The sequence below is a fragment of the Apium graveolens genome, chromosome 1 (assembly GCF_009905375.1).
Source record: "Apium graveolens cultivar Ventura chromosome 1, ASM990537v1, whole genome shotgun sequence".
Classification (NCBI taxonomy): Eukaryota; Viridiplantae; Streptophyta; class Magnoliopsida; order Apiales; family Apiaceae; genus Apium; species Apium graveolens.
In genome coordinates, this window is record NC_133647.1 from 124,801,179 (window position 1) to 124,873,267 (window position 72,089).

General features: G+C 34.4%; 2 protein-coding genes across 5 annotated transcripts; both read right to left on the reverse strand.

The window, feature by feature from the left end:
* Positions 1–33,705: 33,705 nt before the first annotated feature.
* LOC141666728 (glycine-rich RNA-binding protein RZ1A-like) lies at positions 33,706–36,945 on the reverse strand. Its single transcript, XM_074472893.1, has 4 exons — positions 36,787–36,945; positions 35,085–35,202; positions 34,124–34,627; positions 33,706–34,018 (listed from the first exon to the last, which is right to left on the reverse strand). Exons 2-3 carry the CDS (start codon positions 35,193–35,195, stop codon positions 34,142–34,144), a joined length of 597 nt encoding a protein of 198 aa, XP_074328994.1. The 5' UTR covers positions 35,196–35,202; positions 36,787–36,945; the 3' UTR covers positions 33,706–34,018; positions 34,124–34,141.
* Positions 36,946–37,275: 330 nt separating this feature from the next.
* LOC141720693 (uncharacterized) lies at positions 37,276–39,085 on the reverse strand. 4 transcript variants are annotated; one of them, XR_012574485.1, is made up of 4 exons: positions 38,548–38,791; positions 38,216–38,458; positions 37,726–37,908; positions 37,276–37,382 (listed from the first exon to the last, which is right to left on the reverse strand). XR_012574485.1 is itself a non-coding variant. In XM_074523272.1 (3 exons), exons 1-3 carry the CDS (start codon positions 38,967–38,969, stop codon positions 37,790–37,792), a joined length of 534 nt encoding a protein of 177 aa, XP_074379373.1. In that variant the 5' UTR covers positions 38,970–39,085; the 3' UTR covers positions 37,457–37,789. The 4 variants fall into 4 exon arrangements, 2 of the variants coding, with proteins under 2 accessions (XP_074379373.1, XP_074379361.1); XR_012574487.1 differs by lacking the exon at positions 37,276–37,382 and having other exon boundaries at positions 37,457–37,908; positions 38,253–38,458; positions 38,553–38,791; XM_074523272.1 differs by lacking the exons at positions 37,276–37,382; positions 38,548–38,791 and adding an exon at positions 38,798–39,085 and having other exon boundaries at positions 37,457–37,908.
* Between the last annotated feature and the right edge of the window lie 33,004 nt (positions 39,086–72,089).

Genomic DNA, 72,089 nt, shown 5'->3' on the forward strand with positions numbered 1-72,089 from the left:
GTTGTTTTTGAGCTATAGCATTGGTTTGTTGTTGCAAAGCTTCCAGTATTCGAAGAATATTTGGGTATGTGGTAGATGTGGTTGTTGGGTTCTTCTTTTTGGGAGGCATGATCCTGAAATAAGAGTTATGTTAAAACAGATATGAATGATAAAATAATTTGAGGGTATCGCATGGCATTCTTGTTTATTTATGAGGTCAAGTTTCAAGTTAAGCAGATATGGCGATGCATATAAAAACATAAAATAACAGTTGAGAGCAAATGGAATAATAGAGGATGATTATTGAAATTTAAAGGTCACAATACATAGGATTAGGACAAAGTCTGATTCTAGGAACAACAGGCTTATTTAAAGGAAATAACGGAAACAACTGGGAATTTTACGGAGTTTGATAGTACAACAACATGAAAAGGTAAATGGAAAGAACTAAGGCTCCACTCCATCTGAATGGGGCTTGGTAGTCTTTTCCTCTCGAAGCGTCTTCACAATGCTCTGCAGCTCATCCGCCACCATCTGAATGACATACTGGCTGGTGCGGTCCCAGTGCGCTGGCATCTCCTCAAGCTTAGTATTGACGTACTAAACCAAGGTCTCAAGTCTCGCAGTCATCTGCTCCTTGGGCTTCCCTTCGTAGTTTTGGCTGTCCGGGTACACGTTCTTCAGTCGGTCTATCAGTCGGTCGTACTTTCCCTGAAGCATGTCAAACTCGCGCCTCAACTCAGCATACACGGAGAAAGCAATAGTGTCGTCCGACCCAGAGGGTGTCGAGGAATGCGTCCTTTGCTGACAAACCAATAAGAGGAGTATTAATAATAAATTTACTTAACCTACTCTCTCGCATATTATCTATAGCCTATATATACCCTATAACCTATTTGGGCTGTCCAGGGACTCTAAACCGTAGCTCTGATACCAAAACCTGTCACACCCCCAACTTAACCAGCAAAATTAAATATAACTATTACATTATTTAAAAATAAATAAACATAACCAAATCCAAGATCTTACAGTTTAGGGTTTGAAACAGCCCAACACTACCATCTATTACAGCTGATTTTAAATATCGAGTCCTCACACAAAACTACTATCTCTTATTCTACCTGAGCTCGAACATAAGCATCAGCATCACAGGTCTTACGGGCGGTCTGCTTGAATCTAACCATAGCTGTTAGCTGTAATATCAGGGTAAAGCAAGGAGTGAGCCAAATGCTCAATAAGTGCTAAACAGTACGATACAAAACATAAATCGAGATATACATTAGAGAATGACAATGGGAAGATATAACCAATGATAACGAGAGATAAAACTTTGGGTAATGGCATCATTTTGCTTGTATCAAAACAATTTCAAAATCATATCTTAACCAAAATCATTTTATGACGCTACGGATTACAGCCGGTGATCAGCCACGAAGTAATCCTGAACCTCGCTGGGTTTTAAAACATTAATGGGAATCCCTAGGCAACTTTTAAGCCTAATATAAGTGTGGAAAGGACTCGCGTCTCAGTCCAGATCCACTATTCAAAGAAAACATTTATCCCCCTTTGGGACTGAAAACCCACATTTTATTTATTTCAAAAACTGATGCCGAATTAAAACAAAATCTCTTTTAACAGTAAACATTTTTATCAAGGGATTATAGATCAACTCGAAACATGGGAAATACTGTACTAAATCTCAGGGCCATGATTCACAAAACTTTACTCTATTAGGGTAACTAAAAGGTTTTCATATGTCAAAACTTGGACAAGGAAATTTAGTGAGGCTAATGGATAATATGAAGGGGTAATGCCAAACTGGGCTTAAAGCAATTGTTTTTTGTCAAGGTACAGGTGTTGGATCATCAAGAAGATAAGCTTCATGAATACTAAGGGTGTTAAGGTATGAAGAAATGATCGTTAGCTCAGGATATATCAGAATTGTCAAGTTTTAGGATAAGAAAGAGGGGTATCAATCAATGAGGAATCACTTTGATAAATATCTGGCTTTCAGGATTCAAGGTAAGTTTCTATAGGGATTCAAGTATCAGGATGAGATATCAATACTTAGGAATCATCAGCATGTTAATCAAGAGAATCAACCAAGAGTTATAACTACCCTTTCTTTTATCATGGCATTCAAATTACTTTGATATACTATCATGATATGACTTTTGAACTACTTGCAATACGTACTCGAGGGTTCATGGCATTTTTATATGATTCAAAGATAAACAAAAGATACGCTTGATTTAAATATATCAAAATGACTCAGGATAATTGCATCGATATATATGAACTATTTATAGTGAATACGAAAGACAGGTTGAATCACTTGCCTTGAGAAAGGCTGGTCTGGTATGACTGGTAGGAGCAACTGGAAGCTTCACTCGACCTTTATGGCAAGTTTACCCTCGTCTCGAGATCCTACATAAATAATAATAATAATCCTCATTATAATATATTCTCACCAACTTAACCTATTTACAACCCGAATTTAAACACGGATGGCACTTAGGCCTATATGCACTTAATTTATATTCACCTTTAAATTATAATTGCACACACATAGCCACGTAATCACATATCATATATTAATACCAAATAACACCATATACACCATAATACAACACTAGGCTTGGATGATCTCGACTCACAACTTAAGTCACTTGGTCGCTAAACTAGACAAGGTCTTCAAATTTTTGGCTTCCTAACTCAATGTGCCTTTACTAAACTATCCAAGACCTATTGACCCTCACTTGGGCCTTTTACTCTACTGACCTTATACTATCTTACAATTATGGTGGTCAACCTAAATCTCACTCCTAAGTCTTCTAAAACTATGTGATAAGTGAAAGTTCTCACTGGTGCAAATTTCAGAATGACATCTATGGTTTCTTGAGTGCATTAGACACCCTTAAATTATAGGTTTTCCTTCAAAACTTTTACACAAGACTCTCCTGACCTTAGGGCATCTCCCAAACTTGATGTGGCTCAAGGGCCTGGCTTGGGCCTTCTTGGGCCTAAGCTAAAAGTCCAAGGTTCCCCTGTTTTATCTGGACAGAAAACGCCCTGACTAGAATTAACTTGTGACACATGGTTCTAACTCATATCCTATGAACTATGATTGGAAAAACTTCTTTGACACTCCCTCTAACTAAGGCCCAACAGGGCCTAATGAGGGCCTACCCATGACATGGTCAAATCTCTCTATTTCTAAGTTGCAACAAAACTGTCCCCTGCTGGACAGATTTTGTTATTCTACTTGTGCACCTAACCAAACGATATGTAAACCTCCAACCAACACCTAAAACCTTTTGTATACTCCCAATACTAACTTCTGGTGGCTTGGGCCTCAAAGTGCACATCAATGACATGGTCAAAACTCACTCTAAACCTCAGGGTACTAAACTGATTTTCTGCAGAAACTATAACTCTCCTTTCTCCAAGGTTTTGACTTGACAAACTCAACCACCAACAACCCAATACCCAAACCAAGACTTAAAAATGGTGATCTAATGAACTAACTCTCTTATACTCAAAATAATCTTGGTGGAGATCATCCGTACCTAAGGTACATCATGGCAAAGTAAAGGAAATCACATTTCACAACTCACAAATCATCAAGTTTTTGAAAATAACAAGTTATATTTTTTTTTATAAAATATACCCGAATTATTACCATACATCAAGGAACACTAATCAATATTAACACCTTATTCCTACTGAAATTAAAGCTTACTATCAAAATCTTTCCAAATGATCAAAATCTTATAACATTTTAAGAGAAATCCACATGCATGCATGTCTTCGAGTTTTACCAACCAAAGCAACATGTTTTCTAAATATATTTCACCATGAAATTGACATGCAAGCCTAGCATAAGCTATATCTAGATGATCACTTAGCATGCAAAGGGTTTCATCAAATTTTCACTACAAGATTCATGCCATTATCACATAAATATACAAAGATTGAACAAAGCAACAAGAATGATCTCAAGGACCATTCATTCGGCTCCCTTGAGGTCATGGCCGAATGAAATGGAAGGGAAATGGCCATTCAACATCAAGAGTTTCCTTCTCAAGACTTGGCACTTCACCATTCCTTATAGTCCTCTCAAAAACAACCTTAAATCCATAAGAATCAAGATTGTACTTTGAGTTCCAACTAGAAGCTTAACATGCAACCTTAAAACTTAAACTTTTTACTCAAAACTCCTTGAAATATATGTGATCATGATATGGGAAGTAGTATTTACTTGTATAGAAGGTGGGATCTTGGTTGAGGAATGAAGAAAATGGGGAGGGGGTTGGTCTCGGCTAAAACCCGAGAGTGAGGGGGAGGAGGGTCGAGAGTGAGAGAGGGAGGAGGGAGGGAGGAGAAAGTGTGGTGTGAGTGGAGTGAATGATCATGCCATTTGCTTGTTTTATGGTTTTTGATTTGACAAAATATGAGTGGGAATGAGAATTGACAAGACTAACCTTCCAATTATACTTGGATTATTTTGCATGCAAGGGCAAAGAAGGAATTTGGCTAGTAAAATAAGAGTTAGTGGGGTTGGAATTGTCTCTTTAGCCCTTTAAACTGAATAGAAAAGGATTTGCATGCAAGGGCAACCATGTAATTTGCTAATTATGACAACTAAAATTTATAAAGATTTATTTTTATAAAATAAAATACAAGTTCAAAAATTATAAAATTTATACCATTAAATAACTTGGATTTTTAGAAATTTTATAAAACCACTTTTGAAATTTGTGAACAAAATAACTTTTAAAAAGAAATTTATTCAAGGTTCAAAATATTCCTTATAAATCAAAAATAAAAGAAATAAATAAACTTTTGCTTTGAAAAATCATATACCACATAACGCAAATTTAAGACGCAGAAATTCTCATTCATACAAGCATACAATAGTTGAATATATTGGCATTCGGTTTTAAAATTGCACCAAATTTACAAATAGTATTACACGAAAATGCCGGTTGTAACAGTTAAGAAGAGAGTACCCAATTCTCAGGGAAGTGGATGAAAGAGCATCAAAGTTTGTTGTCTTATTCAAGAAACACCTACTAATGTAGTCAAAAAAAAGTTCCACTCTCTTTTCAGTTTAGTTCTGACCAGTTTTCCAATGGTTGTGATTTCTCCTTGATAGCCTAAAGTCCTTAGCATATCAAACAGCTGCTCATTGGTAAGAGTATCAGGAGCAACATCAAGAGCAGACAATCTCAATGCTTGAAGCAGAATGTCAGCATCAACTTTATATATTTGGTCCTTATACTCAAAGGAAAAGTCAGTATGTGTTGAATTTACCACAGCTGTGTTCCAGACCTGCATGACAGCCCTGTATGACACCTTAACAGGATTTGTGAGAGCATACCCAATTGGACATAGAAGAAGAAAATCTTGAATATCATGAAAAGATGATGGTAGTTGCTGATGTGTAAGTAGAGCTAAGTAATTGTTAGTGCCAAATATGTTTCCATGAATGATTGTGGTTTGACTGAAGAGTGGTGAAACTTCAAAAGTTGTCATGATGTGAATAGCTTGTGAGAGAGAGTAAGTGTGAGATGTTCACAGTGAAACTATGTGTATGATGAATTGTGTCACATAATTTCTTCTGGTTTTATAGCTTCACTATTCAGAGATAGGTTTAACACACTCATATGCAGGAGGTAACTTAGCGAATTTGACTTCGAACAGGAAACAATTACTGAGTAATTGAGTTTGACGGTGGAGTAAATTACGGAAGTAAATATAAAATACATACAGTTATATCAAGACACAACCGTAGAAATTTGTTTATCTGATAATCCACCATTAATCATTAATTAAGTGAGACACTTAATTTCAACAATAAAGCTTACTCAGAGATTGATTAACACTAATAATCTGAATTAGAACGTGCTAACCTGTCGTCAGTATTTGAGACCTTTCTTCTGTCAGGATTTGACTAAGTCAAGATATGTTGATTCAAATTCAACATTTGTTCGTCAAAGCATCACAAATTATTAGCAACCACAATTTTAATCAAAACAAACATCAAGAAATACAATTCAAGTAAATGAAGTAAAGATTAACAGGCTTCAACAAAAACATTCACATGCATATAATTCGAGATAAGCATAGACTAAATCTTGCAAAAGGAAATTTTATTAATATATCAAAAGAGTACATTTCATGAAATTTGTAGATTACATGCAAAAGATTACAAGATAATCCTAGTCTAAGATGATAATCAACAGCCTTGGTCTAAGAAGCAAGGTTATCGATTAGTTCCTCCTGTTGTTGACAACTAGCACTGCAAGACGGATGATCCGTTCTTGCTGAAGAAGAGCCTCTATCCGTTCTTCTTCCAAGCGATCAAGATGGAGTTGTTACTCCATCTCAAAGAACAAGAGATTTTTCTGAACCTCTTGTGGAACCAAGTTCTATATCTCATCAGGAATGACAGTGACGTGCCATTCCTGCTCCCAGTCATCACAACTGAACTCGACGTTGCAGTTTTCATAGTTCATAAACATGTTTACAAGAACCATTTTATGAAGGAAGAAAATTGTGAGGATTAAAAGAGAGAGAATAGTTTTGTCTGAGAATAGAAGATGATATGACTGGGATGAAATGACGGTTAAATAGCCAAGGGAATATTAAGGGACTAGAGGACTGATTAATGATTAAGTGTAGAGTTAACTTAATGATTTAACCAAAAGATTTCTTTTAAAAGCGCGTCTCCTAGACTGATGTGTAATATGACAGTGATATATTTATTCAAACATGCACAATTAGCAAATAAATTCACTTAATTTATCAAGCATATAAAATAGAATACATCAAATATTTCTGGCATAATATCTAAAAACACACCATTTAGGACATATCAGGATTTGATCAATATACATCAGGATATGATCAAATAAAAATTGAAATAAAAATTTACTTGTCCCAATTAACCATACCAAGTTCATTCACAAGCTTTGTAAATGTTACTTCAGGTAATAGCTTTGTGAAGATATCATACAGTTGCTGATCAATAGGAATAAAATGAAGCTCTATGGTTCCTTCCATGACATGCTCTCTTATGAAGTGATATCTGATACTGATGTGCTTTGTAAGAGAGTGTTGTACTGGATTTCCTGTCATAGCAATAGCACGAATTTTTGAGAATGATAATCCATAGTCCATGAGCTAATTTCTCATCCATAACAACTGAGCACAGCAACTCCCAGTTGCAATATATTCAGCCTCAGCAGTTAAGTAGAAATAGATTTCTACTTCTTGCTGAACCATGAGACTAATTTTTCTCCCAAGAACTGACAGCTTCCTGATGTACTCTTTCTGTCTATTTTGCATCCAGCAAAATCAGCATCTGAATATCCATATAATACAAATTTAGCTTCCCTTGCATACCAAAGTCCAAGTGAAACAGTACCCTTGAGATATCTGAAAATTCTCTTTAATGCAATAAGATGTGGCTCCCTTGGATTTGCCTGAAATCTTGCACACAAACAAGTGGCAAACATAATGTCCGGCCTGCTAGCAGTTAGGTATAACAGAGAACCGATCATACCTCTGTAGGTTGTCACATCAACTGTTGTACCTTCATTTGGATCAAGTTTTGTAACAGTTGTCATAGGAGTACTTGCAGTTGTACTTTCTTGCATATTAAACCTCTTCAGCAGATTTCTTGTTTACTTGGACTGATTGATATAGATGCCATTATCACTCTATTTAATCTGCAAGCCTAGGAACTAGCTCACTCTCCCATCATACTCATTTGATATCTTGATTGCATCAACTTTGAAAACTTATCACACAATGTTTGATTAGTTGATCCAAAAATGATATCATCCACATAAATTTGGACTAGAAGCAAATATTTACCTTAATTCAGATAAAATAGGGTTTTATCTATTGTACCTCTTTTGAATCCACTTTCAAGTAGAAACTGAGCAAGGGTTTCATACCATATTCTAGGTGTTTGCTTCAGTCCATAGAGTGCATTATCAAGTCTGTAAATATAGTCAGGATATTTGGGATCCACAAATCCTGGTGGTTGTTCAACATAGACTTCTTCTTCAAGTTCTCCATTGAGAAATGCACTCTTGACATCCATCTGAAAGACCTTGAACTTCTTGTGAGCAGCATATTCCAAGAAGATTCTGATTGCTTCCAACCTAGAAATAGGAGCAAATGTCTCATCATAGTCAATACCTTCCTGTTGGGAATATCCTTTAGCCACCAACCTTGCCTTGTTTCTGATGATTGTTCCATCAGAATCAGTCTTGTTTCTAAAGACCCACTTTGTGCCCACAATTGACCTATTCTTAGGTCTAGGCACCAGCTTCCACACTTCATTTCTTTCAAATTCATTAAATTCTTCTTACATAGCCATGACCTAATCTGCATCATTGAATGCATCTTCTACTTTCTTTGGCTCTTTTTTTGAAAGTAGATTGTGATATAAACATTCATTCTGAGTTGCACTTCTTATCTTTACACCATCATTAGGATTTCCAATGATCAGATCAGGAGTATGATCTTTAGTCCATTTTCTGGCACTGGGAAGTGTCCTTTTGGAGCTAGATGATCCCCCTGAATTGTATGCCTCTTCAAATGCATTTGAGGCTCCCCTTGAATCTGTTGTGTTATCTCCTGATGAGATATTGGGACTTGACTCATGTTCATCTGATGTTGAATCAGCATTGGATTCTAAGAGATTAGATTGAGAAGAATCTTGAGATGATTTTCCAATGTTAGTACCATCAGCCGACCCTTGTTGTTGCTCCCGCTCAACATGTGCAGGATCATTAGTACAGTGATTTTCTTCAGAATCTGAAGGAGTGTCAGGATTTGGATCATCAGGATTTGACAATTCATTAGAGTTTGATCCAGATTCCAACAATGCATTTACATTTGTAAAGATTAGGCTTTCATGAGTGTCTTTTTCAAAACCAGAATCTTCTTATCATCGAAAGATGCATTTATGGAGACTACTACAGTGTATGTTCTCAGATTGAACACTATGTATGCTCTTGATGGTGAGTATTTAACAAAGATTCCTTCATCAGCCTTTGATTGAAACTTTCCAAGCTGATCAATATGAGTTCTCAAAACAAAGCACTTACATCCAAATACATGAAGATGTTTGAGACTGGGCTTCTTCTATTTTAGCATTTGATAAGGGGTAACACCATGTCTGTTTATTAGAGTGATATTCTGAGTATAACATGATGTATTTACTGCTTCAGCCCAAAATTAAGTGGGTAGTTTTGCTTCCTCTAGCAGAGTTCTGCCAGCTTTAATCAAGGTTTTGTTCTTCCTCTCAACAATACCATTTTGCTGAGGTGTACCAGGAGTTGAGAATTGTTGCTCTATGCCTTTGTACTTGCAGAATTCCTCCATCTTTAAGTTCTTGAATTCAATGCCATTATCACTTCTCAGGATTTTCACTTTGTGAGTAGATCTATTTTCAATTTTCCTTATGTGGTCCAGAAAAATTTCTAGAGTTTCATCCTTCCTGTGTAGAAAATAGACCCATTATATCTAGTGAAATCATCAACAATTATAAGTGTGTACCTTTTCTTGTTGATGGACATTATGTTCACTGGTCCAAAAAGGTCCAGGTGTAGCATGTGATATGGCTCAGAGATAGAGAATTCTGTTTTGCTTTTGAAAGATACTCTTCTTTGTTTAGACTTTTGGCAAACATCACAAAGACCATAACTTGAGTATAGCATGTTTGGCAATCCTCTTACAAGCTCCTTCTTGGCAAGTTCATTGATTGAATTGAAGTTGAGATGTGAGAGCTTCTTGTGCCAGTTCCAGCTCTCATCTACTGATGCCTTAGAGATAAGGCAAGTAGCTTCCTTTTCAAGACTTTCATGTAGACTTGCTTCATTAATGTTACCATGTCTGTATCCTATCAAGATAATTTTCTTTGACTTGTTATGAACAACTTCACAGTGTGAGTCATAGAATACCACATGATAACCTCTGTCAGTGATTTGACTGATGCTCAGAAGATTATGCTTCAGTCCATCCACCAGAGCTACATTCTATATTGCCACTTTTCCAATTATCAAGTTGCCATATCCCAGAGTATTCCTACATTTCCATCTCCATAAGATACATCTGGTCCAACCTTCTTCTCAAATTCTGACAGCAGGGATTTATTTCCAGTCATGTGTCCTGAACATCCACTATCCAGGACAAGTGTATTTTTCTTGTTACCCTGCAATCAGAAGAATAATTAATTAGAAGAATTTTTAAGGACCCACACTTGTTGGGCCCTCTTTTTGGACAACTTAAGCCTTTTTGTGTCAGGAGTACTTTTGGCAGTCTTTCCTTTGTCATGATTTGTCTTGTCAGAAGCAAGTTTAGTAAAACCAACAGAATTAAGCACACAAGCAACTTTATTAAGCTTAGGCAAAGGTTTATAGTAATTGTGATACAACTTGTGATAAGAACTACAAGTATAAATCGAATGCTAACTACTACCACAATGAAAACAAGAATTTTGTGGTTTATAAAACACTGATCTACCCCTAACATCAGACTCAGAAATAGCAGTTTTCTTTTTCTTATTCCTCCTCTAATCAATAGCAAGATGATAGGTATTTCCACAGTTAAAACAAGTTTTCCTAGGAGCATTGGGAACAACCTTGTAATTTGAATCCTTAGAAATACCTTGCTTACCATTCCTGTTTCTTTTAGGACTTTTGCTTGAGGTTTATCAGTAGCCTCAGATATTTTCTTTTTCAATTATCTTGCTGACAAAAGTCCTATGTTCTTTTCTTCTTAATAGACATAATGGTTTCCTTGCTTTCCTTTCTTAGAGTTTTATCACTTACCAGTTTTTCTTGTGATACTGATGTTGAACCCCTTTCAAAAGTGGATTTGGGTTCATCAGCTTCTGAAGAGATAAACTTAACAGGAGTTTTAAGAGTAATTTTATTTTCAATGTCAACATCCTTAACTCCATCTTTATATCCTAAGCATTTTTCCAGTTTTTCTTTGAGATTATCTCATGAACCTTTTTTCCTGAAACAGTCCAGGCTTTAAGAGTTTTCTCTTATTTTATAGATCCTTTTCTAACATAATGTATCTAGCATCAAGAATCCTAACTGAATATTTAGCTCTCTCACATTCTTTCTTCAAATCTATCTGATTTATTAAGTCATACTTTAACTGTTCATTCCTAGACTTCAGGATCTCAATTTCAGTTATAAGTCTATCATTTTCTAGAGTCTTATTCTTAAAATTTCCATGTAAAGATTTAAGAGTAGATTTCAACTCAGATATATTTTCAGTATCAAATGAGAAGAAAGAATTTTGTACCTTAGACTCAGAAGTAGCAGGATCATCTAGAATGGCCATCAGTGCATAGCATGTGTCTTCATCTTCAGAATCAGAGGAGTCCACCCAATTCTTGCTTGATGTGATCAGGGCTTTGCTCTTCCCTTTGTCATGCTTTATTTTCTTGCACTCTGTGGCAAAGTGACCAGGTTCATCACAGTTGTAGCATTTGATCTTTGTCTTGTCTACCTTCCCAGCTCTAGAGTCCTTTCCATCTTTTCTCCCAGTTGACTTCCTTTCACCTCCAGTAAACTTCTTCCTGAAGCTTCTGTTGTTCTTGGACTTCCTGAACTGCATCCTCCTGAAGCCCTTAACCAGCAATGCGGCCATTTACATGACATCAGAATCTGTCATGTTCTCATCAGTTTCAGAATCAGTATCATCATCAGGATTTGATGATGAATCATTAGTATCTAATTCTGGAAAATTGTTCTTCTTTCTTGCAGCTCCAGCAGACTTTTCTCTTGAAGCTTTATCATTCACTTTCAAAGCAACAGATTTCCCTTTGTTGCTTTTCCTCTCCCTCCTTTGCTGAACTTCAAAATCATGAGTTTTCAGCATGCCATAGACTTCATCCAGAGTGATTACTTCCAGATCATACTGATGTCATATGATTGAAGTCTGAGTCTCCCATTCTTCACTCAAGGCTCTCAATGACTTAGTGTTTGAATCCTCTCGATCATACACCTTTCTCACCAAAGACAGATTGTTTAGCAGGGTCAGAAATCTGTCATATATGTCAGTGAGACTTTCATCAGGCTTGGGCTCAAAGTGTTCATATTCTTGAATCAGGACAGCCCTTCTGTTCTTCTTGATAGCCATGGTTCCTTGACATTAAGTTTCAAGAGCATCCCAGATCTCTTTGGCAGTCTTGTACGCTAACCTTGTTTGACATCACAGAATCAAGAGTGTTATGCAAAATGTTTCTTACCTTTGCATCTTTCAGCACATCTACTTTCTCTTCTAGTGTCCATTATATCTTCTCCTTCAGTTGATAATGTTCAGCAACAGAAGGAGTTGCAGACACCAGTTTTGTTGGCATGAAGGGTCCATCATTGATTACGTCTAGATAATCTGGATATGTAGCTTCCAGGTACATGAGCATCTTTACCTTCCATGTTGGATATTCAGTCTTTTTCAGAATGGAAATTATAATGCTTTCATACTTGTTCAGAGACATGTTTAGGTCATTTCTGATTGTAAGTTTATCAGTGAGCTCTGATACCAATTGTTGCCTAGTAAAGATACAATTGTTTAAGGGGGGTTGGATACAATTGTATAAATGTTTCGAACAAGTAATAAATATATAACAACTTTTTATATTTCTGATAAAAACTGTTACAAAATCCTCTCAAGAAATACTGATGTTCTTGAGAGCTGCTAGGTCGAATGATCCTCGAGTGTGATTCACTAAGTGATGACTTAACTTGTGTTTATATACTACACAGCTACAACAAATTAATTTAAGATATGCATTATCAAAAACTAACTGGAACCGATACATATCTTAAACTAAATAGATAAAGTCCTATAACTTAGATGTAACAGATATCTGCTCCACATTATAAGGAACAGAACAAATCCTCTAATGTTGAATGTCTTCAAATACTAATGACATACAAATGTTGATGACATGCCAACTCCTGACGATACATCAGATGCTGATGACACCCGAACAGCCAGATCCTGAGCTTCTTCTGATCATTGAGAATTCAATATGTAACAAAACTAAACAAAATGGAAAGAAAGTGGCAGCCTAGAAAAGCAATAAATCGGGGGAAAATAAATTAAAATTAGAAATTTTTATTTACTAAAAATTAAGTAGTAAATTAATTTAGTTAAATTTATAAAATAAATTTATTTAAATTAAGTTCATATAATAAACTTATTTAAATTAAATTTATAAAATAAATTTTCTAAATCAAATTTACAAAATAAATTTTTGTAAATGAAAATTAATAAAATAAATTTATTTAAGGATCTTAATTTGTGTATCAATCAGTCAGCTCTGATACTAGTTGTTAGGTCCCGAATAACCGTAGAAGGGGGGGTTGAATACGATAATCACTAAATTAAAAATTCTTTCGAATCTTTAGCGGATATAAAATTTAGTGCTCGGTTAGTGGTTTCGAGTTCTTGAGAGGAATAGTATTTGGAACAATAAAAATGAGGAACACAAGATATTTGGGGAAGTATATATTCGTATATAAATCCTCGGGGGTGTTGCTACACTCTGGTAAATAAATTAACCGGTAACAATCTAAGAACAACAAAGTTCCTAGCTTCTACAAAGATTTACAAATCAAATCCTATACAATGACCTAACATTTGTTTGTACTAGGATTTAATTACTGGGTAACGCTTATAATGCCCCTAAGAATATACAAGAATTAAATAGGGAATTATAACATTACTCCGGTGAGAAGTTAAACGGATATACAAAAAGCTTGAGCTTCTCTGTAAATCTTTGTTGCCATTTCACTACTCTCTTGGGAGAGAAGATGAACAGAATGAATCCCCGAATGGTTGAGTCCTTCTGCTGCAAATGTGTAATTTTATATCAATTAAATGTGTGGATGAAATTGAACCACACAAATTAATTGATTGTATCAATAAAGTAGTAGCTGAGGATTCTGTGGTGACCAAGTATAGCTCTGTGGCGACCAAGGGGTACAGGGGGATTCACTTCACACTCTATGGCGACCAGGGTGAGGAGCTTTTATTACTTAGTTTATTTTTGCATGCATGTGTGGTGACCACAGTACAAGTGTTACACTTGTACTTAAACAAAATTGATGCAAAGCATCCTGTGGCGACCATAATGTACACTAGTACATTATATGTACTTAGTTTACTTCTCTTTTATAAACCAAAACCAAACAAACTTTCACTCGTTTGTTTGTTTATTCTTTTATTTTCTTTTTCCTTTTTTTTTCTTTCCTTTCTTTTTCTTTTTCTCTTTTTTCTTTTCTTTTTATTTTTCCTTTTTTTTCTTTTTTTTGTTTTTCCTTTTTCTATTTTCTTTTTTTTTTCTTTTTCTTTTTCTCTTTTTTTTCTTTTTTTCTTTTTACGTTTAAATTGTAACTAAATTAATTTATAAAATAAACTTAAATATAACTTATATAAATAAACTAATTTAAATTTATAAAATAAACTTATTTAAAGTTTATAAAATAAATCATTTTAAGTTTATTAAATTAATTATATTAAAGTATAATTAATAAATCTATTTAATTTAACAATTAAACTTTGAGCTTCATCAGTCCCCTGAGCTGTTTAGCTGTATACCTCGCGCACCTCTTCTCGTACTTTAACAAATAAACGTTCAATCCAAGTACGTTCCTCAACTTAACAATTCTTCTAAAAATAATACCCAGATTTCGTTCACGAGCTGTTGACGCCTAGTGCAACTGGTCTAGTTCACAGACGACTAACCCCGATTCAGATCTTTGTATTATGGCCTTGATTACATTGTTAAGCTTGCATCAACTTTATCGCTTCGAACACTGACTGTCAATAAACAATTGTACTTTCACTGGAATCCTTTCTGGTATTTTAGACAACGTCTTCATTACTACTACAATCTTGAATACTTCATTCACTGTTCTTCATTAACGCTTGAACATATAAATGAACTCTTGTCAGTGAGTATAACTTCAAGACTGCAGTTGTCTTATTTAACCTTTGTCTATACCCTGTCTTCAATTCTTCATATTCCTATTCTTCATACACTGTCTATCTCCAATCAATGCCAATACACTGAAATCTTCTCGTAGCACTTATACACTGAATCTTCATCATTTCTAAAACCCTGAAAGTCTTTAACCTTTATTCTTCACTGAGGCATGAACATATTAATAAACTTCTTTCAGTGACCTGTAAACAAACTTCAGGCCTTCTTCTAATCTTCTGATTCTGTGTATTTGCCTTGTCTTCATTCTTCCTGATTTATTGTGTAGACGTAGTATTATTAACCTGTCATATTCTAGTGTTATTATCGTGCTGAGTTATCACATAACTGTTCATACAGCTACGCAGTCTCACCAACAGTATTATATATTAAAAAATAAGAAAATATATAAAAATTAAATTATTGTGTTTTGTACTCGCATTAAATAAATTATGTATAATTACATTATTTATTTATTATACATTTCAAAAATTAAGTTAAATGTATTAAGTGCTAAATGTAATAATATACATGAGATAGAATATGAATGAGTATATCAAGTAAAATGTATTATTATGTATTAAAAAGAGGAGAATGAAAATTTTATATGATAAAATATGAATAATTAATTTATTTATTTGTTAAATTTTTCAAAAATCAAGTTAAATGGAGTATTATATATAAAATATAAGTTAAATCTATTGTGTATTATTATGTATTAAAATAACACATTTTATGCATTCATTCCAAGTGCGCTCAAAACTAAAATGACCTTATACGGTGAGGATCAGTTGTGTAAAATCATTAAACCGGATTCGGTCGACGTGCATTAAACTATGACTGTTGTAACTCTGTTAAGACGTAGCTAATACAAAATCGGTTGGGCTCTTAATGTCTGCGAGTGAACCAGTTGCTCATTTACTAAGTTAACGTTTTAAAGTCGACTGAATCATAACTTTCGACTTGGAAACTGCAAGAAGTTTAGGACGGCATTCACTTTGTTCGCTTTCGATAAAATGCTCCTTACCAAACCTCTGCTTCCTGTTATTGATGGTCTCTACAAAACTTTAAATACCTCCACGGCTGTTAAACTGTTTAAATATATGAAGAAGAAAGGTTATAAACCCGATACAGTGACTTATAACATGCTTATTGATTGTTTGTGTAAAGATGAACTAGTTGATCATGCTTTAGGTCTCTTTTCCGAAATGAGCCTCAAAGGCTTATATACCAGATATTATGACCTACACCAAATTAATTCACGGTCTTTGCAACTTTAATCGATGGGAGCATATGTAAGAAAAGGTAAGAAAGCAAATCGAATAACTTGTGAGAATGTAGGAGTCGTGGCGTGAGTTAACACTTCCTTAAAGTCAAATTTGTCCCGCTACGTACACACGACCTCTAAGAAATCAACTTCCAGGGTTACACGACCTCTATTTCTTTGGTTTAGTACAAAGAAATAGATTGAAATCACTCTTGATCATTTCCTAAAAGCATGTTTACATTTATATGAGAGTACTTGAGAGAAAATCTTCTTTTTGTCCCCTCTCAAATGAGGGGAGAGAGTTCCTTTTTATAGGGGTGAAAACTAGTAACTCTAAGGATAGTAGAAAGTCATAGGTCACATTATTGATTAAGGAAGGTAAAAAGCCTTAGAATGAAGAGTCTCAAAATGAAAGGTCTTGCAACCAATGAAGAGTCTCAAAATAAAAAAATTTATAACCAAAAGTCTCACACATCATTTTCTTTTGAAGCAAACTTATTTCTAAAATAATATTTATATTATTCCAACATTCCCCCACATGATTCAAAAGAAAAATAATTTGGGCAATGGATAGTCGATTTCTAAACATCAATGTCTTGTGAACTTGAATTTATACCCAGTGCATACAAACATGCTTCACAACCATGTTAGGTAGAAAGTTCTTGAACCTCTCATGGTAGTTAGTGAGAACATACTTGCTCACTTCAACCTTTCTAAAATCAAGAAGTCATTTCGCATTATAATATAAAAATGCCCCATGTTATACCTGGATTTTCGTGAACGCTCTAGAGGTCCTTCGCCTAAAGGACTCTCATAAGGGGTTGAGCGTAGCCCCCACATTCACATAGGTAAGTTCATCAAGTTTGTATTGTCGCAAACCACCTCTTACGAGGCTATGAACTTATTAAGAGTATTAGCTCATCCTTACACATATACCAATAAAAAAATACTACATCACTTTATTTATAGGAATGGTAGTAGTATACATAAAATGAGTTCTTTTGTGATTTCGTTTGACCTATTAAACTTAGACATGTCTAAGATGGGTATCCACCACAATTCACTCCATAATAGGCTTTAAACCTATTTATAGTGCTGACTCCAACATTAATTTTCTACAAAGGCCTTTGGTGAGAGGATCCACAATGTTCCTCTCTGATTTTACATACTTGAGTGATATCATATTATTTCTGATCATACTTCGAACTATAGCATGCCTCAAGCGAATATGTCTTTTCATTCCATTGTAGAGTTGATTATTCGCTAGTCCCATTGCATCTTGTGAATCACAATGCATCAAAATTGATGGAGCTGGCTTCCCCCACAAAGGAATATCAGAAAGTAAACATCTTAGCCATTCGGCTTCTTGTCATGACAACTCCAGTGCAATAAACTCAGATTCCTGTATGAATTTAGCATGACAAGTTTGTTTGAAGATTTCAAGATATAGCAGCTCCAGCAAGAGTAAAGATATAACCACTAGTAGATTGAATCTCATCATTATCTGACACTCAATTTGCATCACAATATCCTTCTAAAACACATGGAGTTCTTTGATAATTCAAATCCCAATTGATAGTGCCTTTTAAATACTTCAACAATCTAATCAAAGCACCCCAATGATCACAATTAGGATTGTGAGTGTATCTACTCAGTCTACTAACAATATATGCTATATCAAGCATAGTATGGTTCATTAAGAACATTATGCTTCCAATTATCTTGGCATATTCTTCCTGAGAAACACTGTTAGCTTTGTTCTTTTTCAAATGAATACTAGGATCATATGGAGTTTTCACAGGGGTACAATATAATGAGACTGATTTAATGTTAACCCATATGAATTCCTAGTAATCTTTATGCCAAGAATCACATCTGCTTCTCCTAAATCCTTCATATCAAAACATGAGCTTAGGATAGATTTGCTTGTATTTACTACTTCAATATTGGTACCAAAGATTAACATATTGTCCATATATAGACATATGATCACACAACCAAATTGATCAAATTTAGAATAAACACATGCATCAAAACCATTTACCTAGAAGCCTTTAGAGGTGATAGTTTGATGAAATTTTTCATACCAGTCTTTCGGAGCTTGTTTAAGACTATATAATGATCTTATAAGCTGGCATTACCTTGTTTTCATATCCAGGGATAACACATCCCTCTGGTTGCTTCATGTATATCTCCACATTTAAATCTCTATTTTAAAAGGTAGTCTTTACATCCATTTGATGCACAGTAAGATATGAATGGATGCAAGAGCTATTAAAGCTCTTATGGTGGAAATATTGGTCACATGAGAATAAGTATCAAAGAAATCTACCCCTTTCTTTTGTCGATGTCCACCAACCACTAGCCTGGCTTTGTATTTTTCAATTGATCCATCAGGTTTATATTTCTTTCTGAAAATCCACTTGCTTCTCATTGCTTTACAACCTCTAGGAAGATCACATAAAACCCAAGTGTTATTATTCATAATAGAATCTATTTCACTTTTAATGGCTTCTAGCCAAAGATTAGAGTCAATTAATCTCATGGCCTCCTCATAGGTTTTAGGATCCTCTTCACGAATGAAAGCATTTATCTCCTCCTCACATACAAACTCTTTTTTAGTCAAAAGGTAGTTAATAAGTCAGGCCCAAAGCTAGTCTCAACTCTAGATCTTTTACTCCTTTTATGTTCAGGACTTTCATTAAAAGATGTAATATTATGATGTGATATAGATGAAGAAGATGTAGAAGCTAAGGACGGTTGCACATGAACTTTCATAGGAAAAATATGCTCAAAAAACTCAACATCTCTTGAATCTTTAAATGGACCAAAGCCAGATGTATCCTTAAGAATTAGTCTATATGCACCACCATTAAAACCGACAAAAATACCATCAACAGTCTTAGGCCCAATTTTATTCTTTAAAAATCTGGGAGCCCTATTTTTCTCAAACACCCCCACACTTTGAGGTAACTCGGGTTGGGATTGAAACCCTTCCATAATTCATAAGGAGTTTTATCAGACCTTTTATGTGGCACACGATTAAGCACATAACAAGCATAAAGAATAGCTTCACCCTACGTGTTAATAGGCATTCTTGAACTAATAAGCATGGCATTCATCATATCTTTAAGAGTTCTATTTTTTCATTCAGCTATTCCATTTTGTTCAGGCGTATATGGAGCTGTAACCTCATGAATAATTCCATTTAGTTTGCAAAATTTCTTTAAAGTTTCCCCATTATATTCTCCGCCCCTATCTGATCTTAACCTTTTAATTTTTGTATTTAATTGATTCTCAACTTCATCCTTATAAATAAGAAATTTTCTTCGGCCTAATCTTTCGAACTCAACAGGTAGAGCTTGGTGTATCGAGAAAAAACATCCACAAAGTGATATAATAATATTTACCTCCTCTGCTCATAATATTCTTAAAATCACCTATATCACTGTGAATTAATTCAAGCAATATTGATGACCGATTTCCAATTTTATTAAAGGCCTTTTTAGGGTATTTTGCTTCTACACATACTTTACATTTACCAAAAGATGTATTGCTAAATTCAGGTATTAGACTAAGTTGTTTAAGCCTTTTGACAGAAGCAACATTGACGTGACCTAGTCTAGCATGCCATAAAGTAACAAATTCAGCAATATAAGCAGAAGCAGTATCAATTTTATTATCAGCCAAAATATCAAGTACAAACAGTCCTCCATTATAAAAGCATTTGCCCATAAAATCACCATTTTTAGTAAGAACGAGCTTATCAGATTTAAAAGTTTATTTAAAACCAGCTTTGTTAAATAAATCTCCAGAAATTAGGATTCTACAAATATCAGGAACATGCAAAACATTATGCAATGCAATAGTTTTTCCAGAGTTAAGTTTAAGAGAAACCTTTCCTTTTCCAGGTATACTCACAGTGCTTGAGTTACCCATGAAGACACATTCTTTATTAGATGCTTTGTCATAGTCCTCGAACATCTCCCTATTTGAACAAATATGGCAAGTTGCACCTGTATCCACCACCCATTCAGAAATATTGCTCACTAAATTTATTTTAGATACGACAGAACTATGATTTCTTCAGTGAGATTGGATAGAGCTTGAGATTTTTCTTCTTTTATTTTTGAACCAGGTCCATGTCCTTGCCTGCACTTCTTGGCAGCATGTCCGAACTTTCCACAAGTGAAGCAATTTCCTTTAAACTGCCTTCTCCCTTTGAAGTTCTTATTCTTCATTTTAGTTCCATGAAGTTGATTTGAACCCTTATCTTTTAGTCCTCTTTTACGACCTACATCTTTTACTTAACAAGATTAGTAGTAAAGGAAGAATGAACAATTGATGTCTCATTTGTTTGAATGCGATTTTGTTCCACAATTTTGATATGAGAAACTAACTCTTGAAGAGTAAAGTCATTTTGTTTATGCTACATCGCATGAACATATGTTTGTCAAGATGCTAGTAATTTCTCAAGAAGACAATTAACTTGAAACATTTCACAGATTTTCATTTCTTTAGCAATAATATCAGCACACAAATATTCATATTCATGAACTTATTGAAGAACAGGCTTATCATCAGACATACAAAAATTTAGCCAGCGACTACATTGCATATTTCTTAGTCCCAAAATCATCGGAACCATACTTAGTTTAAAGCATCCCATATTTCTTTGGCCTTCAAAGATTTACTATAGATTAAATATAAAGCAGCTGTCATATAATGTAATAACATTTCACGACAAGTCTTATTATCCTTTTTAAAATCTCTTTTAAAATTTTCAGGGGTTGAATCATTAGTAAGACAATAATCTAATCCAATCTGACCCAAAAAAAATTCCATCTTATCGGACCATATTTTATAATTTTTTCCATCAAAAGAGTCTAATTTAGACATATCAGGAATAAAAGTATTGAAAGTCATTGTGGTAGATAAGATATGTAATAACACCAAGTTTAACTTTAGAATGTAAGAAAAGGTGAGAAAGTAAACCGAATAACTTGTGAGAATGTAGGTAGCGTGGCGTGAATTAACACTGCCCTAAAGTTGAATTTTCCCCGCTACGTACACACAGCCTCTATTAACTTAAATATTTTTGACATCATCAAATCTATTAACTTGTATATTTTGCATAATTTACAAGTTGGGGGAGATTGTTAGATATATTTGAGATGTCATGTCTAATATGTTTCATATTTAGTTTTCAGATCTTAATAAACAGGAAATATCAGTACTTACTGGAATCAGTACTTACTGGAAGTCAGAACTTCATATCAGAACTTAAGGTCATATCAGAACTTAAGTACGGGAGGACTTATAGTTAGGGAAGGAAACTGATTTAAAGTAGAAGATCGAGACTAAAATAAAAAAAGATATGCATGGAAAGAATTAGAAGACTGGAAGACTTGTATAAGATATCTGATTGATATATTTTAGGAGACAGAATTATATTCCATATCAATTAGAAGTTATCTTGTAACTGTGTAGTATATAAACACAGACATAGGTTTACACTATATGTGTTATCATTATTGAGATACATTATTCATTGTAACCTAGCAGCTCTTAGTGATATTTGTTCATCACTGAGAGAGAACGGTTCCATTATAACAGAGTTTATTATATTGAATATATCTGTTTATTTTTACTTGTGTTCAAGATCGATTTGATTGTAATAATACTGTATTCAACCCCCTTCTACAGTGTTGTGTGACCTAACACTAAGCATACTTACTACAGATATAAACTCATTCCTGAGGCCCCACTTTTTACGATCTAGGTTCCAGATTGGTTCATACACACTGTCTTGATTCAATTCGAGGGTATATTCCTTTGGCATTAAGACATTAAATCATGCTACTAGTATGCTGCAGCTATGACAATAGCGCTAATTCATAGGCGCCTCTACCTGGTTTTTTTCAGTATCTCAAACGGTCCACTATATCTAGGACCCAGCTGCCCTTTGGTTCAAACCTAATCAACCCTTTTCAAGGTAATACCTTTAACAATACCACCGATCCTATTTGTATCCTTCATATCCTTTCAGTACAAGTCCGCGTTCTTTCTCTGTCTATTCTGAGCCGCTTCAACTCTTTTCCCAACCAACACCACTGCGTCCTTGGTGTGCTGAATTTACTTAGGATTTGACAAATTCCTTTCTCCCCTTTCATCTTAATAAAATGGGGATCCACATTTATGCCCCTACCAGGCTTCGTAGGATAGAAATCCTATATTAGCATGATGACCATTGTTACGGAACTCTATCAATAACAAAGGATCACCCCAGTTTTCCCTTAAAATTTAAAACACATATTATCAACATATCTTATGATGCCTGAATCGTCTTCTCACTTTGACCCTTCGTCTAAGGATGATAGGCGGTACTCATTTTCAACTTAGTTTCCAAACATTCGAACACCTCTTACTCATTTCCATTAGTTAAGGCTGAAAGTAATCTCATATATTCACTTCTTATCACCTTCAGGTATTTGAACTTCAACTTCTACTCTTTCCAATTCTCTTATTATCTCCTCAATGATCTTAATTACATTTAATCCTTTCTTTTTGAAACTTAACGCATAGTTGCTTCCCTTCTAATCTTCGTAGGGAAATCCTGGGAGTTCTACACGGACTTTCTTAATCTTTGATTAGTTGAAGATGTTATCAAAAAATACAATTATGTTTACCCAAGAACTCCTTATACACCATGTTCATTTAATCCTCAGAAATGAATAATACACTTGTTAATCGAAATAATATCGCCAGATCTTGTAATGCTCCTAACTTGTTCTAACCACAGTCCTTGATATGTTCTCAGACTGGAGCTTAAGTCATCCTTCGAGAAATAACATGCTTCACAGATTAGGTCATATAATTAATCGGTTTAAATAGGGGTTACTTATTCTTATTGGTCATTTTATTAAACTTATGATAATTGGTACATAACCTCACCATTTCATCCCCTTTCTTTCATAACATCACTATTATACCCCACATAGATATATCTGGTATGATCACCTCCCCTTTTCAATAACTTATGCAGTTACTTAATTAATTCTTTCATTTCCACTGGCCTCTGGAGAGACTTCAGGGCATTCATTTGTTACCCGAACTTTTTTTTTCCCAGCTTAAGTACTTTTTATCCATATCTCTACATATGGTGGATCTACTTTTTTTCCTTGGCTTATTAACTCCTTTTCTCGCATGATTAGAAGAACTTCTTATCTTGCTTATGCCCTTAAAAAACTTACCTTAATATTGGCTTCCACACATTTTACAATTCGCTTCTTCTGGAAATCAGTCTTTGCCTTATGACAGGACAACCAATCTGTTATTTAAATCATATTGAGCTCTCCTAGCTTGAAGGGTGTCAGATCAGCTGAAAAGAATACTCATGGATTCCAATTGACCGTTTAGACAATGGTAACTCACTGGAAGTCCATCTTGATTGACCACTTTTATGGTTAAAAGCTCGGCTAAGTCCTCTAATATCAATTCGTTTTACTCACACGTTTTTTTGGTATAAAAGGCTTAGACGCTTCCGAATCAAATAAAACTTTAAAAGGTATGAAGTTGAGAGAAAATGCACCTGCAACTATGTCTGAGTCCTCGGCGTTCGATCTCCTGGTCACTCTGAAAGTTCTGCCTCTAGTTGTGCTGGATGTTGGCCCTTGGGATGTAGTACCTTGAGTAACCGTTCCACAACTCCTTGCAATATGCCCAACCTTTCCACAATTGTAACAAGTAACTCCTGGATTTTCTGGATTGCATTCCAACGCATAATGACCCTTATGACCACATTTGAAACATTGAACATTCTTTGTTTTCGGATCTGAAAATCACATCAGAATTTAACTTAATCTAATTGGAATCAACTTCTATCTAACTGACCAATAGTTGGTAAAATTAACCAACTCTCTCTTTTAATTGATCAATTGAACCAAGTGATGGCTAGCTAACTGAAACCAAAGACTATTATATAAAGTCAGTTTGGCTATAACAACCGCTTTCATGAACCGAGATTGCACTCAATTGGAGTATCAATAGGAACATCAATAACACACAAAAGTATACGTTGTATCCTTAAAAGTAGGGTATTTTCTAAAAATTTGGGCAGCATCTCTTCTATATTATTGACTACCAGTCGGACTCAAGCCGACACCAACAATCAACCAACAACCATATCAACCATCACCATCAACCAAACCACCAACAAGTATATTAACCAACTGCCACCACTCAACTCCACGATTCACAATATTGTGACACATAACATACTAATAACCATATGTATCACTAACCAACATAACAAAACGGGGTTGGCTATATCAGCCACAACTACCAAAAAAATCTCGCAAACCAAGTCAAACTTAAGGAACTCTGAACCCTGTTGGGCATACTAGTTCAAGTTTTAACCAACCATTCTTCTAAAGGCGGTTCCCTGTCATTTTCCATTGACCCGCCCACCACTGAATTAACTTTTCTAAGACGACAACCCTCTCCAATGGATCCCAAATCCTTTTTGCTGCCATTATTCCAAAATAGTAACCAGATATAGAACTTTATTCCTCCAGACGGTCAACTCTTCGTTTACTTTCCATAACTAGGACTGTCTAACTACAGAGGTTACCGAAGAAATTTATTGTCATAGAATGCTAAATAAAATTTCAAAATCAAGATAATCCATTCTGAAAGAAAAGTGAAGAAGATGTAGATGTGACTGAGAGCAACCATACAAGTACGTAAGATGGTCAGTCTTAGTACCATACAGTTTACAACACATAATTCGGTGGCATCCCACCAGACCCTTTGCCACACAGACAAATAGTGAAATCATATGTATTGTTTGCCCCAATCAACCGATAGAACCTCCGAATGAATAAATATAAGGGTTCAAGATATAAACCACGATACTGATCCACATTCACTATGAGACTCGGTTGTCATGGCAGCCACTGACTATTACCATTCCATTTGAACTTTCACGGTCAGACTCGCTTTCTCGAGAAAGGAAACTAGAAATCTCTACCAAGCATTGCCAACGATACGTATATACAAGGGAGACATACTAAAAGTTAGGGCAGTTCCATCCAATCCTCAATAGGCGTCAGGGTTATACCTTCGAAACCCTCGACTGAACTCTTAGACTCGCTCCTCTGATTGAGTTGCTGACTCACATCTATATAAACCTTCATGCACTCTTTTGACTCTACTCCTAACCTAAATCAGGGACTCAAACCTGTAGCTCAGATACCAATTGTGATGGTTTCAACCCCGGGGTCAGGAGTTGACGTCATACACAACACAATAACTAACATAATATAATCCATTTCAATGATAAAACATAATCACGACCCCTCTTACCAAGATCTTTTCCAGGTTTAAGTATGACTTAAGTTATAATTACTACAAAACTAACTCACTATAACCACCTTGACAATATTATCTTAATACAGCAACTCAACAGACCATTTTTGGTCTGACACGAATACCTCAGAGGAGCATGACACGGAAGGAACTGGAACTATGTCCTGACTACCACTGAAGAATCTCCTAGGTATCTGCAATACATATGTAAAACATTTTACAAGGGTGAGCAATCAGTTGCTCAGCAGTACCACTATATGAATAATAATAAAAAAATAGTTTATGCTAAACATTTATAGGAACAGAAATCATAACTTTTTTATAGAAAACAAGTAAAACAAGTGAAAACAGATGAAAACCGATGAAACTGGATATCAATAGCTAGCATGCTCTATAAAACATCTCATTAATTATGTTGTATAAATACCAGAGTTTAATTTTAACATGCTACTCTCATTTTCAAATCTTCCATTCCATTACAGGTCCCATATAACCATTTGTCCCGTTACAGGGACCCAAAACCATTTGTTCCGTTACGGGAACCATAAAATCTCGCTCAGATATAAAAGTATTGGATGATCCCTGGTGAGATAGCTGATCTGGCTATCTCCATAGGACGACTCTCTTGGCCATCCCATGAAACTTGTTCCGGAACTCAGAGACTAGTTAGGTCCCTGTCACGCTGGGCTGGTGGTTATAATAGGGTGCGCAACCACTTCGCCTCTTACGCTATCTTCCTGGTCGTTACGGGCCCGTGCGCACGCTCATCCAATTATCTGATCAATTTTATCCACTTTTCCAAACCACTTACCTATCTCTTTTCAAAACAATTCTATAACAACACACTTTCCAAATCATTTTCATTTTATTCAAAGTTTAGAGATAGGTACTTTCAGAAGTTACTTTTCCCCCAAAACACAAGTTAACAAAACAATTTGAACAAAGGGGATACGTAACTTAAACCGTTATGTTCCGGTACGTAAATTTAAATCAACAATTATTCATATATTACTGAACCATAAAGATATGGTCAGGGGTACTTGCCTTGCAGAGCTTTACAACTATCACTAACTGATTTTGGACTAACTTGGATGCTCGGCTTTATCGCCTTACTATCAGACTATACTAGATCCGACTTCAACACTCAGGTCCTTCGCTTGGAACCTTGCTGAGTTTGTCGACTGATCAATAGATTATCTTTAGACATTCGATTATGCTTGACATATCCTCGCTAACAATCTACCCGTACGCTAACAAAACCCGACTCGTAACATACGCATTATTGTAATACACATATCAACTAGCGTTCACATTCTCGAAAGTCGGTTCGGTGTTCATTTTCAGAAAATACGTATACTCACCATTTTATGAAATTAGGGTTATTGGTTTTAACAAAATATTTCACCACAACGTACAATTAAGTTTCGTATAAAACATATGTATGTATCTATATATATTCACTCGACGTTTCGATAATTATAAGATACACTCCCAGGTTTCCGTAATTGATTTCCCGAAAATCGGGCAGCACTTCCTTTATTTGTCGGACTAACCCGTCGAAGAAATTCGACGTCAATACACAACAATAACCACAATAATCCACAATCACAATCCAACCGAGTCAAACCAATCAATTATTATTATTCGCATTTTATGTTTTTATTCATATTTTTACAATTTTATTCATAGGACTCAAAAATGATTCATTACTGTTCACCGTCGGCTCGCCGAGGCTCATCGCCGACGGTGGTAAAATTCGCGGGTACCCGATTAATTTCGGGTTTCCTACGCGGATTCCACCAATTAATTATTATAATTCTCACACGGAATTTATTATTATTTTTATTTCACAAATATTAATCAAAATAAATTTCCCGCAAACAAACACAAGAAATCCAAATTATGACTTGCCAACAGACGGAATTAAAACTGCAAAAACACATAGGTAGCACAGCCACAGAGGCAACAGTCTCCACCCAAAGTATCAACACGCGCCTGAACACACACGCACAACACAACACAGAGTACACACACGCACTCACACACACTACACACACACAATTCACACAAAGCAAACACATATAAACACATATATATGCGTATATATTAATGAACGGGGCTAGACCGGAGTATTCACCGAAAACAATCGGAAAACCAGGACGGCGATTAGCCGGAAGAAACTCCGGCGACGACGGAGCAGGGCGGTAGCAAATCGAAAACACATGGGAATGAAGGAGGGGGAAACATAAAAGAAAAGAGAAAGTGAGAGAGATGGGAGGAAGAGATGGGAGACGAGAGAGGATAGATTGGGAGAGGGGTGAGGTAGAAGGAGGAGGAGTTGTAGCTGTGTATGTTTTTTTCATTCTATATATTTTCTTTTTAAGCAGCGAACCAAATTATGAGGTGCTGCCACATATCACAGATGTACAAAATTCGAACATATGTCCCGAATGGATAAGTATGGACCTCTTGCAGCTTATTTTTGTTCCGCGAATTACGTTTTAACGAATAAATTTTCCGGTTAAGGACAGTCCGAAAATTAAAAGAAGTAATCTTAAAAATCTCAGGAAACTTAAAAACTGATTAAATAAAATTTTCCGAATTTTTAAAGCATTTTTGGGTCGCACGCTATACCCATATTTAGTGATTAAACGAACCAACGTGCGAGAGAATTTAATCCCAAAAATTTCCAGAGAAATTTTAAAATTATCGAAATAATCCAAACTTAATGAAATAAGAATTCCATAATTTTTGAGACATTTCTAAATTTAATACGGAATTTACACTTAAATATAATCAGAAAATCATAAAGGGCTAAATAATTGATGAAATATTAATTTCTAAATTTTATAAAATCCTAAAATAATTATTGTAATTATAAAACCATAAAAATAATTTTAAAGACAATCCTAATATTTATACAAATAAATCTACAATAAGACCGCTTTTAACGGTGAAAACAAAACACTATGGGCTCAATAATTAATTGCACTGATACCCTTACACACCAATAGTCACACATAAATATTAATAAAACAACACACGGCTGACAGAACCAATACGCATTTTTATTTATTTAATAATATTATATTTACACTTATAATAATATAAAAATATGAGTCGTTATAATAGCGCCAAATTATTCTAGCTACAACACATTGATAAGAAGCAGAAAGTGGATGCAGCCGTTAATCTCGTCAGACAAATGCATGTAAACGGTCTGAAACCCGAAGTTCGAACCTACAACACCCTCATACATGGTCTATTTGAGATGGGTAGACATGGCGAGGCACATAACCTTTTCAAGGACTTGCTAAATAAAGATAATAATCTATAAATTGTAACATGTCGATTTTTTTCCATGGCCTTCGCAGAAACAAATGTATCGATGATGCAATTTCCTTCTTTCAAATGATGGAACGTAAAGGTGTAATTCATGATATTCAAATTTATAATATCCTTATTTCTGAGCTCTGCAAGAATCGAAAGCTAGATAAGGCCACGTATATTTTTGATAACCTTGCTTCAAAAGATTTGCGACCCAGTGTACGGTCATACACAATAATGATTCAAGAACTTTGTCAAGAAGGATTATTTGATGAAGCAAAAGAACTTTTTGTTGAAATGGAAGTGAATGGTTGTTTGCCCAACTGGGTGACTTATAATACAATCATATGGGGAGGCCTTGTTAACAGGAAATTTGAAGAAGCACGCATTCTGATAGAAAGCATGCGTGTTCGCAGTTTAGCAGCAGATGAATCCACAACATCCATGGTACTGAAACTATTTTCAATAAAAGAAAAGGATGCATCTGTTAGAAAATGGAATTTTGAGGCATAATTAAATTATGATCTTGATGTAATTTCCGGAAACTAATAGTTGGAAGTTGTTCCTTACTAAGAGTACTTAAACTTTCATGTTTGGGTCTAAGACATTTTCTTAGTGGAATACATAAATAAATGGAGTTGAAATGGCTAGTTTGAAATGGGTTTATGGTTGATTAAGTTGTGAAACTTGAGTATCACATTGATATGGTAAAAGAGAGTTGGTGGTTTTATGTAGTATAACATGCAAGTGTAGTGCACAACTACTAAGCCATGTGGGTGTGCATGGGTGTAGTGTGGGTCTCGCGTGCGCACACACATGCGCGCGCCGCCGCCGCCTCGCCTCGCCTCGCCATGTCACGACTCGGGTCGAGTCGGGTCGAAGGGCGATTTGGGCGAATGTCTCGGCGTCTCGCGTACGCGAGATTTACTTATGGTCTGGGCTTGGTAAATTGGGTTTGTCTAACGGTTACAATTCTAATTAATATTCAAATTGAAATAAGTTTTAAGTGAAATATTTATTTTAATTAAAACTGATTAGTTACGTTTTTTATTTTAAATAAGAAAAACATTTTTGATATACATATATATACACATATCTGTAAAAATCCTAGCTACCTCCTCTCATTTCCCTTGTCTCTCTCTGAAAATATACATACATACATAGGTTTTTTGGGCGACTGGGGTCTGATTGTCGTTGAACATCGTGGTGCTGTAAGATCGGTGTTCTGTTGTTGTTTTATCTTGGGAGGATTATTGCAGACTCTGAACACAGTAAATGAGGGCAATAAATTCTTCAAGAACAGCCTCTTCCTGTTGATGGATTGGTGACTTAGTTGTGTTGAAAGCTTCATTACGATAAGTTTTCTTTCTCGTCTTGTTTTTAATTTGACAGTTTCTGATTATATTCTGTTTTCGACCTTCGTGTTTTGTTTTCGTTATTGGTGATTCTGCCTTGTTCTTGTTATTGGTGATATAACTGTCTCGTTGTGTTAGTTTAGTCGCAGTACTATTGATTTTCCTAACAACATCTATTCTTGCTTTCTGTAAATGGTTTATGCAGTAGGTAATGCCGTACATTCTCGTTTGCTAACCTATTCAATGACTCGCTAACTTTTTTCAGCTTATTGGTTTAACCATTTGTTAAAAGAAAATAAGACAGATGATATTAGAACTCAACTTTGTGATGAAGGTTGTTTACAAGTTTCTGTTAGATGTTGTAAATTGTTATTTAATTGTGTCCTACTTGTACTAGAATTGCTATTGTCGATTAATATAAATTTTATTAATGGAATTTGTACTCATATACAAATTTACGAGTCATTTAAATGATACAAAAAAAATGCTTAAAAGTTAACATAAAAATTCGAAGAAAGGACATTGTTATAGAATTCAGTTATTGTATTATCAACTATGAAATTAACATTACAAATATATGAGAAGAGTCGCCCCCTTAATTTCTTCTAACCTTGAACGCCCTACCTTCTTCTTCACCCTTTCCATTCATTTATATCTTCATATTTATCTTCATCTCCTTCTTTTATTTACTTTTTCTTCAATAAAATCGAGATTTGTTCCACAAAACTCGAAAAATCCATCACAGTTATTCATTTTAGTTTTCAGATCTATTAAGGTAAGATCTTGAATTTTATAATAAAATTCAATTTTTGAATTCAAAATATCTGGTCTAACAACATATTACAATTTAGTGTTATTCCGAGATTTTTAATTTTGGGTTTTTTTGTAATGTTATGTTTAAGTTATTATTTGTGTGATTGATTGTTTTGCTTTATGCGATGTGTCATTCTTTGTGCGATGTGATGGTTTTGTTGAAAATGAATTTGACGGTATATTGGGAGACTGAGATATCTCGCATCAACACGTTCAGCATGTTTATAGCTGGTGTCCGACAGGTAGATAGCTGGGGTGCATTTGCAACAGTGGTAAAAATTACATGTGCTCACCTCTCACAAAAAAAAAATGTTCATAACATATAAGCTCAGTTGTTATAACTGAGCCCTCTGAACATTGCACTATAAATGAAATTAACGTGATGGTCAATTGTGAAATTATTGTTTTCGGGGAAGTTGCGTGCATTTCCAAGAAAACCATTACCATCATTTATAATTTTCAGAATATTTATATTCAGTTTGTTAAGCAATTCGAAAACAAATGGCTAATTATTTAACTCTATTTATTTTTCAACTTGGTTGCATAATCAGTTGGGGTTTGTCCCGATTAAGGCTCTATTTGAGATTACTGTTAAAAATTGTTGTGTTAGAAAAAGTGCTGCCGAAAAAAAATGTTGTTGTAAAAATCAGATTACTGTTTGGTAATTTTTTTGATAAGAATATGTTTTGATGCAAAAAATTTAAAATAATAATATTTTTGATAAGATTTGACGGTGAAATCTGCATCTGCTTCCCGCAACAGCTAAAAAGCAGGTTTTTCTAAAAGTATGAAAGGACTTACTTTCTCTAACGGCAGCTTTGAAGCCATCATTTTTTCTAAAAGAAGCTTTTAAATTTTACCAAACAGTTTTTTAACTATTTTTCAGCAAAAAATAATGTTGCTGTGTGTTACACTAATACCAAACACACCCTAAGTATCTTTCAAGTTATTAATAAAATCTGCTTTAAATTTGGCAAAAAAAAATATGTGACGTCTGTTGTTTGGCATTTTGTTCTCTCTCAATTTATCGCTGTCCAGGACGCCGTATTACTCAACTGCAGATGCGATTCAATATTTTGGGCATTTGAACTCGGAATCTAATAAAAGTGGCGCTCACCAGGCTTCTTAATGTTCCACAAGATTCAAGTCAAAGTAACATGATCATTGCAGTAATATACGTTCACAAAATTTTCGACTTCATATTGACATCCAATCTCATGATGCCATCCAAACTCAAAAATCAGTCATTAAAGATGATGTGTTTGAAAAGGAAAATCATTATGGGTTTGTTTACAAGCAACGCCCAACTAAATTCAAAGCTGGTCAGGCAGTTTGGCTTTATAAATTGTAAAGCAGTGACTTCAAACAGTAAAATCAAAACCTAACTAGAGAGTACGAATAACAAAACAACGAGAGATGTGAACATAAGTTGTAAATCGGATTAGAATTCAAACCGTTCAAACCTCAAAATTTATATCAAAATTCAAACCAAATGACTTCCATTAAAGTATCCCATATTCTCACTTGTAATTAGATAACATCAGAAAGACACCAAGTATTCAGTTCAAGTATCAGCAACACAACAAAAGAGATAATTAGCAAAAAAAACACAACGATAGAGATTCATATATCAAGTGGTGCCTGTAATATGACAAAACTAGATGCAAGCAAGAGCTTGTTGGGGTTACTCCAATAATTAAGTTGGAATTTTTTAGGCCTATAGTATACATGGGAAAAATCAAAACAATGCAACCCAAAATTAGTAATATTGATAAAACAGAAACTTTAAAACCAATTTTAAGGTCTGGATATGCATCAAAAGATCAAAGCAGACCCTCACTAGGAGAGTTTGAACCAAACCGTCTAGGCCATTGAAAACTAAATCAAGAGAACCATAGACTGTCAAAAGAACAGCAATGTCATTTAACCATCAAACTGATGCAGGATCAGCAAGCTGAATTAGCTCCTGGCTATATTCTCAGCAACAGAAACTAAACTGTCAAAAGAATAGATAAACAAGGACCAACTCCCCAAAATATCAATAACAAACGAGACAACAAGGGGGGGGCAGTTGCCAAACTCATCTAAGAGCTTCCGCACAATCTGCAAAGGGCTTACAGAAATGAAATGTTTCCATCACAGCTTCTTTCAGAATATAAATGTTATGCGAAGGATTTGTTAACTTGCCGAATGCTTGTTTCTAGCCAAAAAAATCTCTCAATTAAGTTTAAACATTCCCATATAGCAAGAAACATATCGAATCATGTACCCAAAAAGACCATAACTAGCCAGATAGCCTGCGAAAAGGTTAACAAGATTAATAATGCATCTATTTCAGACGGCAAACTAGAGAAATGTTGAGGTACATGAAAAAATTACCCGTCCAATTAATTTCATCTTACTTTTTAAAGCAAGACAATGAGTTCAAAAGAACATGGAAGAGAACTAAGCGGCTAAGATGTTTATATCCCAGACCCACATTAAAACCAAGCATGCACCCAAAAATCGTGAAAGTTGGTTCTTCAAGACCCACTTCTTATCAAATACTTTCAAGATGTGCAAGTGTGTATTAAGTAAATCAATTTGCATCCAGCAGAATATTGGCAGTTGTAAACTTGTTTATAAAGAAAGTAGGTAACCAGCAGCAATCATGGGAATAGACCAGATTTGCCTTGCAAAGTCAAGCAAGCATAACACTCCAGCAGACCACATAACGAACAATTAAGGACACATATAGTACTTCACACGAAAACCAAGGTTCACACATTCAGAAGTTTGACCCTACAATGACAGAAAGCACCAAACGCAAAGGAAGAAATCGTTCTAGCAAAAACTTCAGGCCCTTGCATATGGTTTTGGGTAATACATCCTATTCTTCATCTGCAAATGAACAAAAAGATGTACCCATTAGCACCGACTCACACAAACATGGTTAATTTGTAGCAAAATGCATGTTTATAGCAATAATATAATTGGAATACATACAAATATTAAGCAAATGCTTCATCGGCGCTCATACGGTCCAGATCGGTCCCTGCTGCTATAGCGATCGCCGCCATAGCCACCACCATCCCTGTTGCGTCCACCGTACCTGTCTCCATTCCTATCAGGACCTCCACCACCTCCACGACCACCACCACCACCATACCTGTCATCTCTCCCACCATACCTGCCACCTCTATCACCTCCTTCACCAGGACATTCCCTTGCAAAGTGTCCTGGCTTTCCACACTTGAAGCACTCTCCACCACCGGAACCACGTCCACCTCCTCCTCCATAGTCACGATCCCGGCCACGATCCCGTCCACGGTCTCTACCACCATCACGGTCTCTACCACCACCCTGCGGCTGAGCCTTGTCCACGGTGATTTTTCTGCCATCTAATTCCATTTCATGCATTGCTTCGATAGCATCTTCCATTGCTTGTTTGTCCTCAAACGTCACAAACCCAAATCCACGAGAGCGACCGGTTTCTCTGTCAGTAACCACCTACAGTGACATAAATTTTCATGTACAGGTCTCCTGATTGTTGTCAATTATTACCTATAATAATATTACACTCATGCAACATGCATTACTACCCCCGGGTAGGCATTTTTTTTCTGTAAATTTACCAGAACATTAAAAGCCTGTTTGCGAGTAGAGTACTGCATCTCCTTCACATAATGTATGCCAAAGTAGCCAATATCCAATGAACACAAAATTATTAAAAATATATGGCATAATAGCAATAATTGCAGGACAGGACTAGAATATTCAAATCTATTAGCAAAAGAAAAGAACCCAAGAAGTTGATAACAAGTGAATAGCCTACTGAAATTATTATTTAAACACAATGATGCATATTAATCGCCTAATAGATCGAAGATAGTATCTTCATGAAACTTGGTTAAAATTGTGTGTGATAGCAAGATAGATGCTGAAAAACCTGCATAGATACAGTTACCTTTGCATCAACAAGACTGCCAAACTTCTCAAATTCGTCTTTTAAAACTCGATCAGTTGTTGACCATGACAGACCACCCACGAAGCAGCGATATTCCGCATCATCTGACATCTTCGCACTGTTTCCGACAAAAAATTAGCATTTTAAGACAACTAAAGTAGCAAGTAATGACGTAGTAAGTAATGACCCATTTTACAAGATTAATATACAAGGCTTTGAGAAAACAGTTATCATGTTATAAGAGTCTGAAATTTTGGAGACAATTAATACATTTTCAAGCTGTAATATATCTATACGTAGAAACCAATCGATTAATTGTATCATCTATGGCCCCATTTGACTATCCTTCCAGTTTAATATCAGAAAAACCAAGCACAAGCCTCACAGAAAGAAGTGTACAATAATTTAGCAAAAAACAGTGCATTATAGATTTGACAACAGAGTATTTCCATATTTCAATATTTTAAGTTGGTTAATTAGTTTAAATACTTTAGTTGTCAGATATTTCCACATAATGACACAACTGCTGTATCATGCTTATCATGTTCAATAAAGCAACACATATTTTACACATGAACAAGAAATTAATAGTATTACTAAATAAGGATAAGGAAGACCAAGAATACATAACTAATCAATTCTATCATCTGAAAACAAAGAGCTACAAACAATGACAGCACATTATATATAGGTAAATGTAGGAGCCTATACAACATAACTCCATTTAAATTGAAAATACCAATTCTTTGTTTGTTGATAACCTATGGTTTTCCTAGGAATAATTTACCTTCTTACAATTCACAATAATCAAATTCAACCGGGAATAACTTTTAATAACACGGAGGCCATCAACCATAAAATCCTTAAACATCACTTGCAAAAAACAAGCAATTCATTCTCGCAGAAGCTTGATGTGTAAACTGATTTTCCTTTCTTGCAGCTTTAAAACATAATGACACAAATCTATTTTAAAAAATTCAATAAACTCTATTTAGGTCACTCATTAGTTTTACTTTCTAGTCAAGTAAAAGATCAAGTATTACCCAAAAAGTAAGTGACAATATCTTATACCTAGCAAATATAGTCGAGCTTATACCTTTATACAATCATCCTATACTTTTCTAAATATGCATAACACAACAAAAATGATAATAAGTAGATTCGATGCAAGACACTATGCAACATTCCAAATTTCACTAAATAAAAAGGCATTTAAAATTTTCAGAGGATGATAATTCTAAAATTAGCCAATTCATTGAAACCGAAAAAGACAAATCAAACCTTATAAACCACAATGGAGTAAAATAAAGCTCCTTATGCTAGATTTCCGTAAAATTACAAAAAATTAAGCTTCTTTTAAATTCAAATTTCGTGTTGTAACAAATATTTTAGTTTAAACAATTAAAACAATAACTATTTAGCTTAATCAATACTTTCTCGATCTCTTTGCAAATTTCTACTTATATCTTATTAACTTTAATTGCTTTTGAATTGCTTATTTCAATCAGTTAGTCTACTACTCAAGTTCATCATAAAACCCAGTAAATATAATTTAACCAATAAATTAATGTAAAGAATACAGATCTGATCAAATTATATATCACAATTAAAGTTAAAATTGACAAAAATCAATAAACTTGCAAACAGCAATTAAATAACTTATAAGCACATAATTGAAGAAATTAAGTAATCAAATTGTTACCAACTGAAAAGGGTATCGAAAGATTGAAGCTTTTTGGAGAATTGAAGTCGCTTCAGTCAAGAAAATTGAACCCTAGGATTGAAAAAAGAGGAGTACGTAGGTTTATAATGGGAGTATATATCGGAAGGATATACTTAGGGCTCATATTCATGGGCCTTATAATTGGGAACTCAAGCCCAACAATGGGAACAGAACGAAAATATTTATTTCCGGTCGAATTTAATTGTTCTTTTGAAAAATTTGATACTCTAATCGGTCAATCATATTTAGAGCATTTTCAGAGCAGAGCAGTGCAGTGTATGGGATTAAGATTTATACAGAATATGTCCCTATCCCGAAGAGCAATGAGGTTTTGTGTGAAAATCCCGACTTAGTATAATAAATAAATAAATAGGTAATTATTCAAATAAATATAATTCTTAAAATAAAAACTAGAAATAACTTTTCAAATTTACATTATGTTTCTTTGATTTTTAAAATCTATATTTTGTCCGCCTAATTCACACAATTATTTTCCTAATTTTATATTTTAGCCCCTGACATACACTGCCATGTCATCGCCACATCAGCAGTGGGACCCATTACCACGGCATCACCTGAAAATCACCATTAGAATGAAAAATCACTACCCGTAAAATCAAAATCATCACCAGAAAATTGAAATCATATCTGAAAAACAAAAAACCACAACATATATTTCGGTTATCACTTTCGATCGTATTTTCTGGCCACCCATAAATCACTAAACTATTACTAACTTTCACCACCCCAACAATGTCAACTATCATCTCTACCACACAACACCACTGGAATATAAACAAAATCACCATATGTATATTTTCACAATCACCATATCTAATGTGCATATGTTCTAAAAAATTAAAAAAAATCATCGAAATTACAGATCTGAAATGAATCGTTCAGGATAATCGGAATTACAGATTTGAAACCCGACAACGGCATCTTTAGGGAGATGAGCGCGGAGGAAGGGGGCGTGGTGGGGTTATGTCGTGGCGGCAGCGAGGGAGGAGATGCAGGTTGTTGGAGAGAGGGAGAGAGAGGGGGGAGATAACTGCCACGTCATCGCCACATCAGCAGCGGGACCCATTGCCACGTCATCACCTGAAAATCACCATTCGAATGAAAAATCACTACCCGTAAAATGAAAATCATCACCAGAAAATTGAAAACACATCTGAAAAATAAAAAATCACCGCACATATTTCGGTTATCACTTCCGATCATATTTTCCGGTCACCCATAAATCACTAAACAATTACTAACTTTCACCACCCCAACAATGTCAACTATCATCTATATCACACAATACCACCGGAATATAAACAAAATCGCTATATTTATATTTTCACAATCACCATATCTGATGTGCATATGTTCTAAAAATTAAAAAAATAATCATCGAAATTACATATCTGAAATAAATCGTTCAGGATAATCGGAATTACTGATCTGAAACACGACGGCGGCATCTTTAGGGAGATGAGGGCGGAGGAAGGGGGCGTGGTGGGGTTGTGCCACGGCGGCAGCGAGGGAGGAGATGCAGGTTGTTGGAGAGGGAGGGAGGGAGGGAGAGAGAGAGAGAGAGAGAGAGAGAGAGAGAGCTGCCACATCATCGCCTCATCAGCAGTGGGACCCATTTCCACGTCATCACCTGAAAATCACCATCAGAATGAAAAATCACTACCCGTAAAATGAAAAATAACACCAGAAAATTGAAATCACATCTGAAAAAAAAATCACCGCACATATTTCGGTTATCACTTCCGGTCGTATTTTCCGGCCACCCATAAATCACTAAACTATTACTAACTTTCACCACCCTAACAATGTCAATTATCATCTCTACCGCACAACACCACCGGAATATAAACAAAATCACCATGTGTATATTTTCACAATCACCATATATGATGTGCATATGTTCTAAAAATTAAAAAATATCATCGAAATTACAGATCAGAAATGAATCATTTAGGATAATTGGAATTACAGATCTGAAACACGACGGCGGCATCTTTAGGGAGATGAGGGCGGAGGAATGAGCGTGGTGCGGTTGTGCCGCGGCGGCAGCGAGGGAGGAGATGCAGGTTGTTGGAGAGGGAGGGGGAGAGGGAGGGAGAGAGAGAGAGGGAGAGAGTGAGAGAGAGAGAGTACTTCGCCATCTGGCGGTGTTGCGGCCGTCGGTGGCAGTGCTTCGACGGGATGGATCTGGGGATGAAAGAGGTCGGGGTGGATAAAAGGGGAAATGAGGGGAGGGGTGGTTGGTGTATATGTGTATAATATTTAGGTACTGAAGTTGTAGATAATTACAAAAATGCCATCAGTTTCTAGATTTCATTATTAGAATATTTGTAGTGGAATAGCACTCTAAATATATATATATATATATATATATGTCAACCATATATGAAGGGTCATCTTATATGGAGGTCTAGATAGAACCCTCTCCTTTAATCACACACCGTAGAATTAGAATATATCTAACGGTCCATATAATTTATATTGAAAATATTATTTTATTGTTAATAAACATACATTTTAAAACACAGATAGATGTGATGGTTGTATGTATATGCCTCAGATCCTCCGAATGGAATCGATTCGATCGTAGCTTTTATCAATTTAGATTAAATTAAAGATTCAAACTTTGCGGTCTCCATGTTGAGATCTCGAGATTCATATGCTATCTAAGGTATTTTTGTTTTTAATTTAGTGTTTCTATTTATCTTACTTCTTGACTTTACTAATTATACATTGATTATGATCCAATCACTGTAATTAGTAACCTTTGATCTATAGAATCGGTTCTTTATGAAATTCAACTCATGTTAATTTTAATTTTTTTTGTGTTTTGTAACCCATGCTTTATATATATATCAGTAATATCCTCTCTCTTTTTTTACTGTGTTTGTTTGATTCTCTATGATTATGTTTATTTTTTAACTTGTTTTGCTTGTTTCTTCATAGTTTTTCTGTTATCTCTCATTGTTTAGGTAGGTCTTTGATTCAATTTTAAAATTTAAACTAATATTTACTTGGATTCGTTATTCTAATATGAATATTTTGATTCTGTAGTAGACTTTTAATGAATAATTATGCTACAAATTAGATAAATGACTCATAAGCAGCAAATCACATGTCTTATTCTCAATAATTTAAGAAGGTGTTTTAGTTCAATCATAGAATCACATTAGCATTAGTTTTATTTTTCTGATATTTATTATTCCGAAAATAAGCTTTATAAATATATTCTACTAAAAAATCCTGATGTAAGCTGCAAAAATTAATCTCAAAATTTTAGAGATTGATACTCTTTTGGTTCTACTGCATAATCAAATTAGATATTTATTTAATCTTGTTAATTTTAGTGTAAAACTTTGAATTTTACAATAGATTTTAATATCGTTAATGACTATATATAGATGATTCAAAGGCAAAAGTCTTATACTCAATATTTGATTCTTTACTAGAGTCTAATTAGTAATTATTTTGAATAATATGATACAAAAAGTCCTTTTGATTTGTGGACGAGCTTATACTGAAATAGCAGTTTTATCTCTTTTTGGCGCGCTATCTCTCCTCTCTTTTTGATTCTACTGAAGTATCATAATATAAGTTATAATTAATATATATATATATATATATATATATGTTTTTTATAATTACGCTTATTTTATTGTTCTAGGATAGAGTCAAAAATATGTAATCGGAATGATATTGTTGTTGAGTATTTGGTGTGAAAACTTTTGACACTGGCCATCTTTTTTTATTGAAAATATTGTGTATCTAGAAGGTTCATATGTAGTTGTTCAGTTTATTAACTTGGGTACAAGTCTGATGGTTAAATAATGTTGTTCAATTATTTGTGGATATCTTCTTGTATTCTGACATTCTATTTTGTTAGTTTTCTTATCGCGACTTGAACATGTTGTTTCTAGAGTCCGGAGACTAGAGAGGGGGATTTGTAATATCATCATACGGGACCCTAGTGGTTTTCGAAGTAGTGCATATATGCTACTATAGAATTAAATTAATACTTATTTAATTTTACTGATTATAGTGTAAAAATTTTAATTTTACGGTAATTTTTTTAAGAGATTAAATTTGGAACTTGTCAAAAGATGAAAATTAAAATCAATCTTATATTCAAATTTCATATTGTTGTTGACTATATATTTCTTATAAAAAAATTAATTCTATTACAGAAATTGATAGATGGCTCTTAAGCAGCAAATTTTATGCTTAAAATTTTAGGTTGGCCTCTTCGTTCTACTATAGAATAAAGAAACTTTTATTCTACTACTAGTTGTACTAAAAAATTATTATAACTATTTTAATGACTCTACCTTTGAATAATGTTTGAATATTGTATATGATGATATGTGCTTGTTATTAAATATCAATATTTTTTGAACTTATAGTTATTTTTCGATGTGCTTTTTTGAGTTTTGTTGGGTTGTATTAATTTAATTGTTGTTTTAAGGTATAAAATCGCTAAATACTAGTTACATCTATTAAGAGACAATATTATATATTTTTAAGTCAATTACTAGTGAAGGAAGCTGAATTAGTCGTAAACAATTATAAGGATTTGTAAGAATATAATTTAATAAATTAGCTTCAACTGGTTGGAAAAATTGTTATCATGTTTGTCAAATTGTCCACATTTTTAATATATAATATTAAAATCTATACAAAATAATGCCTAATTATATATAATATAAAATATTTTGACCGATGATTTATATTATATATAATATTGAAGTGATATTACTAACCAATCTATTGATTTGAGGAAAGAGTATACTTGATCTTGGAAGATGTTGTCCAAGGGGGGACTTTACAACGAGCTACAGGAAGTGCAAGTACTTTAGTGAAAGGAATGTTGTTACTGCGAGGCCTTCTAATTTATATATGAATAAGGAAAACAATTTTTTCCAATCAAAACCATTTAAAATGTGTAACGGTATGTTGGTGCTCTAATTTGTGCACTTGTATATTGTCATAGAAAGCAAAAGTTTTAATAGAAATAGATCGTGGGGAATTTCACATTGGTAGCTACGGCGGAGGTAACTGTTAGGTAATGAATACAACACAGAGGGGGTGAATGTGTTTTGGATTATTTGTAAGCATTTTGAACTGTTATGGATATGGTGAACAAAGTAATCTAACTTGTAGAGATAAAGTGTTTTAACAGAAATAATAGAACATGCACATGAATACACTATCTTCAAAACTCACTTAATTTTATATTAAAATCAAGTATGTCTTGCTACAAATTTCTGGGTTCTTAGTTGATACAAAATTCAGCTTCTTTCTTGAGAGAGTTACTTAGATTTTTAGATTTGTTTGTTACAACTTAAAACAAAGCATCCAGTGTTTACTTTATAGAACAATAAACACAGGTTTTATACAGCATGCAATAATATGTACTAAACCCTACTTTAAGTTACCTAAAACTTTCTATTTCTAGCTTAGTGGATCTTTACAAATCGTGCATGTCTGTGACTTTACTTTGTCAGTTAATCTTGGTCTTTGATCTTGTACTCTTCAAGTAGCTTTTTGTAGACTTTTCAATACATTGATTAATTTGGTTATTGATTGATAATCTTGGATCTTTAACTAGTCTGTATTTTGTACTTGAGTTACAAATCGAAATCTCCAGTTTGAACTATAGAGAAGTGACATCTCGATAAGTATAATGACTTATCGAGATCTCTTAGTTCTCTACAAGTGTTTTGACTTATCGAGGTCTCTGAGTTCTCGAATGTGAACTTGACTTGTCGAGATCTCTGAGTTCTCGAATATGAACTTGTTATTCCCAAGGAACTAACAATGAGATTTACAGAAGGGGTTGAATGTAAATCTCAAAACTTGAAAAAGTTTTGAGCAGTTTTAAAAGCTAAGTGTATGATGAACATATGTGTGTGAATGGCTTTAAGCAAGTGCAGACAGATATATATTCAAAACACAAATGTAAAGAACACAGAGGCTTTAAAAACTTTTCTGGTGGATTTGTTGTTCCACCAGAGATGTGTATTTCAGAAAATTTATGATACAATAAATTGTTCACAGCTGCTTCCTAGTACAAACTAGATGATTTTCTCTCTGAATTTTTCTAAACAGCTCTTAAAAATTCACACCTAATTACTAGCTGCAACTTGGTTTATATATCACCAAGCATTTCAAGTGAAGACAAAGATACAATACAATTATAAAATAGTTCTTCACATGTTTCTTCTTCATTTCTCTGTCCAATGCAATCTAAGACAATCTAAGAATCTTTGAATACTTCCTTGTTTACACCAGAATGAAAATGTTGCTTTTTCTTGATTCCTCCAAGAGGCTACCACATTCCAATTGTCTCTGTCAACCCATGTGCCTCTGTCAGCTTATGAATTGTCACTATCAACTGCTATGGAACTGAGCATCCATTGAAGCTTTCATCCGTTGATGGCTTTATCCGTTGATACTCTTATCTGTTGATGCTTTAGCAGTTGAAGCTTTATCCATTGATGCACTCATCTGTTGATGGATGTTATCCGTTGAAGCTTTAGAGACATCCGTTGAGGCTTTGTTTCTCATCCGTTGAAGGTCTTTAATTTACCAGTTGATACTACTTCATTTATACAAGATTACAAGGCATGAAATATTTACAATTAGCCATCCTATTTGCATATCCACTAGTAGTCAACATGACTTATAATTTCCTACAACTTCTAAGAATTATAACTCATTTACAAAGACAGAAATGTGCTACAATACTAAACTTATTTCTAAGTAAAGCTACTCCATCAACGGATAGCCAAAGTGGTCTTATCCATTGAGGCTACAAACACTAGATTTCTACTTAAGTGTTTTGTTTAACTTATCATCAAACTAATACACATATATTCCTAACAATCTCCCCCTATTTATGTCTACTAGAATTGTAGGCATAAATTCGGGGTTAACTTGATGATAACAAAACACTTAACCAATATATGAGTTGAAACCAAGTAGAAATTCAAAAGTGCTGCAAAAGTGTATGTACTGAGATAGAGTTGAAGATTTACAGTGTTTCCAAGGGTGCTCCTTTATCCTGAGCAAATCATTTTCTTTTCCTTTGTTCCCTTGTTTTCTTCCCTAGCCTCCTGTCATTTTCCTCTACTTGGAGTTGGAGTTGTCTGTAGAATTCAGCTTCATCTTCATCACTGATATCCAACTTAGATTGCATGTCCTTGAGAGTTTCATTACTGGCAATTTTAAGTTGGTCTTCAAGTCTGAAAAATCTTCTGACTCCTTTATTGTCTCTGAACTCCATCAACCAATCAGGTGATTTATGAATTGTAGTTCCATGCTCTGGGATGAGTAATGTTCTAGGCAAGGAATTTGACTACCACCAAGTCTTCCTTATGCTGGCAATCTTGTTGAGAATCTCACTCTTTGCAATCCTGGTAAAACCAGTGTCCCTTTTTATAGCTGAGTAGACTCTAATCAAGGTAGAATAACCCTCATTTAGAATTCTTTGAAGAGGCCAAGTCCTTTTCACACTTCCTTTATACTTGAACACTAGCCTTTCTGGTAGCTGTCCATAGGCATTTATTCCCCTTACTTCCTCCAGCTCATCCAGGTAGAGTTCAATATCTGTATATTCTTTTATGTCACAAATGTGAACATAATCATCCTTTGAGGCTTGTGGCTTAGGCTTAGTTTTATGTTTTTGAGTGAATTTACTTGAGGTTGGGGGAGGTATGGATTTGGATTTTCTTTTCAGTTCCTTTGGTGGTGGAGAAGTGGTTAAGAAGGTAGGCAATTTGATGGTGTCCCAATCAATAGGTTCCTCTTTAGGGATGATTGGTTCACCATGGATATTTATACTGGGATCAGCAACAAAAGGTTCAGGAATAGAAGGTTGTGATTTGGATTTTGAGAATTACTTCAATGTCATCTTCACTCTTCCTATTTGCCCTAACCTTCTTTCTGTTACCCTTCTGCCATTTCTTTCTTTCCTCACTTTCTTCTTCCACACTTTCACCAACCATATTCCCCATATCCACATTTATGCTTTCAGTCTTGTTTCCTTCACTCTTGTCTTCAATCTTCTTCTTTTCTTCAATTAGACTTGACTTTAGCTATTTTTCAAGCTTTGCTTGTGCTCTTTTGTCATCCTTCAGCTTTTTAGCTTCTTCATTTAGCCTCATGGTCTCTTCCCTCTTGGCTATTGAGAATTTGGGATGTCCTTGAATCACACAGATATTCTTTCCCTCTCTATAGATGATAGCCATATTCATTCTTTCCACTATATCATTGGTCTCTTTGTGCTTTATGATATTACCACCCAAAACTTTGTCTTCATCAGGCTTTGGAAGAGGAAAATCCACTTCTTTTAGCTGAGCAGGAGTTAAAGGGTTCTTTGTAGAGGCCTTGTTGAATCTAATGGTTGGCCTAAGTACCACGGGCTTCAGGTTCCTTGAAGAGGTTTCTCCAACCTTATTCCTCCTTACTGGCTTGTGCTCCATAATGATTGGCTCAACTTTTGTGTTATGTTTCACATGTACAGATTTTGCAGTTGTAGAACCAAACACTTGTTGCATCCTTTCATCAATTTTCCTCCTTTGCTCTTTCACCTTCATCTCAGCTGCTGCTAGCTGGATTAGATCAATTCCATCAAGCTTTCCTTTGATTTGAAGTGTTGGAGAAGTAGTGATGGAAGGAACTAGCACTTTTGATATTTGAATGTGTGTAGATGGCTCCCCTTCCCCTTTATTCTCCCCCTTTTTGTTATCATCAAGGAGAGGGGTCAAGCCCTGTGCTTTAGCCAGTTGCACTAGAAGACTAGTCTGAGACTGTTGATTTTGAAGAATGGTCACTATAGAGTTCAATAATTTGAACTCTTTCCTCCAATTTGTCCATCTTCTTTTTAGCATCTGATTCTCTTCTCAGTCTCATTAACAGTTCTTGCATGGTACCAAAGGGCATGATTGCATCCAGCTTCTCAGTATTGTAGGACTTTAAATCAGCTATATCATTTTGAGTTCATCCACACTTAGATTTTGTCTTAACTGTTGTTACTTCATGAGATGTAGAGAATCTAAGTGGGCTTGGAGAATGGCCTTGGTACCAGCATTGGAAGTTTTCTGAATTGCCTTTTGGATAGCCATGACTTGTTTGACTAAGGATACATTGAAATGCCCTGGTGTAGACTCCTTTGTCAATGCCCATTCAGGTAACTCTGGAATAGAGCTTGGGCCTTCATCTCCCCCTAAGCTCATGCTTCCATCAAAAGAACCAGAGTCATCATCATTAGAATTTACTCCAAATTCTTCAGATGGCTCTCCAGCTGTAGAAGGCATCATATTGACAGCAGTTTTATCCCTTTGTAGAGATTCTGAAGTATGTACTAGGTTTAAAGTCTTTTCTGCCTCCTCATTGCCCTGAGTAGCCAACAGTTGATAGGCTGACACAGGATGAGTAAAAGTGTCAGTATCCAAGGAAATGTTATCAATTTCAGCTCTGTAATGTTGCTGAAATTGTCTTTCCTTGTCAGCATCATCCACAATCATTGACTCACTAGCAATGGCTGAATCCACCCTTATATCTCATGTACCTACTTTTCTCTCAATTTCTCTCTTTTCTTGCATCAGGGGCTCCCCCTGGCTCACACTCCTCACACCCTCACCTTCACCTACTAAGGTGGTACTCCTCTCACTTTCTTTTGCCATGCTGGAAGAAATAGCATGCATTTTTATACTCTCAAGCTCTCCTTTTTCCTGGGAGCAACCCAGCCTCTCACTCAAGTTTTCACTCCCTTCCCTCAGCCCTAGAAGTGATTGTACAATAACCATGTCTTCTACACTTGGAGTTAATTCAATTGATTGTGTAGAGACCATCAACGGATACATAATATCCTTTGAAGTTGAAACTAATGGTATTAACGGATAACTGCTGTTAAGCTTATCCGTTGAAGAACAACCACTTGTCAACGGATGAGGGATATCCGTTGAAGAAGGAAAAGAAGTAGAAATTGAAAGTGACATAATTGTGGAATCTGTGTGGATTGATTTTAAATTAAGTGACACAGATTCTTCAACTAAGTCTGAAGAATTGGCTGATGATCCAACAAATCATCTAAAAGATGATGATCACCAGTACTTGAGTGGGGCTCCTCCCTGAGTTGTAAAGAGGGAGAATCAGGAATTGATGTGAAGATCATGTCTACATCCAGAGATGGTGATGGAGAATTTGGTGCTTGGTGTGTGTCAATTTTGAGAGAATGGGGCTGTAACTCCACATTTATTGGAGTCACATCAAGCTGAATTTGTGGAGGCATAGATACAAGTGATTGTATCTGTGCAGTGTGTGCACCCATTGTGGAAACTAGGGGTTTGACCCTCTTTCTTCTTGTGAAGGCTTTTACATGTGAGCGTGTGGCTTCAGTGTCCCTCCCTCTTTTGTTCTGTGTCCCTGGTTGGGGACTATTTTCAATAGCTACACCCTTTTGGGAGGGTGCAACTAGGGATGAGTTTGAATCATTTTCAGTCACCACAGTCTTTTGAGAAACTGTGGCTTGGCTAGCTTGGGTACCACTCACCTCTCCTACCTTATTCTGGGGGTTTTATTTATGTTCACCCCTCCCCTCACCACTAACACCATGTTCACCCCCCTCAGGGTTTTTGGTAGTTGTTACAACTGTTGTCTTTTGAGAGACAACAGAGGTGGCTTTCTTTGACTTGGGTTTTGAAACTTTAGGTTTGGTGGCCTTGGTAGGAATCTGTTGGGGCATTGACACAGATCCCATGGCCACACTTGAAGGCAAAGAAATGTTGGGGTTGGAAGTAGTAGGAGTTGAAGAAGTATTTACCTCACTTACCTGAGGTGCATCCATGATTGGCAAGTATACTAATGGTACCTTACTGTTGAGGTCAATCCTTAAAAGGTCTGCAATGACCCTCTTCTCTTGTACCCAACATTTTAGTTTATTACTCTCATTATTTATGATCAAACCTTCAGCAACATGGTTAGCCAATAACATAAAGAATCTAGCATAATAGATGTTATGAGTTCTATTAGCCTTGTTACATAACATAGTACCCAATTCTAGCATAACATAGTTGCTAAAATTATAGTACCTATCAGAAACCAGCATATAGAGCATATTAACAAGAGATGAAGTTATTGCATCAAAATTACTAATTTTTCCAGAGAAAACCTTGATAAAGGCATCACTGAGAAAACTCCACTCTTTCCTAAGGCCTTTTTCTCTTAATACTACCTAAACTAGTAGAATCAAGGGAATAGCCTATGGAATCTAACATGCTAGATACATCATTATCAGTGTGTGGTGTCATGGCATTGTTTTCAGGTAATTTAAAGTAGGACTGTATATCATCAGAGTTAATACAGTAATCCTTACCTTTGAGAGAGAAGGAGATGGTCATATCAGTGGGGTTGAACTCATCAGTTGTCCAAATCTCCTCAACTACCTCACAGTAAATCATTGGGGCTTCCAGAATTGCATAGCTCAATTTGCAGTTCTTGATGAAATCCATCATCTTGTGATGATCTGAGTGGGCTTCATTCTTTTCCACCAAAGCTACAAAATTGTTTATCTCATAGACAAACCCAGATTGGGACATTATCTTTACTACTGGTGCCATTGTTGTGGGTAGAATTTGCAGAGAAAAGTTGAGAGTTTTGGGAGAGAAAGAGAGTAAAAGATTTTGAAATTTCAAGAAAGCGTAAAGTGAAAATAAGAATTCAAAGGGGCTTTTATACCTTCTTAAATTAAAACATAAAGAGAATGATTAAACAATAATTTTAAGTAAATTACAGCCGTTTGAGAATAAAAGTAAAACTGTATGTATTCTAAAAACTGCCTTTAATACAAATACATACAACTGTATATATTTGTATCAACGGTTAAGAAAATAGAATCAACGGTTGTGATCCACTCAAATCGACTGATGTGACAGTTCAACAAATGAGGTAAATGGTTATCCGTTGAAGATTAACACAGTTTTATCCGTTGAAGGATAAAATTTCCAGAAATGTATTTGTCTTTCAACGGATAATGAACATCCGTTGATGGAACAACTTTGGCTTTCAACGGATAAAAAATATCCATTGATAGAATAGACTTTACTAAAAGCCAACTTTGTTCCTGCAACAAATTCATTTCAGGTTGCATAATAAATTACAATTAGGACATGAATTTAGGAATAATTAAGCATACCTAGCTCACTTACCAATCTTGTGAATGTTGATTCATCAAGTGGCTTAGTAAATATGTCTGCAATTTGTTTTTCACTTGGAACAAAATGAAGTTCCACTGTACCATTCATCACATGTTCCCTTATGAAGTGGTACTTGATGTCAATGTGCTTGGTTCTTGAATGTTGCACTGGATTTTCAGTAATGGCACTTGTGTTGTCACAGAATATTGGAATTTTGTCAACATTTAGCCCATAGTCAAATAGTTGATTTCTCATCCACAATATATGTGCACAGCAACTACCAGCAGCAATGAACTCAGCCTCAGCTGTTGATGTAGAAACATAATTTTGCTTCTTACTGAACCATGACACAAGCTTATTCCCTAGAAATTGACAGGTGCCAGTTGTACTTTTCCTGTCTATTTTGCAACCTGCATAATCTGCATCTGAGTAGCCAATTAGATCAAAACCAGACTCTCTAGGGTACCAAATTCCTAGATTTGGAGTTCCTTTGAGATATCTGAATATTCTTTTAATAGCAACTAAGTGAGATTCTCTAGGATCAGTTTGAAATCTAGCACAAAGACATGTAGAAAACATTATATCAGGTCTACTAGCAGTTAAATATAGAAGTGAGCCAACCATGCCTCTATAGCTTGTAATGTCCACAGACTTTTCAGCCTTGTTTAATTCAAGCTTAGTGGCAGTAGCCATGGGAGTTTTTGCAGATGAACATTCCATTAAGTCAAACTTCTTTAAAAGATCATAAATATATTTAGTTTGACTAATGAAAATTCCACCACTAACTTGTTTAACTTGTAAACCAAGAAAATAAGTTATCTCTCCCATCATGCTCATTTCATATTTACTTTGCATTAAATTAGAAAACTTTTTACAAATTTTATCATCTGTTGAACCAAATATAATATCATCTACATAAATTTGAACAAGTATAGTAGAGCCATTAACATTTCTAAAGAAAAGAGTTTTGTCATCAGTACCTCTAGTGAAGTGATTATCTAGAAGAAATTTTGACAAAGTCTCATACCAGGCTCTAGGTGCTTGCTTTAGTCCATAGAGTGCTTTCAATAGATAATACATATAGTCTGGAAAATTTGGATCTTCAAATCCTGGAGGTTGACTCACATAGACTTCTTCCTCCAATTCTCCATTCATAAATGCACACTTGACATCCATTTGATAGACTTTGAAATTGGCATGGGCTGCATAGGCTAGAAAAATTCTGATGGCTTCAAGTCTTGCAACAGGAGCAAATGTCTCATCAAAATCTATTCCCTCTTGTTGAGAGTAGCCCTTGGCAACCAATCTAGCTTTATTCCTTATGACAATGCCATTTTCATCCATCTTGTTTCTGAATACCCATTTTGTGTCAATAGAACTTTTGTTTTTTGGCTTGGGTACCAGCTTCCATACTTTGTTCCTCTCAAATTGGTTTAGCTCCTCCTGCATAACTACAATCCAGTCTGGATCCAATAGAGCTTCTTCCACTCTCTTAGGTTCCTCCTGTGATAGAAAACTACTGTATAGACATTCATCTTGAGTAGCCCTTTTAGTTTGCACCTTAGATGTTGCATCACCAATGATCAGTTCAAAGGGATGACTCTTGGTCCATTTCCTTTGAGGTGGTAGATTAGCTCTAGATGAGGTGGCCTCATTATTGTCATGATGTGAGATAGAGTGTTGATTAGTTGAAACTCCCCCTGAGTTATTGGTCATTTGCAAGGAACTGGGAGTTCTATCAACTGATAATGTAATTTGATTATCCGTTGATGAACTATGATCAACGGATGCTCCATTATGTACTTCAGCGGATGATGCTCTTTGTCTTTCAACGGATGCTACATTACTTCTGTCAATGGATGCTGAGTTATGACTTTCAACTGATGCAACATTTTGTGCATTATCCAAAGGCAAATTTTGAATCCTTTTTGAAGTGTCTTCTCCATCATTCTCATCTTCACTGTCATCACAATATATCTCAATGTTGTCAAATTTGAGTCCTTCATGGTGTCCCTCATCTGTTAGTCCATCAATCATTTTATCATCAAACACAACATGCACATATTCCATAACAATGTTGGTTCTTAGATTGTAGACCCTATATGATTTTCCAGCAGAATAACCAACAAATATCCCTTCATCAGCCTTTGCATCAAACTTGCCTTTGTGATTAGGTTGGTTCCGTAGAATGTAGCATTTGCAACCAAAGACATGAAGGAAGTTTAAGGTTGGTTTTCTTCTCTTGAATAATTGATAGTGAGTCATGCCTTTTGCCTGATTAATTAGAGAAATATTCTGAGTGTAACATGCACAGTTAACAGCCTCAGCCCAAAAATATGTTGGGAGCTTTGACTTTTCAAGCATTGTTCTTGCAGCTTCAATTAGTGATCTGTTCTTCCTTTCCACCACACCATTTTGTTGTGGAGTCCTTGGAGCTGAGAACTCATGCATGATCCCATTTTCTTCACATAACAACCTCATGGTAGAATTTCTGAACTCAGTTCCATTGTCACTCCTGATATTCCTTACTTTGAAATCTGGATGGTTGTTGACTTGCTTGATATGATTGATAATGATTTCACTAGCTTCATCCTTTGAGCCAAGAAAATAGGTCCATGAAAACTTTGAGAAATCATCTACAATCACCAGGCAATATCTTTTCCTTGAAATTGACAATACATTGACTGGTCCAAAAAGATCCATGTGTAGCAGTTGTAATGGTTCATCAATTGCTGGTTCAAGCTTCTTACGGAATGATGCTCTCTTTTGCTTTCCTTTCTGACAAGCATCACACAGTCCATCCCTTGAGAATTCCACTAGAGGCATTCCTCTAACTAAGTCCTTTTTGACTAGATCATTCATTGTCTTGAAATTCAAATGGGACAGCTTCGTGTGCCGTAGCCAGCTTTCATCTTGACTTGCTTTGCTGAAAAGACAAGTGATTGATTCTGCATCTATAGAGTTGAAGTCAGCCAAGTACACATTCCCTTTTCTAACTCCAGTTAGAACCACTTTGTTATCCTTCTTATTTGTGACAACACAGGCTTCCGAATTGAAGAAAACAGTATTCCCTCTGTCACATAGTTGACTGATGCTCAATAGATTGTGTTTGAGACCATCAACTAGTGCAACTTCATCAATGATGACATTTTCCTTTGAAATCAAGCCATATCCCATAGTGAACCCTTTGCTGTCATCTCCAAAGGTTATGATAGGGTCAGCTCTCTCCTTAAACTCTGTGAGCAGGGTGAAATCTCCGGTCATGTGCTTTGAACAACCACTGTCCAAGTACCATAGATTCCTTCTTTTTCCCTACACACAACAAAATTAAATCAAGTTGATTTTGGTACCCAAGTTTCCTTGGGTCCAGCCTTGTTAGTCTTTTTCCTATACTTCACACTTCCAGCACCTTTTGACTTAGGTAACTTTGAGTCAACCTTGGTCTCAGATGTAGTTGGTTGAAGTGTAGGGTTAGTCACAGAATCATTTAGCATATTTGGTTGAATTTGATAAGGCATAGATTGTGCAAACATGTTATTCCACATAGGCATGTTGTATGGCATTTGAGGCATACTAAATGCAGCAAAATAAGGATTATTAACATATGGCATGTTTGCAAAATGTGCATGAGGATTCCGTTGAAACAGAACAGGCATGGCATGCAGTGGTGACATAGACATGTTAGACATGGAAGAAGATAAAGGCATGGGAGCATTCTTTACAGATTTGCAGTTAGCAGATAGATGATTAACACTACTACAATGCACATAACTTTTTCTAGGAGCATACTTATCAGGTGTGTAGTTGTTGTGTTTGTTAATCCCTACCTTCCCATTTCTGTTGGATTTTCTCTTAGTTTACTTTTTATCCTCAACCAACTTAAGCCTATTCTTCAACTGATCTAAAGTCATGTGTCCTATATTCACCTTACTAGCATCTTTGGATGTGCTAGCTTCTTCTTTGACAAAGTTCTTGGAAGTTGAACCAAACTTCTTACTGAGATTTTTCAAATTATCCTTTTTAGAATCATTTGCTTGTTTCAACTGACCAGCCTTCAACGGATGTTCCTTTTCTTCCTTCAACGGATGACTTTCATCATCCGTTGATTCCACATCCGTTGACAGTCCATCAATCAATTCCAATTCCTTTTTGTTTTTCTTCCAGGCATTCTCACAGAAGGATTCAATTCCTTGAAATTTGGCAATTTGAGCACTAACATCCCTAGATATTTTCCAGGCCTTGATTACCTCTTGCTCACGTTCTAGTTGTTTAGAAAGAATTTCTACTTTCTTAACAGACTCTTCTAGTTCACTCTCAACAGATAAGCATTTGATTTTAATCTTTTCAAGCTCAATTACCTTACCCTCTAATATAACATTCCTATCACTTAAAAACAAATTATTCTCTTTAATTCTAATATTCTCTTTAGTCAGTGATTTAAAGGAAACACGTAAATGATACAATTCAGTAGACATATCATTTATAGCTTCATTGAATTCATCTTTAAAAGGCTGAGAGAGGTCAATAGTAATTACCTGGTTGCTTGATGAACTAGTTTCATTCTCATCAGAATTAGCCATCAGGGCTAAGTTGACATACTCCATATCATCATCTTCATTGGCTCCATCAGTTGCCCAGTCATTTTCCTGAGTCAGAAAAGCCATTTCCTTTTGTTTGAGCAATTCGAAATATTTCTTTTTGTAATCCATTTGCTCAAATTTCTTCTTTTCAGAAGTTGGCTTTCTGCACTCACTTGCAAAGTGTCCACTTGTGCCACAGTTATAACACTTGAACTTAGACTTGTCCACCATGTTCTTGTTTGGCTTAGTGGCTCTAGTGTTTTTCTTGAATTTCATCTTTGCAAATCTTCTGGACAGAAAGGCCGGATGTTCATCAACATCATCATAGTCATCTTGACTGGAATTGTCTTCAACCTTAGCTGCTTGCTCCTTTCCCTTGCTTGATTCTGATTTGCTTGTGCCAATTTTAAGACTTGGCATTGTCTTTTCTTCATTCCTGGCTTCAATTCTCTCATTTTCAGCTACAAGTGCAACTGATCCACCTTTTCTCTTTCCCTTCTCTAACAGCTCATCTTGCTCCATCTCAAGTTCATAGGTCTTCAAAATTCCATATAATCTTTCAAGTATGAAGTCCTTATAATCTTGAGAATTCCTTAGTGAAATAGTCATAGGCTTCCATTCCTTTGGTAAAGACCTTAGAAATTTTAAGTTGGAATCCTTGACTTGGTACACTCTGCCATATAGCTTCAATCCATTCAACAGTTTCTGAAATCTATTGAAAGTATCATTCAATGATTCTCCTTCTTCAGAATGAAAATATTCATATTGTTGAATGAGAAGCTGCATTTTGTTCTCTCTAACTTGCTCAGTACCTTCACAGATAAGTTGTACAGTATCCCAAATTTCCTTAGCAGAGAGGCTGTTAATGACATTATCAAACATATCTTTGTCTAGGCCATTGAAAAGAATGTTCATGGCCTTCTTGTCCTTGTGAACCTCTTCAATATCTTCAGGAGTCCATTCTGCTCTTGGCTTGGGAATAGACTGTCCAACAACAACTGTGGCAGTAGCAGCTGTGGCCACTTTGTGAGGGATGTGAGGACCATTCTCAATGCAGTTTATGTAGCTTTCATCTTGAGAGAGAAGATGTAGATGCATCTTCACTTTCCAGTGATGATAATTATCTCTTTCCAGGATTGGAATCTTCACTCCAATATCCTTTTTACTCATGATGTTAGTAGAATAGATCTTTAAACTCTTTGTATGTCAAGAGCTTGCTCTGATACCAATTGTTATTCCCAAGGAACTAACAATGAGATTTACAGAAGGGGGTTGAATGTAAATCTCAAAACTTTTTCAAGTTTTGAGCAGTTTCAAAAGCTAAGTGTATGATGAACAGATGTGTGTGAATGGCTTTAAGCAAGTGCAGACAGATATATATTCAAAACACAAATGTAAAGAACACAGAGGCTTTAAAAACTTTTCTGGTGGATTTGTTGTTCCACCAGAGATGTGTATTTCAGAAAATCTGTGATACAATAAATTGTTCACAGCTGCTTCCTAGTACAAACTAGATGATTTTCTCTCTAAATTTTTCTAAACAGCTCTTGAAAATTCACACCTAATTACTAGCTGCAACTTGGTTTATATATCCCCAAGCATTTCAAGTGAAGACAAAGATACAATACAATTATAAAATAGTTCTTCACATGTTTCTTCTTCATTTCTCTGTCCAATGCAATCTAAGATAGTCTGAGAATCTTTGAATACTTCCTTGTTTGCACCATAATGGAAATGCTGTTTTTTCTTAATTCCTCCAAGAGGCTACCACATTCCAATTGTCTCTGACAACCCATGTGCCTCTGTCATCTTATGAATTGTCACTATCAACTGCTATGGAACTGAGCATCCATTGAAGCTTTCATCCGTTGATGGCTTTATCCGTTAATGCTCTTATCCGTTGATGCTTTAGCAGTTGAAGCTTTATCCGTTGATGCACTCATCCGTTGATGGATGTTATGCGTTGAAACTTTAGAGACATCCGTTGAAGGTCTTTAATTTACCAGTTGATATTACTTCATTTATACAAAATTACAAGGCATGAAATATTTACAATTAGCCCTCCTATTTACATATCCACTAGTAGTCAACATGACTTATAATTTCCTACAGCTTCTAAGAATTATAACTCATTTACAAAGAATGAAATGTGCTACAATACTAAACTTATTTCTAAGTAAAGCCACTCCATCAACGGATAGCCAAAGTGGTCTTATCCGTTGAGGCTACAAATACTAGGTTTCTACTTAAGTGTTTGTTTAACTTATCATCAAACTAATACACATATATTCCTAACAGAACTTGACTTGTCGAGATCTCCGAGCTCTCGCATGATCTTGGTTTGTCGAGGGCTCCAAGTCTTTGCATGTAGAATTAACTTGTCCATATCTCTAGTATTCATATCTTTATTTTGACTTGTCGATATCTCTGAATTCTCTAATGCAGAAATGACTTGTCGATATCTCCAATCTTCATTTTGGCTTGTCGATATCTCTGAGACTTCTCTATAAATTATTTTTGACTTATCGATAAGTCATTCTGGAGTTCTCGAATGACTTCTCTATATGACTTGATATGTGACTTTTAGATTTCTTGACTTAGAATATTTTTCTCAAAACAGATTTATTCAACTCCAAGCTTCTTCACACTTTCTATGAGGCATGATCTTAATGATCTTCTTCCAGAATTTATTCTTGGCTTGAGACTGTTTACAGAAAAATACTGCAGACGAATCTATTTATACTTTTACAGACTCGAATAATACAATACAAAATGTAAACTTAGATTATCATACAACTTACTTAGGATTGTCAATTTGACTTAGTCTTGTTATATTAGGCATGTCTTGCACAACAGTAACTATAAATTTGTCATGCTAGTTTCTCCTTTTATGTAATTGTAGAATAATTCGTCGAGAAGAATCGTACTAGTACTCTGTAGTCTGTAGTTGTGTATGCTTTAAGCCATTTTATAAGATCTAGGTACTTAAAATAAGCTTATCACTAAACTTATGTCGCAAATAAAGTTCAATAACATTTTAATTTCTACAGATTTATCATTAAGCCAAAAGAGCTAATATCTCCTTTTAAATATACGTTTAGTGTCTTACTGCTTTAGTAACCTATATATTTTCTTATGGTTGGTCTGGTGATTTATGATATAGGCTAGCAGTGAACATCTTTTAGCTAAAGCAATAACGGAATATGCTCCCAATTTTCACTTCTTCGAGAACTCATTGGCTATCACAAATATTCAGTACCTTGAGAAAGAGCCTAAGTACTCAAGAGTTGCAAAAGCATCTTATTTTCCTGCTCTTCCAGGAAGAGGTGTCGAATGTTTTATCGATGGAAAACGGGTTTTGGTGAGTGATTCTTACAACTTTTTACTAAGATTAATTTATTTAGACACAAAAGAAGATATTTGATAAACAGAAAGCCAGTTTTTAAAAAATATGGTTAATAACTTTTGGTTCTTTGGCTTATATAAGATCTTTGATCGTGAATATTCAACAGTTTGGTAACCATAGTTTGCTTACGGAAAACGATATTATTGTCCCAACTAATACAGAGAATTTTATAGTAGAACTGGAAGAAAGTACAAAGACAGGCATTCTAGTGGCATATGATGCTATCTTAATTGACATTCTGGGAGTAGCTGATCCACTGAAGAGATAAGTTGATGTAGTTATCTATCGTCCAGACTAAGTATAATGATGGTCCAAGCATCAATTCAGTTCATCTAGGGAACTGATGAGCGGACTGTTCCAGATGTAAAGCTAAATAAATCAAACCAATGGCATGGTTCAGGTTTGACAAGCTATCTATTTTTGACTCGTCTACTGAATTTAGATAGTCATTAACTTCTACATGATTTATGAAGAAGGAATTTTCAATCAATTGATCTTAACGCCAGATTTGACAGTATTGATATTTAAGATTAGATAAAGCAAGTGTGCACCTGTTAAAATAGTTTATTCCTAAGCAAACCTCGTATGTATACTAATTACTAAATGTTCCTTTCAATTTCAATGTCTAAATTTCCTCTTTAGATCACTTATATACAAAGTATGATTATAGGACATGATTGCGTCAATAGCATCAGAATCCGATGTTGCCATTTTATACACTTCAACTTTTACTTCTGTTCTGCCATAAGAACATGTTACTCAGAAGGAGATAGTGGTTTGAGTTTAATGATTGTAACAACTAAAGAAATCTCTTTGTTATTTCAAAAGATACAGAGTGTTACGTACAATATAAATCTAGCATACAATGATAAGATACGCCGTCATATTTATTTTCTAAATAGGAAAATGATCAAATTGCTCTATTATTTCCAATGCGTATATTGAAATCTACCATCTTGATGATGTTGTGACCATTATGGCTATTACCACGGAAACATCACTGATATAGGACTTCTGATTCTGGCATGAAAATTATGGGAGTTAAACCTTGATAGATACACGTGACTGTAGCTCAATCTCCGTGACATTGTCTAGTCCTATTTCTTGATATAAGCCAAACTTTGTAATTCAAACTCGGTTTATACATCGAATATTAGCCTCTGTGATCTAACTCTTACTTTGATTTCCTTAGGTGGCTTAACTTCCACAGAGCAAGTGGAATTAGGAATCCCTATATTTGTCAATCATCTTACTCTTCATCCTAGGCCTGAAAATGATTGAGATAGAAGGATAATTGAGACTAAATACTTACTCCTCCGCATTATATCATGGAAGCTCACATTGCTTAGAGCGATCATAAAAATATCAGATCTTGTGTATGTATATGTGCATAAATATCAGATCATATCCAATTGGACTTTTACACTAATCAAGTTATTGTAATAGCCGAATTCAATCAAGAAAAACGTACTAAAAAAGTCTTATGTTGACCAACTAAAAAAGAATGGGAACAACTAAATTTGGACGAGACATGTTTTAACATAAGACCTCAATTGACCACAAAAGTGTTCTCAATTGACCTCATTTACCCAATCTGTGAGGAATGCTCCCATTTAGATAATTACTAGATGTATCTATGTATTCAGGACTAATTAACATCAATCAAACCCACGATCAGGGGTGTCTTATTGTTAGAACTTAGATAATTACTAGTCCGGTTATTAATACACACCCCTGACGCGTCCTCAAATGATATCTATTTATAAAAATTGCGGGATTCATACCTTTGTTGGAAAAAAATGATATTACTAAGAAATCAAACTGTAAAGACTTTGTTGGAATAATTTCATCCTATACCAAGTGCTTATATACATACTTTTTTCAGATTCTTAGTCAGTGGGAAGTGAGATTCGAAGGGGGGACGAGAAGAGGTTTGCAATTATCCTTTAAAGTCAAATCGTAAAATTTTTAGTCTCCTCAGAGGTTACACGAACAATGACACATATGAAGTAGAAAAAATGACAAATTTAACCGATTTTCTAAGAAGTTGCACTGAAATAGCAGGTTTGCATATTTTGGCCAACTATGACCGTTTGGATCTGCCATCTAGAAATGCGTATTCTACCAATTATATATTTAATATTATGCAGCATGTATTATTCTCCTTATGTGCTGTTTTATATTAAAATAAAAGTCATATCACTGTTTTTGCTGCATCATCGGGTACCGTATCCAATTACTCTTCCCTGTAAAGCATACTCAATTATTTTGTATGATGTGTATTCAGCATTTGCGTATTTCTTTTTTTTTTTTTATATCGCTTACCCTCATGCCAATTGCGTATTCAATGAATACTCCCATCTGAATTGCGTAAATTATATAGAATACTCCACCAGGAATTGCGTATCCCTATTATTACACTGGTGGTGAATGCGTATTCTGCTTACCCTAATGGTGAATGCGTAATTAATCGGCCAAAATTGGCCAACTCGACGAGGCTCGGCTATTTTTGTTAATTTGGTTTGAAAATAGTCTATTTTTGTCCTTGAAGTAGCTGAAGAAAGTTGATTAGGTAATCAAACCCGAGAAAGCATCCTTGATATATCATATGAGCACCATCTGCTTGAGGGCAATCAGACCTAATTTGTGCGAGGCCGGCAACAAAAACAAGTAAAACCGTCTGAAATAGATAAATAATTCCTACAATGAACTAGCCCAAGCACATCAGTATTATACGTTGTTGCAAAGTGTCCATTTGGAAACTGTGATGTCATTGAATGTCTTATTAAAATTACTTAAGACAATCACCAAGTCATTCGTTGTGATTGAATTACTGCATTGTCGAAGCAACTCCTCTACTTGGGGATCAGACTGAACTCCTTGCATGATTGTCAACATAATAACAAATATGCTGCATATGAGGATTATCATCATTTCTTGAAAACAAAAGATAAGTCCAGGCTCGAGTCTATAGATTAAGCATCAATAATAATAGCATATCATTCTGTTTCTTTTATTGCACATAAGTGGCTGGCTAGTAGAATACTTAAAGACTTTAGGTTCTATTTTTGGACTTAAAGACCCTCGGCCTCTATGCAGTGGGGCATCTAAAGAATTAAATGAGAGCGAGACCGACTTGTAACCTTAACTTTTTTGGAATTTTGGTTCTGAACCCGATGCATCTATATATATCAGAGCCGAAGTGAAATTATTATTAAATAAGTTGATTTACTTATTTCTTGCTAAATACAAAACTTGCAAATCCCCGCATTTTGAAAGAGATTTTGGAATCTCCCCACCAACGCTATTAAAACCAAGGTTCAAAATCCTCAATTTCCTAAAACTAACAAAACCACCAAATAAATTCCCCGTAATAAAATTCTCTTCATGATTAAGTTCTTTGATATACCTTAAACCCCACATTTTACTAGGAAGTTCACCACCAAATTCATTATATGGAAGCGATAAAACTCTAAGTATGGACAACTTTCCAATAACATATTTATGAATTAACTAAAAGTTGTTCGAAGAGGTCAACATACCAATGCAGTATCCACGGAAATATAGTACTGGAACCCTATATGAATTGTTGTACACTATATGCAAATCAAACTAATGTGCTTCACCATCATTGTTTGGACCTTGCAGAAATAAAAAAATTATGAATTAACTTGATAAAATGGAATCATTTTTTGTAAGATACTTGATTTTATGTCTAATACTAAATTCTGATTCAAGGTTAGAAAAAACAAATACAAGGATCTGAATCTTTCATTAAACTATAATATTCTAGTTTGCCAATAAAGATGAAGTTCAAGTTTCCTGAAGACTAATATACAAGATGATACCAAAGTTGCATTATTGATTGAGTCATCCTCATTGTCACAACAGGGCCCCTCTTTTCTCTTGTCAGCACTAGCTAGCTTCGACATAACAATTTTCATGTATAAAGATAGTAATCATGTGGCGCCCTCCAAACCCGGGTCAGAAGTTTGGGCTCCACACACTCACACACCTTATTTATAACCTACTTACAATAATAATAAAGATGATAATAATAATAATAATATGCAGTGACCCTACTTACCAACTACCACGGACCGCAACAGGTTAAAGTATGCACACAAGCCACACACACACACTTATATTACAAATGACCAAATCCCAACTATTCAAACTTATAACTGAATATTAAACATTATTACAAACTTCATAAACTTATACCATTCCAAAAGTTGTCATCTAACTTAACTCGATCAACCTGGTCCCCTAGCTCTCGCATAGGATTGGGGATCCTCGTTACCGACAAGATCCTTCTTAACTGAAAAATAACATAAACAACATCGCACAAATGAGCTAACTAGCTCAGCAAGTCACATTGACAATACTGAGAATAAAAATGATCAAGTGAAATGAGTTACGGTATCAAGGGAACAATGATTAATGATGTAGAATTGGATATTATATTTTCATTTTTTTAAAAACCAAGGTTAGGCTGTTGATCAGTCACGCACTAACCCCGAGCAAGGCACACAGCTCTGCTCTAATTTATGGATTCAAGGCACACATTGGCCTAACTTGACCACCAATCTGGTCTGACCACGAATCTGGTCCATAATTTCATAAAATAATCCAATTCTATCACAATAACAGAATAAACGATGTAAAACAATAAACAGAATCATAAACAATATTGGATTTCGAATCATGAGATGGTTTCAATCTTCACAAGGAAACAATATGGCAATTTCAAAGAATGGCTATCAGGTGGTGAAAGAATTGGATAACAAAAGAATCAAAGTTTCAAGGTTATAAGGATATGGTCTTTCAAAGCATAAAGTACAATGGTTTGAATATGTAAGCAATCTTGATTCAGTGTTCGGTATTTAGTTTATTTGTATTTATGGAGTAGTATCGTATATCTGTGGTTCATATTCGGGGATTCAATAATCAATGGTTCAGAAAGAATAAGGTTTACGGCTCAAAAATCAATAACTGGAATCAAGGTTTAGGGTTCAGTGCCTCAAAGCACTTGCAATATAAAATAGAACTATCAACTATTCACAATATATATCTTGAGAAAGTTCAGAACACTTGCCTGATATTAGCTTTCTATACTTTACTAACTTCTAATCACAATCTCCTATTCCTCGACTACTTGCTCCCCTTTCTTACGCCTTGCCTCTTCTGCTCACATATCATAAGTATCTATCAATACTCAACTCATACGTTTCTATTCGGTATAAATTTCTATCTAGCCTTCCTTTACCCAAATCCGATTAACAGATTGAAAGTTATGCTAAAAACAAGTAAACACTGATCACATAGTCCGACAGTCAAACAAATAAGTCACATATAACACATAGCATGTCAAACAATTAATGAAATTTCATTTATAATGAAGTCTCGGGTCATGAACAGTCTTTCGGGTATTTTATATGATTTTTAAAACATTTTTTGGAGTCAAAACGGGTCGTTGGATGAATTTTAAAGCAATAAACAGGGTTCGGTTGACCAAATGTGGTTCAAAATAACTTTATAATAATTATCGAGCCTTGAAAACAATTTAAAATAATATTTTAAAGTTTGAAAATATTTTTCAGAATTTTTAAATCATTTAAAAATAATTAAATCCAATTAAATAATCAATTAAAATCAATTAATAAATAATTAAACTAATTAATCAATTAATATTTAAATTAATTGATCAATTAATCAATTATTTATTAATTAAAATTAATTAACTAAGTAATTTAGATTTATTTTTGAATTAAAACCGAATTTTGGAATTAAAATAAATGATTTTTAGAATTTTAAAATAATTAAAACTGTTTTCAAAAATCATTTTATAAAAAGAAATCCTATTTTTAAAATTTTTGTAAACAGAAATCTTGTTTTTAAAAACTTTTAAAACACAGGGACTAAACTGTAAGGTTGATCAAACCACAGGGGTCAAACTGTAGTTTGACCATCATCATCAACCAGTCGTCGGCGTCGGCGTCGCCATTGCCGGCGACTTCAAGCTTTCCAGCAAGCTTAATTACGGCCCAGAAACACGAAAGAATAACGGGGAATTGTAGATTACGACATCAGGAACCTATTTATGCAATTTAATCCATCAAACAAGTCATAAATCAACCGTAATAATCCGGGGAAAACTCGCCGTCGGTGGGTTTATATAAAATCCGGCGAAAACTTTAAAAGATAACTCTGTTCAAACCAGGAATCGTCTATTAACAAGCTATACATGAATCGATTCTAAATTTCAAGGGGAACAAAACCCACTAACTCTCAACGTCTGTTAATCCCTAAATAAGAAACTCCTAAAAATTAATCAAGAACATTCATATGAACATAAACCCTAATTTTTAAATTCAAGAATCAAACCCTAATTTGAACATGTTATTGAACTCCAAATCAGTCATATAATATATCAAAATCATCAGGAAGAAAAGTCCTACAACATGCAATCATCAAATCATCCAAACAATCATCCGAACAAAAATTCATAATTTTAATCAAAATAATTCAAAAATAATTAAAAATATAGAAATTAAACCTTGATTTCTGCAGTAAAACGAGTTCTGGAATCTGAAAGTACACTCAAAATCCTTCGTTTTGGTTACTCCAACTTTCCCAACCGATTTCAATAATACCTTGAAACTGTAGTTTAATTCTCAGAAGGTTTTATGAAAATAGGGTTTTTCTTTGGAAAATTCTATAATTACTGTTTGCAAATAATTTTCGGTACGGAAATAATTACGGTAAAGGCTATTTATATTTACGAAAAATTAGTATCCCGTTAGATCATTCCTGATATAAAATAGTACGTTTATTTATAAAAACATATCCAAACGGTACCGGTTTTCGGGATAATCATCCAAATATGTACAATTTGTACTGTGGTCTTGGTCTCAGCGCCTGGTTACACGTATTATGAGGTGATAATTATAATAGTTTAATAAAAAGATCCCGTTTATCGAAAATACGAGTTTTATTGATTTACCGAAACGAATCTTGTATAAAAAATATTGCGCCGGGACCAGCACAGGACAAACCGTACGCCGGATTAGGGGTGAGCAAAACCAAACCGAAACCGAAAAACCGAACCGAACCGTGCTAATTCGGTTCCGTTCGGTCCTGATTTTTCAGAAATTCGGTCTATTCGGTCCGGACCGAATAGACCGAAATAAAATTCGGTTCGGTCCGGTTCTTTTAAAAAATATTTCGGTCCGGACCGAATAGACCAAATTATAAATACTATAATTTTATATTATATATATTTTATATATATCTTAATAATTGTAATCATAATTTTTAATTTATAATTGTATTAATACACTCTTAGTACTCTATAAATCACCTTACTTTAATTATATTTTAGATTTTATAATTTTTGGTTTAAAATTTCAATAAAACCTTATTTTTTTCAAAAATTCGGTCCGTTCGGTCCAAAACCGGACCGAACCGAATTATTTCGGTTCGGTTTGGTCCGGTCCATATTACAATTTCGGTTCGGTTCGGTCCAAGAAAAAATGGTAATTCGGTTTTTCGGTCTATTCGGTTCGGTCCGGTTTTGGACCGAACCGACCGAATGCTCAGCCCTACGCCGGATCGAAAAAGTCAAAACATGGAAAATGCTCGGAATATTACAATTTAGTTAGAAAGGAGTTCTCAGAAGAGTTTTGGGTTATAAAAACGTAAAAACGGGTGAAGTCGGTTGGTTCCCGATTATATAAAATAGTTTATAAATACTCGGAAAAAGAATTTATAAAATCCATAAATTTCCTATAAAATCATAAATCAACATAAAAATAATCAGGAAGATATGATAATTATCTATATTTTATTTTGGACATATAAAAATTAAAATACTCAATTTATATTATTTTTAAACATCCAAACACATATACTATTTAACAAATAATTCAAAGGATAAATACTGAATATGCATAATATTTACTTATTAGCAAAAATAATTACACGATATATCCCATATATTACAAATCAACTGCAATAAGTAGTAAAAGAAATCATTACCAGAAGAAATATAATTATTACAAAAATTCATGCATTTAAACATTGTCCAAATATCAAACTCGTGCAATTAAGAAAAGAAAACCAATTAAATATGAAGTTCAATTGTTAGGCCTCACAACCGAGATTGTTACTGTTTTTATATTCATAACATACTTGATCTTTAGCTTTGCTTTTAAATGGCACGTACAAAACTGATACCATCAAACCTCTTCGTATAAACTCAAAATATATCCACAAGACAGTAAAGCGAAGGTATAAACTATAAACACATAAAAATCTTTTATCGTAGACTTAAAATTTACAAATACTTACAAAAATACAAGTATAATGAGATTTTGTAACTTTTATTCTAGAATCATTATTTACAAACTATAAATATATATGATTAAAATCCAGATTTATTACATAAATATAAAATAATCATTTGATTCTATTTTTAGAAGCTATATAACACCACGAAATTCAAAAATTCTTAAATAGTAGAATAAAAAACATAAACATATAAACATAAATCTAATTTAGAATCAAAATCTAAAAAATAATGAAAAATACATACATATTTGTATTCTACTGTAAAAATAATATATTTAATGTACAACCATAATTACACATAAAAAATATACATTATAAAAAAGTATTTAATTCTACCAAGAACCTTAACTCCCCTCAAAAAGTATATGGTTAAATATTGTATCTACTAAATACATAAGTGATTCTACCTTAATAAAAGCATTAAAATCAGATTAATTCTATTTTGGAACCATTACAAAACAGTACTTCCATGATTAAATACAAAAAACATACACGAGATGAAAATTTTTCAATTGTAAAAGATATGTAAATCTAGAAAATAAAAAATTCTTCTATAATAGCATTAAAAAATTATTAACACATAAATATACTTCAATAATGGAATCCAATCTACAGACGACGGTAACAAAACAAACATACTTTTATGCTACTGTAGAATGAAAGATGAAAATGAATTGAAGAGGAAAAATGAATTTAATTTATCTCAAGCTCTAAGTAAACCCTAAATGTAAGAATTCAAACTTAATAAAATGAAATTGAGTGAATAACAATGATTTATGAACCTTCTTGCTATGAAATTTTCGATTTCGAAACTCTAATCATCGATTTGTTTCTGCTTTCGTTTCGTTCTTACTCTATCTCCTACTGTACGTATAGTGTGTGTGTATTTTGTATGTACAGGTACCATAGAACGTATTGGGGTGTATTCAAATTAAAAGATATTTAAATATAGCCTTAAAGTTTCTTATAATTACAATTATGCCATTAATAATCTAGCTGAATCATGACCATTAATTTAAATGAATTGTTGAGATTAATGTTCTCTCTAGTTCTCCATCTAATAAGTTCTCTCTTGATTGAGACTCTATATATATATGTGTGTGTGTGCGAGAATTAAAAACAATACATGAGCCCATGATTGTATTCACATGCGACTTACCCACAAAGAAAATAACAGTCATTCTAAACTCAAAATTTCGTTTGATCAGCCGAGTTGACTCACTGAGTCACCATCGAGTTATCACTGTTGGGACGAGCTAATGTCATTATGAGATTGTCCTTCATATGTAGTTCCTGAAACCGCTATTTCCCGCCATTAACAAAATTTGATACCCTCTCTAACCTAAATAAATCCGTTTTAACTTTTGATTAGATTGACTTTAGTTTAACTGAATTTTTTTATCTTATATATTTTTTATTGGATAATTAAATTTAAAATTGTTTATAATGTAAATGTGCAAGGTGAATGGTCAATAAGCTGCGCTGTCAGACCTCGTTATATCATTATAAAATATATTGAATCTATATTAATATATAACTATTAGTTTTTTCAAATAATAAATAGATAATGTGTAATGTTTAGTAAAAAATTTGGTCAAATTTGAATTCTAGAAAATTAAAGGGACATGTAACTAGGAACGGATGGAGTATAATCGGTCTCAATTTTTTTCCAGATTTTTTTAATAATTAACTTTATATGTCTTATTTTTTATATAATTTTTATTAAAGAATTAGGCTTATTTGACTTACAATTTTTTTTATGTTTTTCTTAAATACTTTTGCTTATTAGTCTTTTCAAATGAGTACGTATTTTGCATGATTTTTTTTGAATAATTAAACTTAAATATCTAATAAAGCAGGAAAGAACGAGAATTAAACTCAATATATCTGACAATAAGAGATAAGTTTGTAACACTCGAGCATTAAAATAATGTATTGACCCTTTTCTATCAAAGTTTAAGATAATATGGCTCAAAATATCATAATTCGAAAAAATGGACCTTTTTTATTTGCGTTAAATCATTTTTTTATTTTCATTTAAATTAAATTTGAAATTGAGAATAAAAACAAAAAAATATATAGAAAAAACCCGATTAATTTTTAAAATGTAAAATATGTATACATGCAGTGTTCTAAAAATTTCCGACTCAACTGATTAATCCTCGATTAATCCCCCGTAATGTACCTGATCACTTCGATTTTTGAAATCCGATTAATCCTTACCAATTTTCCTTTATTGGAGTATATATAATTATTTATTAAAATTAAAATACTATATTAATTTAAATATGATTAATCATAGAAATTATGATGTAATAAATATATGTTTATTAATAAATAACTAATATAATAATAATATATTAAATATAATTTAATATTATAATACATCCGATTTTTACTGTGATTAATCCTTCCGATTAATCCCGATTTTCAATTAATCTCAAATTGGTAACTCGACCGATCTTTCCTGATTCCCGATTTTTAAAACACTGTATGCATGCCTTAAACGCAATATTATATGCATGTCATATGTCCATTTCATCGGCCCGATAACTTAATACGTATTTGGGTTTGAGTTCAGGTTCCATCAGATTCAAAACCGGTTTGGATTTCCGGGTCGAATTCAAAACAGTAATACCCAAAACTCAAATGCGACTAAAAAATATTTGATTTAAAATAAATTTAAAATATTCGGGTTCAGTCAGAATTAAGATCTAACCGAATAGATATAGATGCGGTATGTATTGGGACAAATTATCGGGATTTTTAATCAGAACTTAGAAGCGTCCCGAAGTGGCTCATGTGCAAAAGAATGTAATCAATAAAAAACATGTAGCCATTCTCAAATCTCAAATTTTACGGAGGGAAAAGATGAAATACAAAACAAAAATTTTTCCGAAAGCCATTGTACCAACGGCGGAATGTTGACAAGTAAGGTAAGGATCTCAAGGGTCCTCAGGTGCTAAATAAGTAAATATGATATTCATTTTTCCAAATACAAAGAAAAGGAATCATTTGTCACCCATCCACACTAGAAGTGTGGCCAACAAAGACCACAATTTGGCAACCGAGACATTTCGGATATAAACAAATATGCCCTGTGAAGGGAATATCAGCTAGGAAAGGAGATTATGTAACACCCAGCAATTCCGGATAATTAATTCTAAAATTGAAATTGAAATATATTACAATTTATTAATAAAAAACTTATTACAACGATGGTTATTACGAAAGCGCAGCTAAAAGTGAAAGTCCAAAAGTCAATTTACTCTAATCCTAAGATTCTTAAACACCAATGATATCCAACTTGAATCTTAGACCGAACCTGAAATATTAAAAGAATGAGCTTTGATGCCCAGCAAGCAACTACCGTTTGACGACTCAAAGTAATATGTTATATCTTTTTTCAAAAACACACTTTACACATATTACACATAACATCTATCACATAAAATCATACAAATATTCTATAACAGTTAGTATAAGATTTTTACGATATATGCTATAACAATTATCAAACGAAGCACACAACATATTCTACAATTCACATAATCAATATTCTTAATCAATCAATAAATCTTAAAAACAAATTATTATCATTAGTCCCACAGTCCTAAATCACATCTTATACCACACGTTATTAGTGACCGGCGTCTTATACTTTATGCCACACATTCCAAGTGACCGGGTTCTTATTCTTATTCGATGTGGGCTAGTTTACATCCCTCGTTAAGTGAAACCGAAACTTGACAAAGGTATCGATTTGTTCCGGAATGTGCGTAAACTAGTTCTAAGTTCTATATATCACACTAACCAGTGATCAAATTCTAATTCTTATACACGACTAAGACTGATGATTTCTAAAAATTCGTTATCTTATTAATCACATATCCATATCATACTTATAATAACTAAATAAATATCAGAGAACATCTAATCACGCATAATAAGGCACGTTACACAATATATAAGTAGCAATAAAGAATCACTTACATAATTAAATATGTTAGGTAATGAATTACACACAAGGGGGGGTGAATGTGTTTTAGTGTTTTTCTGCTTTTCTTGAAGTGTTTATGGTGATGAACAAAGTAAATTAAAACCTTGTATTGAAATGTGTTAATACTGAATTTAAAAGGTAAGAACAGTGAACACGGATCTTTCAAAACTCACTTAATTTTATATTAAAATTAAGAATATCTTGCTACAAAATTACTAGGCTCTTTGTTGATAAAGAGCTTAACTTCTTCCTTGAGAGAATACAAGATTGTTGATCTATTTGTTACTCCTAAAACAAAGCATCCAGTGTTACTTTATAGAACAATAAACACTGGTTTTTACACAGCATGCAATAACATGTACTAAACCCTACTTTGGGATAATCAAATCTTTCAAATTCTGGCTTAGTGTATCTTTGCTAATCTTGCATGTCTGTGACTTTACTTTGCCAGTTAATATTGGCCATTGATCTTATACTCTTTAAGCTGCTTTTTATAGACTTGTCAATCCAACTGATTGGATTATTTGTTGATTGATAATCTTGGATATTTAACTGATCTGTATTTTGTACTTTGAGTTTTACCTCGAGATCTCCAGTTTGGTATATAGAGAACTCGACATCTCGATAAGTATATTAGCTTATCTAGATCTCTCATCACTCTATAGTTGTTTTGACTTATCAAAGTCTCTGAGTTCTCAATAAGAGAATTTGGCTTGTCGAGATCTCTAAATTTCTGCATGTAGAACTGACTTATCGATATCTCAGAGATCTCTAGTGATATTTGACTTATCGATATCTCTGAGATCTCTAGTGATAATTTGACTTGTCGATATCTCCAATCTTCATGTCTTCAATTTGGCTTGTCGATATCTCTGAGTTCTCTAGTAGCTTTTCTTGACTTCTCGATAGGTCATTCTGGAGTTCTCGAATGACTTCTCTATAACACATAATCTGTGACTTATAGAATTCTTGACTTGGAATATTTTTCACAAAACAGATTTATTCTACTCCAAGCTTCTTCATACTTTCTCTAAGGCATGATCTTCATGATCTTCTTCCAAAGCTTATTCTTAGGCTTGAAACTGTTTACAGAAAAAATACTCCAGTCTAGTCTATTTACATTTTTACAAACTTAAATGTTACAATACAAAATGCAAACTAAGATTACAATACAACTTATTTAGAGTTGTCAATTTGACTTAGTCTTGTTATTGTGCAGGCATGTCTTGCACAACAATCTCCCCCAATTTGTGAGAAGATTGCTTATCACAAATTTATGCCTGTTAACAAGACTAACCCCAAGCTACAATGGAAAATTAGACTAATACATAAAAATTGACACACATACAATATTTATACATTAGGTGATTTGATGAGTTAAACAAACATATATATCAGACAAATATTGTATCTTTTATTTCTTCTCTAATAAGGTCCATTAAATATACAAGAATTTCAAGTTCCCATATTATTGGTGTCCCTCTTAGAGCTTCCACAAGTTTGAGTTTGTCAGGCTTTGGATAACCACTCAACAAATCAATCATGAATTTTGAGAATGTGCCAGCATTGACATTTAGAAATCTTCCATTCTTGGAAATTCTGCTCATACCTTTTGCTTTGAGATCTTCAGATCTTTGAATGTACATTTCTATTTCCTCATCATACTTCCTCTTCCTCTCCTCATACTCATCCTTGTTCCTTGCTTTTCTTTCCTCCCTTACTATCAACCATTCAGCTAAAACATATCTCCATGCCCTGGTTGCAGTGTCCTTGTCCTTTAGTAAGCTTATCACTAAGCTTATCACTTTCTTAATTTATGTGGGTGAAAAAGTGTCCATTAAGTTGCTACCAATAAATTTGAAGGACCCATCTTCATAGTAGATTCTTACTTCCCTTAGTGTTACAACCCAAACTTTGACTATTTCCTCAGCTAGTTGTTGAAAGTAGTCTTCATCTGAGTTGCACCAATTTAGAGGGAGAAATCACTTTGCTTGTAACAATTCCAGATGGCCCTCTCAGTAACTTGCACTTTTTCAGTATGCTTAGCTTTCTTTGGTTTCCTCCCAACAAATTATAGTGAACTTTGAGTGATGGCTTGACAGAAGGTAGGATTGTGATTTTCTTGAGAAATGTTCGGCTTGATGTGATTGGTATTTTTTTAAAGGTGTTAGCAGTTTATTTGTATATGAATTTAGGCTTTGAGGTAGGAGGTGGTTCAGTGTATGAGTTTGTTGGCTTTGAAGGTTGAGCTTGATTTGTTTGGATTTTTAGGGTTTGTTGGTGTTGTGGTTGTGATCCATCTTCCTTTTTATTCCTTCTTCTTTCTTCTCCTCTCTTCCCGTCATCTTCCTTCTTTTCATCTTGCTTTTTGCCCTTGTCACCATTTGCTCTTAAGGATTGACTTGGATTTGAGCCAGAAGGAGGTTGATCACTTGGCTTCTGCTCATCATCATCCTTGTCATCCCTTAAATTATAATCTGTTGTAGGCAACATGGTCTCTACATTTTGAAGATATTTCCCCAAGATCCTGATCATTTCCTCATCTTAAGGCTTCTTGTTAATTTTGGTCTTTAAATCAGTTTCAAGGGTCATAATCAATCTCAAGTTGTTACTTTTACAATTCTTAGGAATTGTGAATTATCTGCATTTTCTGGTTTATGGACAGATGTAGGCAATCCCCCTGCTTGGATGGAGATACGCTTCAGGAAAAGCAGCTATCTGAGCATTTT

Excerpts from the sequence above, each read along its gene's own strand:
- LOC141666728 (XM_074472893.1), bottom strand. The coding sequence starts at position 35,195 with ATGTCAGATGATGCGGAATATCGCTGCTTCGTGGGTGGTCTGTCATGG. Across the intron at positions 34,628-35,084 it reads GCAGTCTTGTTGATGCAAAG|GTGGTTACTGACAGAGAAAC; the intron begins GTAACTGTATCT and ends ATGTCACTGTAG.
- LOC141720693 (XM_074523260.1), bottom strand. The coding sequence starts at position 38,725 with ATGCACATCATATATGGTGATTGTGAAAATATACACATGGTGATTTTG. Across the intron at positions 38,459-38,547 it reads TGATAACCGAAATATGTGCG|GTGATGACGTGGAAATGGGT; the intron begins GTGATTTTTTTT and ends GGTGATTTTCAG. Across the intron at positions 37,909-38,215 it reads GAACGATTTATTTCAGATAT|GTGATGACGTGGCAATGGGT; the intron begins GTAATTTCGATG and ends GGTGATTTTCAG.